Source organism: Pinus tabuliformis, chromosome 4_2 (genome assembly GCF_031772625.1).
Source record: "Pinus tabuliformis cultivar Carrire ecotype Pingquan chromosome 4_2, CPIR1, whole genome shotgun sequence".
Classification (NCBI taxonomy): Eukaryota; Viridiplantae; Streptophyta; class Pinopsida; order Pinales; family Pinaceae; genus Pinus; species Pinus tabuliformis.
In genome coordinates, this window is record NC_142304.1 from 1123020650 (window position 1) to 1123081693 (window position 61044).

Here is a 61044-nt window from a genome sequence, read left to right on the forward strand (position 1 = left end):
CAGCTGAGGATTCCCGTAATCTTTGTTCCTTGTCGAAATCAAAGCATCACTTTGCTGTTTCGAAATCGACAACATTAGCACTTGCGACGGGGAAGCATTTCCACTATCAACCAGATTTGTTCCTGGATTTGGAAACGGATCGGTTAACACTGCTGAGGTTTTCGAACTTTTAAAGAATCTCTTAAGCTCAGCTTTGTATGGACAATCTGCTGTCCAATGATCCTCATCGCATATATAACATGGATTTTTTGGTTTCCTATTTCCAGGAGGGTTTGAAGAAGGTTTTTAACGAGATGACTCATCCTATTGCTTCTTCTTCCCTTTGCTTTGTTTCTTCTTGCTTCCTGGTTGTTTGGTTTCTTTGCTCTTATCTGTTGATACAGCATTTACTTCCGAAGCAAGAATTTCATTTTTTGCCTTTTGATCTGAAATCTTATGGGCTTTCGTAGCCTTTGTCGATTTCGTGTTTTTCATGCCAATCACTCCATCGCCAGTGTGAGAGTCATTGTTTGATTTAGGAGGAGGAGGAATTGAGGATTCCGGTCTAGGGGCGTCGGGTATTTTGTCGTAGAGCGTGTCGGACTAAGTATAGATCAAGTCCAGATATTGTGCATGAGCTATAACTTGCTCTTTCGTTACGACTCCCCCCTTAGCCACATCTTCCGTGATGGAAGGTAGCAAAGACTTGATAAACCATTTAGCTAATAGTTGATCGGGAACGTACGTTTTTACCATCCTACGCCGACGTCGCCACTCATGTATATGATTAGATATGTGAGTGGCTGTTGTCTGTTTGAAGTTGGTGAGGAGTTTCGTTCGCGTTTCATACCTTATCGGTAATTGAAAATGGGTTAAAAAAGTCGTGGCTAAGGTACTGAAGTTGTCGAACGAAGCTCTAGGCAATTCAATATACCATTTTGCCGCTGGACCCGTTAACGTCCTCTGAAAAAGGCGAAGCCTTATCGAATCATCGTTTAGGGTGTTTGATGAACACCATAGATGAAATGTCATCACGTGATTCGATGGATCTTCACCTGGATTTCCATTAAATTTAGGAATATCTGATGGAAGTTTATGAGGGATCGATGGCCACCAAGGGGCGTAAGCAATTGGATCGTTTGTTAACCGGTGTAAATCAGGTAACTCTAAAGTTGCCACGAATGGTAACTGTTGATTCAGGTTAGGTGAAGCATACCCAGGATATGATGGAATTGCCTGAGCAGTTGGCCTTTGCATACCAGCATAATGCAGTTGATGCTGGTATGATTGATAAGGTTGGTGGACATGACCATTGTAAAATGGTTGATTTTGACCGTTTTGAATGTATGGTTGTCTACTGTTCGCAAAGATCTGCTGCTCAGAACCTTGGTATACTTGTTGGAATTGTGGTTGTTGGTATTGCACCAGCCACGGTTGTGAAGCCATGTTCTGTTGCGCTATACTAACTGTTGGACCAAGGTGTGGGGTAATTGTACCCATTTGGACCTGTGTCGCCCCACCAGTTGGCGATTGTGGTTGAGTCATAGGGTCAAGGGGTTGTTGCATTACAACCTGAGAAATCTGAGGTTGACATACAACAAGCAGCGTTTGAACTTGTGACATTGTCACAATAGCCGGTGTAGTAAGTATATTCGACACAGGTACGCATTGTTGCATCGAATATACAACCCTTGGTTGTTGGGGTAGTATAGGTACCCAACCACTTGATGTAACTCCAGTATAACCTGAATACTGTTGTGAACTCCCGTATGGATATCCTCCCGGAGGGGGTAATGAAAGGGCATACTGCCCCCCATACGGTGGTAATCTGGAACTCAAGGGAATTGTCTGCCCTTGGGGACTGGATTGCCCAAATTGACCTCCAAATGGATCAATTTGTCGAGACTCAACATAAGAGTTGCCGGATATTATTCCGGAGGAACAAACAGGAACGGACCATACTGTTGAAATAGCTCCTGGATGGACTCCTTCTACCGGTTGTGAGCTAGTCGGGACAGATGGTACGCCGACAAACATTGTCGGGGTGATGGAAGGGAGTTCTGTTGTCGCTGTGTCAGTCGACACAGTCCTAGATGTTGACGGTTGTTCAGACATTTGGAGTCTATCCAAAAGATTACCTAGCGATCCTACAGGAACTTCCGCTGATGGTAGACCAACTTCTGATGAAGAAGGAAATAGAGTGACCTCGACTCCAAAGTGTGTTGGAGTACTTGCTTGCGGATCTTCTACAATTTCCTCTATCGCAATCAAACCAGGTGGAAGGGGAAGACCGTTAGGTCCGTAAAATATTTCTGGTGCCGAAGAAGGGGTTGAATCGTCAGCGGCAGATGTTTAAGGAGGAAGACTCTCCAAACCGGTTGCAGATGGAACTGGTTCAATAACACAAGTGTTTACTCTCAGACTAGGATCAGTATCACTGTCCGTCTGTGGCTGTTGAACTTCTTCTGTAGAGGCAGGGTTTCCAGAAATGTTTGGAGTAACCAGAATCTCGGATGTTGTTGGAACACTTGTTCTAACTTTAATAGGAGATTTGGAACCGGTTAAACGAGTTCGCTTTGTCCATACTGTTTTCGATTCTGGAGACAAAGACGGTTGACTCGTAAGCCTCCGCGAACGACGGGGTTTCAATTGACTTTCTTCCACGATTGCGGATTACTCGATCAACTAAAATACAAAAAGGAAATATGTTTCCGAATTAAATGAATTTTAGACGCTTTAGACACAACTTGTTTTTTTAGTTTTTAAGAGTCTAGAAAAAACAAAAGATGACTCTAGTCTCCTTCGATTTTTAATGAGCTTGAAGTGACAAGTGCTCAGATGGACCTTTTCTGTTAAGGAGTCTGAAAAGGAACGAAAGGGACTGCTCTAGAGATCTAGGTAGAGGGAGTGCCAAACCAATCGCAAAACCGCAGAATACTTTTTAAGGTACGGGCGGTCAATCTTCCCGAATGTTGTGTTCAGTGCATTGCGATCAGTAGGGTGGCCAACACGGCTTCCTATGGATAAAGGTTTTATGCCTATAGGGGTCTCCCAATATATACTCAACGGTACGTGGGAGCACAATCCGTACTGGCACTTATCGTCTCACAGTGGAGAAATCACCCAACCATCAGTGAGGACAACAGTTACCAGGCTTTACGACGCCGGAACACGTCTCTAGCCTAGACCTCTATGTTGTGCGTTAAGTTACAAAGCGTTGTTAAGTTCATTCAATTTATTTTAGGTTGATCTTTCTTAGAAGTTTTCCTTTTTGGATCACCATGAGATGTAGATGTAATTCCTAAATGCAGTCTAAAGATGATAAGCAAGCTTTTATCTCTTTTCAACAATGAAAATCCTAGCTACAAGGGGAAAAGAAAGACACAATATTTTCTCAAAGAGCAAAGAGCACACTGTAAATGCACTTTTCCTAATTCAAACCATACAAACTGTCAAAATGCAAATGCACATATGCATGTATTTGTTTTCACTTTCTTAATATTGATGCCTAAAAAGAAAGTTGTTGTACAAATTTGAATTCGATTTCAAGTGAAAAACACAAACAAGCTTCTTTCGAAATCAAAAGGGTAGAGACGATTACGACACTTTATGATTCTGAAGTAAACACTTGTTTCGACACTAGAAATTCACAAATTCAAACCAAAGGCAAAAGTAAAAGCGCAATCAACTGTCAACAACAAACAAACTTTCTCCTAAGATCAAAACGACACTTACGACAGGTCTAGATCTAAGGGCGACCGTATGACCAGTTTAATTTTGCAATGGGAAACTGTAAATGACATAACAAATACACAAAAACAAATACAGTTTCTTTAATACAACTGAGGCGGAATTAAGGCAAAGAAAAGGGGTTTTCAGATAGATACACACACTGATAACAGGCTGCAAAAATCAGAGATAAAACTGAACAAAATGAAGCAAAGAACCTCAACTGCACAGGGCAAAGGCTGATCAGCGCACCTGTTGCACAGAGAAACTGAATTGTAGCGCAGGTAGCCCTCTCGGGACCTACGTTGAAATGCAGAGTCTCTTCACAGAGCCTGCGCTGAAGCAGAAACGAGAATTTCCTCTGGGTTCTGGGTCACGGTTTGCAGTTTAATCTATGGTTTTTGGCCAGATAAAAGCAATCAGTAAGGTACAATCAGAGGGATGATTTAAAGGAGGACTAAGAGCTATCACAAAGGGAAATTAGAGAATTTGTGGATCAACTGTTCAAATCATAAACAAATCCTAGTGAGTGGATTGAAGTAGAAGCTACTTTGCACTTGATAATGGAAAGTGCAGTTCGATTGCTACTTCTGTGTTTATGAAACAAACAACAAGAGAAACACAAACAAACTAACTAGACACGATCCCCAGTGGAGTCGCCATTTTTTTGTTGGTAAAAGTATCTACTCAGAACGCCCCTATCCCACTCTAAGGTGTGATAGTGCCTTAGCAACAAACAAGGAAAACTATTTTCGTATTCTTCTTTATGAAATGTAAACGAAGAGGAAGGATGAACTAACCTGTGTATTACGCTAGTTTGTTGATCCAATCGCTCTCCTCTTTGTTTGCTTCCCGCTGCCTGCTCCCTTACTTGCCCAGCTTCACCAAGTTCCTGCAAGATCACAGAAGAGTAAAACTACACAAAAGACATAGATTTACATTCATAAATAGCTTAGGATCAGATTTAAGCTAAACATGAAAATATAACAAAACATCACTGATACACAAGCATGTAGGAGAAACTAAAATAGTTTTATTGATATGATAAGAAGATCCGAGAGGAGATACAACCAAGTGAGTCCTGATCCAGCATCTACCTCCCTGCAAAGGAATCCCTTCCTCACCTCCAACAAAGCATAAATCACCCAATGCACTAATCTCAATCTCAAAACCAATAGCAATTCTCTGCAAAGTACAAAATTCCAACCTCTGGATCTCTGGGATGAGGGATACATATATAGATGTATGCAAAGAGGATGAGTCAGCTTATGTTTTGACTTGTGGCTTCTCTCTGTCAGTTCTTGCTTCCACTTGGAGACTGAGAGCCTCTTACTCATCCTTGGTCGAACTCAGTGAGGCAAGTGTCATTGGGGAAGATTCTAGAAGCTTCCATTGTCTGTCCACCTCGCGGAATGACACTTCCATTTGTCATTTCCCGCTCAGCGCACCCTGGTAGTGCATTTAGGTGCGTTGCAACGCACCTAGCTAGTGTACTGGGGTGCTATGCAACGCAGGTAGCTAGTGGAGCAGCTGAAATGATCCTGATTTGACTGATTCTGAGTAGTTTTTGGTGGAGAACTTCTGGGAGAAGCTGTCATTGGTTGACCTTGTTCCTTTAGGGGCGGGAACAACACTTTTAGGGAATTTGGATCCCTTGGATTATGGACATTTCATGCTTAAAGCTGTAAGGTACAAAAATGTTTATAACAAGAGGGGAAATACTGGAAGACACACGAAGGAAGAAACAAGAGGAAGAAGAAAAAAATAAAATAGAAGAGGAGGAAAGTAGGAGGAAACAAGAATAAGAAGGGAAAAGAAGAAAGGAAACAACAAGAATAAGAGGATGAAAAAAGGAAACATGAGGCCCTTGCTAATAATATTTAGTAGTATCAGCTCCAGGAACAATAAGTAAAGATAGTAGATGACCAGTAGGGTTAAGGGTTTGATATGAAATTGCAGTTTCCTCCATCAGATGTTCCTCCTTCCAATCTAATTAATGGTGAATGCCCTCCAATACAAGAGATAGGAATCCTATATGAAGAAGAAGATGAAGTGTTTGATATCACAAGGTTGAAGTTTAATCAAATCAAGTGCAAAATAATCCAATAAAGAAGAAATTTCTATGCAAATAACCCAGCTAAGCCCAAATTTGTGGTCACTAGAAATAAATTATCATATACACCACCATGGACCCCAAGATGATCACTTTAGTTTGGACAGCCTTCATGATGACAACATAATTGAATATTATTATATTAAATATATGAGTTGTTGATCTTTAGGTCAAGCGTGTTGCTTCTGAACAAAGGGTTGCACAAGTACAAAATGAGAACCAAACCTTGTGCATGACTTTCAAGAAACAAATAATTGCAAGCATCTATTCAGGAGGGAGTGAAAATGTGAGAAGATTACATGGCCTTGGTGTATCAAGAGATGATGAGGTTTCATCAGGCTACAAGAACATTTCCAACCATACAAAAAAAAAATCAATAGAAAAGGAAGACATGCTTAAACAGGCCACAACAACTATTGATAGCATACATGAATCCACCATTCAATAGCCAGAAACTCTGAAAACTCTCACAAGAAAGGACTAGATAACTGTTCAGGATGATAAGATTCAAATTCACATCAAGGTCCATTCACATGAAAAGTTAACAAAGGATGTGGATAAAGAGTTAGCTTCATACAAGAACTTGTTGAGTGCCCTAGAATCTATAATTGAGGTGCAAAAAATTCCTTCTATGGGACCGATTAGTGAAGTAAGACCACAAGAATATGTTTTGTGAAAAATTCAATCATTCCTCACTTCTTTCAAGTAATTTTCTACCATGGAAAACTTACAAGTTAGAAAGGAAACGATTACCCAATATGTGGTGGAAATAGTAAGGATATACACCAATCTCGTGACCTTTTCTAACCAAATCAAGGTAAATAAGAACACTCTATTTTTTGATGCCCTAAAATGTCTTCATAGACATGGAGATGACCAACAACATAAGGTCATCAGCGTTGTAAAGGAATTCAAGCTTTGTTGCACATATCTTGTAGAGGGATTGCGTCTAGATATCACAAATATGTCTACAATTAGATTAGAATAATAGGAGCATTTCTTCCTTCACATCTCATGAGAATGTGAAAGGTCATGATGTAACTCAAGAGCCACAAGGGTAGATGAAACGTCACCCACGTTTTCCTATAAATATGTCTTCATGACACAATGTTAAGGACTCTTGGGTTTGGACTCATTTGTGCATATTGTTTAAGAACTAATAGATATTTTGGTGAATGCAAGAGGTTATTTCATGTTTTCATTCATGGATTTGATGGAATTCTCATCTGATGGTGTCATGTATATTTCAACTTAACGTTTTAAACTTTATGAACTTTGGTAGACAATTTCTTCATATGTTATCAAACATTTTGGGATTTCCCTTATGGTGAATGTATGGTAGGTGATGTGTTTTCTTTGAATTTATGTCAATGAATTGTTTTACTAGATTGCACAATATGTCATTGTAGAATTGTATGCTTACTTATGCTTTCATGGTGTTATATAACAATTTTTTTTATGATTGATAATGTATCATTGTAATGTGAAAGGGTTTGATTTGAAGCTTTGATAAAACTGGTTTTCTTGAGATTCATTCTTTAATATTATGTTTTTGCTATTCATGGTATCTTATGTGTTGAATTTCCATAGGTTTCTTAGTTGAATTCGTTAAATATTTATTTGTTCTTTAAATTTAAGCACTTATTTCGTCCCAAGCGAATTTTAATTGATGAGATGGTAGTTGGGCCTACATATCGAATAACATTCCTAAACCAAATAGTGTAGAGCCTAATAAGGTTTCTACACTGGGGAGATCACAATGTTGTCGGTAGTACATTCCATCTCATCGAAACATAGAAAAGAAAATTTTGTTGGAATCTAGATCACTACTGAGAGGGGGAGTGAATCAGTAGTATGGCACTAATAAAATTTTCACCAATTAATTAATATTTAAACCATGCATAAATGAAACACATAAAGAAATATTAGAGCATCAAACATAGACCAAAAACCACGAAAACACAAGGGACACATGTATTTCTGGTGGAAAACCCTCCTCCATGCAAAAACCACCCATGTTGGTTCCAATCTCCTCAAAATATTTTACTATATTAAGCAAATTCTTTACATAGAGGTTCATCTAACTACTATCAAATGGAGTTCTCTTTCTCACATGGATCTATGAAAAACCATCCGCTGGGAGCCACCACGACCAATGATCCTCGTCCAATTACTCCTAATCTATTATACAACTCTCCAGACTCCTATCTGTTGGAATCCACCATGACCAATGATTCTCTCCCAATTTCTTTTGAACCATCCAACCACCATTGGATGGAGAAAACTACTCCCTATATTAATTTCATCGGAGTTCTCCAACTCCTCTCGTCCATGTGGTTCTCGTTTCATACATTTTTAGGCTGGAATTGAGAAATTCTCAACATGAAAACCACAACAATAATCTCTTCAAGGCATAAAATCAAAACCAAAAACTAAACCACAAACTTCATCACATTCTCAACAAACACTGCATAAAATAATCTTCTCAACACATCAGCTGAAACCCTCTCTACAAAAGTTAAATATTACAACTAAATGTTGGACTCAAACAATAAACTGGAGAATATAATAGGAGAAAAAAATCTCCAAAAACTCCTGCAATGAGACTCTATTTCATCTCCTCGCTCATTGCACAAAAGGATTGCTGAAAGTGTTGGGAAAAATACTGATAGGGGGGTGGGGGGTGAATCGGTATTTTCAAATCATTAGAATTTTCCATTTCATGTCCAGATTTTTGTGACTTTATTGAAGGGAACCCGCATATGTGTGCGACTATTATTCAGAAAAATAACGTATATCCAGTAAATTTACTTTTTAGTTAATTAATTATTTGTTTATCTTGAGCCAGTGCATTAGTACTTCATTAGACATTAAATAAATAGTAACCATGTGTTATAAGAACAAAATAAACCATCACACATAAGAAACATGACAACACACATGAACACCAGGATTTTTAGTTGGAAACCCAATGTGGTAAAAAAACACTCTTGTTGTCATCTTTGTCTTCCTTTTATTATAAAGAAAAAATCTTACAACCTTGTACTGGCACAGACTCATAATAGTGTACAGGAACCCACCTATAGAAGGTTACAACCTCCTCTCGTTCTTCAGTACCCACCAGAAGGAAGCTCCAACCCCCTAATCTCGTTTACTAACACCCACCAGAAGGGAGCTCCAACCCCCTAATATGATTTTCCAGCTACCACTGGAAGGAATCTTTGACTTCCTCATTGAAATATCCAACCTTCAACACTTCCATGGACCACGTTTCATAAATTTTCATACTGGATCCACCTACTACAAAACATCACAACTTGTAGGCCATGTTTCATCAAATTTTCAGACTGGACCCACTACCATCATTTAATCCCAAAATCTAACATCAAACTGATCACCGCAACAAATCACTCAATCGTTAGCTAAAACAACCAATCTCTTAATTAACATAAACAACCAATCTCTCAATCAATTGAATCGGCCAATCACTAAATTAAATGAAACCTCATTGAATAAAATTATTCTTAAAAAACCAGAACAGTTAGATCATTGTAATAAGGGTACTAATACTGAACCCAAACACTGCATCATCTTACTCAATCAAATGAAAGCCTTAATCAATAAACCATAAAAATATATAAACTACTTTGTTGTAGCAAACCCACGTGCAAATGTGACTTCCTTGAAGCATACCCGCATACAGAGCTCAAAACATTGAACCCTGAAACTAAACCAATGTAACACTGAAACAAACACTGAATCGTACACAGATCCACTGCATCATTATGAAATAATCACAGAACAATTATTGATCTTCATTCACAAAGAACTAGTAGCTTCATCATTCTTCAATCGATCAAAACATCATTACTAAGCCCCGATCATTGAGTGAGACTTCATTGACAGAAACATAACAAGACTGATTAAATTGACCAGACATCTTTTCCAGTAAAACCCTAGTTTATATACGCGCTTTCCTCAAAGAAATTTTGCATGTATATGTGCTTCTACAGAATCAAACTCGTGTATAGATTTGTATATATACATTACGTACCAGTATTAAACCCGCTTGTGCACGTTACTTTCATGTTATCAAACCCTTGTACATATCTACAATTGCTAGCACAAACCTTCACTGCATAATAAAACTTCAGACATACTCAAATTTTGGAATACACCGAAAAATCACACATCAAGACATTGTCATCACTGATCAAATCAACCCATAATCAAAATTTTCATTTTGGATCTATTATCCAGCATCAAATTCCTAGGTGCATACTTAGTTTTAGATCAAAAGAATCAATAATAGCCCATTACATGCACACTCTCTTCAAATTTATTTATTCATGAAAATATTCATCAAGTACACACCTAAAACACTTTGATCTTCATATCATTATATAGCTTGTGTTGGTAAAAACACTGAGAGGGGGGTGAATAAGTGTTTTTAAAGCTCACAACAATAAAAGAAATTTTGAAATATATGCCCAACTTTACTGAACCCAACTCCCGTATGTACATGACTGTTGCAAAAGAAACTAGTGTATGCTTAGTAAACTTGTAAAAAAACTAATTATTTATTTGTTAAACATAAACCATAATGTAAGAGATTTATCAGGCATTTGATAAGTAGTAAGCAGGTACAGTAAGAACATAATAAAGTATCACAGATAAGAAACACACATGAACACCAGGATTTAAGGAGGAAACCCACTGTGGGAGAAAACCATTACTTCTGTTGTCTCAATCTTCAAACTTATTAATATAAAAAACTTCTTACATTCTTGTACTGGTGCAAACTCATGCTAGTACACATGCACCCACTTGCTGAAGGCTACAACCTTCACTCATTCTCCAACTCCTACTAGAAGGGAGGTTCAGCCCCCTGATCTAATCATGATCTGATTAAGAATATTCATTTCTTTTGCTAAGATCCTCCTCTTATTAGAAACAAAATATTGTTCATGTGCTTAAAGATTCATGAGTTTCGCAAGTGAAAATTTAATTTTTACGTTAATTTTATGATAAATTTTAACATAAATAAGAGACTAAATTGCAGCATAAAAATGTACAGAACATCACAAAAAACACATCACAATAGGAACATGATGAAGGAGTTCACCCCTCCTGGGCTACGTCTCCTTGGTCCAGCTTCCAATGGCTTGGGCCTCTCTATTATGTTCAAAATGTGTGCAAGTATGTGTTTACAATGCTCAAGTGCTTCTGAAGCCTACTCCAATGAGTCCATAATGTCCAAAAATTTCTACCTAACCTCTTTCTGCACCGAATTTGATAGAAAACTGGAGAAGTTATGACATCTCCTACCTTTCCCACTGTTCGCTCTACATTTTGCCCAAAATCTGGTAACAAACCTGCAAATTTTCCCGAAATTATGCTATTGGAGCGACAAATTTGCCAATTTTCAGGTGGATTTGTCGGACCAATAACCTTCCCATTAACACCTTCCAGTGGTTACACTAAATGCCAATATGTGGTCACATTGCATGGTTTGGAAGGGTGGTTTGAATGGTGGTCTGGAAACCACCAGATCTAGTGGTTAGCATAACCATCAGTGGTAGGTGTTCACATGGGGTGGTTAAAGTCTACCCAACCCCCCAACCATTGTGGAAATAAAGTTTAAGTAGTGGTTTCATTCAATAAGGTTAAGTGACAACCTCGTGGTGCAATGGTATTGAACTCTGTTGTGTGTTGGGAGGTCGCGGGTTCGACCCCTAGTGCCTCCACCTGGTCTATAACAATATTTTGGTGGCCTCTCGGGCTTCCATGTTGCAGCCTCTTGCTGGGCCACGTGTCAACCTGTGGTTGGCCATCACTCCCACCAATAGAAAATAATGGATTTCAACTTGTACTAAGGTACCACTTGGTGCGAACCAATTCACCGAGGGAACTTTGACGAAGTAAAACTGCCACATACCCTGCCTAGTCAGTGCGACATCAGCAGTTCAAACTGCTGACTGGCCTATCCATTTTTTTGAAAATTCGTTTGTTTGATAAAGTGGACAGAACTCATTATGGAGTCATATGGAGTATGTTTCGGTGAAACGAGTTTCACTAGATTCATGATAATGAGCACTACACAATCGTTTAGGTTCCAAACAATTCTGACAACTTTGATTTTTGAGAATAATTCTAAGAACCTTATCAGATTACCAGCTACTACTAGAAGGAAGCTTTGACTTCCTCACTGAAGACTCCAACCCTCAGCAACATCCATGGACCACGTTTCATAAATTTTCAGGCTAGATCCACCTTCTTTATTACATCATAACTTGTAGATCAACTGAAGTAAACACCAACTTAATTCAAACATAACAGTGAGATCATTGTAACCATAACTCATAATTGAACTCAGAATACTACATCAATACACAAAATCAACTGCAACCCTGATCATTCATATGCCAACATGTATACACTACTTCACTTAAGGAAACCCGCATGTATATGCAATTTTCTATAGAGCAACCTACATAAAGATCTCAATCTACTAAAAACTTGTAATTCTAAATCAGACACAGAGTTTACCAAATTTATTCTAAAATATTTTCTTACCTTATAGAACCCTCATGCAGTTAGAAGCATCAATAATCTTTTCAACCAATCAACATGTAACCAAATTCAACTTTGTCATTCAATCAGTTTTACTTAAGATATTAGCACTCAACCCAGATCAACATGAGGACATCATTGATAGACAACAAAGATACAAAAACACTAATTAGGTTGATCAGTCATTTATGAACATAAACCCTTCCTTTATAGAAGTGAATTTGAAGAAACGAACCCATGTGTATAGGCGACTTCACCGAGACCAACCTACGTACAGATCTGGAAATTTTTGACCTAAAATTGCGCAGCTCTTTAGAACTTCAGAAAAGCCCAGATCACAATATTCATAGATAAAAACATGCATCAATACTTAGATCTAGTCAATCCATGAGTTGATCATACAATGGAAGTCATTTCATGTCTCATGATCTTGATCCATCATTGTATTCATCGTTGCATAATTATTTCAGATCTATGTGTCAACTATGGCCCTTACAATGCAAATATACTTCAGATTGAAGCATTCATCCAAAACCCCTTTCACATCCACACTTAGCACTTTGATCTTCACCTCCTTATATAGGTAGATAATTAGCCAATACCATGGGTCAAAGCTACACTAGTGTCAGTGGTAATTTTGGACGGGATCAAGTAATCATTACCGCGCTCAATATTATGGGCTAATATCATGGTAAGGACCCTTGGTATTCTTAAATTATTGTGTCAGCATGTTTGAGACTTTGATTCTTTGTACATGCGTGTATACAGGACTTGGCCTTTACGAACCCATGTATACATCTTCAAATATTCACCTTTTATCAAAATTTTGATTATGATCTGCAAACCTTTGTCCCATCATTATGTTATTCTATTCCATCACTTTGTCACCTCTAAACTGACCTGTGGATTCATCTAGTTACCATATACATGTTATGTTACAAGAGAGTTGCCATCACGGACAACACATGCATCATAATGCCAACAATCTCCCCCTTTGGACATGATGGAAGCCATGTTGGTGTTGATCACCTCAACTTGTAGAAACATGTTAGATACATCAAATAACCATTATTAAAACACCAAGATACTCTCCCCCTTTGACATCAAACGCAAAGGGTGGAGCAAAGCTCCCCATTTGGATCTGATTTGGACTATACTATCCATGCTCCCCCTCAACACATGATGAATCTTCAAAAATATTTTCAAATGAATAACATGACTTTATAACTCAACTGAGTATGACCTTCCTATCACCAAGAACTCATACTTATGTCAATCACCCAACCGAGTGGGGATACATATTTGACTCAACCACCCTACCAAGTGGGATTACATATTTGACGTGACCTCAAAATTCTATAGAGTACAGTCAACATTGCTTTCTAAGTTGTGCTCAAAGCTTCTTAACCTAGCCATCTATTCCATTTAAGTTTTCATTAGCATGTAAGAAATCTCAAGGATGGCTAACTTTGTTTCAAGATAAGCTCCATTGATTATTCTGCACATTGTGGTCCTCTCTTCCTTGACTAAGTCTCCTGCCTATGAAAATCCCCATTGACTCCATTAATTCCTTTGTGCATCGTGGTCCTTTCTACCTTGTTAACCAACTACCGACTCATCGATGCCATCATAGTTAATTTTATGGCGAATAGCCAAAATGGTGTAATGGCCAAACATGGATGGACACCCCTCCAAAAATGTTGATCCATTCCTTTCCCTATATATCACCTCATATATCACCACATAAAGTAAGAACTTGGAGGCCCACATGCATGTAACTCCTTATAAAATGAAATTCTTCGAACTTTGAAGCTCTAGTCTTAGGGTATGGCCCACAATCTCCACTAAACCATATGCCCTTAGTGTTATTTCTTTTGTTATTAGCATATGACACTTGGTAAAAAATACATGTGAAAACCACTGCAAAACAACCATTGACCCCACTCATATGCATACACCCCTGTTGATTTGGAGCCTAGATGCCCTATTGACAATGGTCACTCCTCTTCCTTTACAATGTTATTATGGGGTTTTCGAGCTTGGCCCACCTTCCACTTGTCGGCCCCACTACAATGCATATAGTGGTGAGTTGGAGCCTAGATGCCCTAGTGGTCGTAACTTTCTCAAAATAAAATTTCATAAGAGTTATAGGCTTGTGGGCTTCTAGGCATTAACCCATTAGTGTGTGTCACTTCCAATGCGCACATGTCCTAGCGCTCTTTTTTTTGTAATCGGCCTAAAGTCCTTTAAATGATTGCTTGTAGTGGTTTTTCTTTATTAATAGCTTGAAGGCCATTAGTCAATAAAACACATCAAAACCATCGCAAAAACTAGACTTCGGTGCACCTCTCTTAATTTGACAGAACTATCAACTGCCGACAAAATCTCTATCTCCCAACTCTATTTTCCTAGCACTCGATTGAAATTTCTTTCAAGGATTCCACTTTCAAGGAATCTTTATTACATATCTTTTCAATTGAAGGTCCATCAGTTGTTGTCTTATGCTAGCCTGGCTCCTTACCATCCAATATAACCTTTTAATAAAGTTACGACCTTCTAGATTTCCAGGATTTTCGGCACTTTTCCTACTACCCTAGCTCAATTCTATCATCGATCTCTTCTAAATAAGGTAACGGGCTTTCAGCCACTTTTTTCGCTACCCCAAATCAATTTTATCCTAAATCTCTTTTAAATAAGGCCATGGGATTCTGTGTCTTTCGAGCTTCGAGACACTGTAACTTTAATCGTGGAGATCGTAACTTTGACTAAACAAAACTTTTGATTCTCGAGACCATTTTTGGAATTCCACATACCATTAGAAATATTTTCAAAGCACTATCCAACTATGACATAACTAAGAGCATCTGAGCTAAGCACATGGGGCAGAAATGCCTCCAAAGTTTGGGACTCCCAAACATCATAGTCATATTTTTATGCCTTCTCCACTAAACATGATACTATGATGATTCTCTACAAATGGTTGTAGACACCATAGGACTCCCCTGTGAGTGCCTCCAAGGCCTGAGACTCCTAACCATCATAGTCATAGTATTACAACTTCTCCAAATAAGCCTGCTACTATGATGGTTCTTTATAAGAGTTTGTAGAAACCATGGAACTCCCCTTGAGCTCAACACACCATGCACACCAATGCCAACATATGTTGCCATCAACTTCAATGCTAGTCTAGTTGACACTAATGCTAACACAATTACTGCAAATGCCACTTGTCCAATATCACATATCTTAGCATGACTGTTGACATCAATGTTAACACACTTATTGCCACTAACCATCCCAACAATGTCAACTTTCCAACAAAAAAATATATATATTTGATAAAGAATCAAATGAATAAACAAAGATGGAGATTAAATATAAACTAATAATTCACAGTGAACTAAAAATAAAAAACAAAAAAAAATATAAATCATTTTAAAAAAATGCAAAATTATTAAACAATGATGAAAATATACCAATAAAAAAAATATGGTTAATTGATATATATATATATATATATATGTGGGATGGTTTAAGATATTTTAAAGCCATTTTTTAACCTCAAATTTACTTTACATACTAAAATTGGTTTCCATATTTTACCATAAATTAAATTAATATTTTAATTAAAATGAAAAGTTTTTGTTTAAAAAATCTTGGGGAATAGGTATTTATGGTAAGTCAAGTTTAAAAGGAAAATGGACATTTTTGAGTGTGTTAAATTAATTAAAATAACTTGAATATGGTTATTGATAAATTTATAATTATAGCTTAAAGTTTAAGGTAATTTATAAAAAAAAAATCGATAATAAAATTTTAAATTTATTGGTTTGATATTTTATAATATCTTGTTATTTAAATTACATAAAAATAAATAATTATTAATTAAAAAAATTATATTTGTTATTATAATTATAATTAATGAATAAATCAATTTACTTTGAGGTGAAAATCTCTTTTAAAGTGAAAAGAGATTTTATCTCTACACTTTATAGAAGGAAATGGATCTATTTCGAGTGCATCAAAGTCCGTGTTGAATCCATTATATATTCAAAAATACATTTTAAATAACAAGCAATCACAACCTTGATTGAAATCTACATTTTATAAAAAAAGATAGATCTAGATTGGTCTAGTTTGAGTCCCTCAAAGTCTTTTAGAAATCTATTATATACTCAAAAATACATTTTAATTAACTAGCAATCCAACTAAGAAAATCATTCCGCTATTAATTAAACTAAACCATTTATATTAAATAAAAAAAATTAACTATTGAAATTAATCATATATTAATTTACAATAATTAAATACACCATTTTTACAGATAAAATTTCCAATACTATCAATGAAAGAATACTGTAAAAACGATGAAAGGGAAAATCCTTGGATCAAAATTACAAATGTTTTTTTTGGGATTCCAAATGACTCTTTATTATTCAAATAAATAAAATTATTCATTGACAGTGCTGCTTTTCCTTCCCAGTCCCCGTTTTCAATCAATACTTCATTAGACTAATTCCTGGCCTCGACAATATCTATTCAAATATTTCCAAAGAGATCCTGGCCGCTACTGCCTTCACAACAATTGGACTTACTACCAAAGGAAAAATCCTTCAATCAAAATTATTAGTATTATTCACTGCCAAATGGATCCCAAATGTCTTTTTATTATTCACTGCCACTTTTCCTCTCCAGTGCCCATCTTCAATCAGGAGCTTATTACACCAGTAGCTGGTCTCAACAATATCTATTCAAATATTTCCCCAGAGGTCTTCAACTTTTCACAACAATTGGACTTATCACCAAATACAGAGGTCTTTAAGTTTTCACAACAATTGGACTTATCACCAAATACTTCGGACTTTGCCATGCGAGGGACCCAAATGCATACCCTCCCCCAGTGCCCGCAGTGGGTGTGAGTGTCACATTGAAAGATTGAGTGTCCCAAGTCTTAGAGAACTGGAGCGTGTTTGGATCTACTGACACTGAAACTCCAGTAGGAACCACCACAGTTGCATTGTAAGTCCCCGGTCCGTCTGCCACATTTGTCAGATTTCTTCTAACAATCACGGTCCCATTCAATTGAGAGACAGTGATGGAAGGATAGTTGAGGTCATATATCGGAGGTGTGAGTGCCGGGCAGGAGAAATCAATTAGGCCTGTTATGACTTTTATCTGCTCTGAACTATAATTCGAGCTGCAGAGAAAACTGTAGTAATCTTCGATTGATATATCATAGACTAGGCCAGGATCTGCAGCGTCAGTTGGATTGACTTGGCCTGCACCATAGTTGAAAGGACCTGCTGTTTGCCCAATCGCATCCTTAATTGGCACAATGGTGTTGTCTAATGTTGAAGCTGTCATTTAAACCAAAAAAACAAATTAATATGTTGGTATATGTATCTTAAATATTCCAACCCATTCCACTAGATTTTTAATGTTAAGGAATTATTTTGAATTTTTTTCCAAATATTTGTGGGATGGATGACAAGATTAATTTTATTATTCTATTTTTAAATATAATTAACTTCAAATCAAACCGTTATTGCTATATGATTGAAAGAAATTAAAAAAAATATATCTATAAAAAAAATATTATTTAATTAATTATTATGATTATAAATAATTCTATAATTTCAAAATTAAGATAGAGATCGATACTAATCTTTTATTTATGACATAAAAGTTCTATTTTTGGATAGCAACCTACCTAAAGAGTTGATAACTAATTTTATCAACTAATATTATTCAACGGTTAATTTGTTAAATATCAACTTACAATATTTTTCACTAAAGTATTTTAATTTTTTTTTAATGCATATAGGTATACTATTTTGTAATAGGTTTTTAATTTCTATAAAATATAGAGCATGCGTTATTGATAGGACACGGTATTGTAACAAAACCTATTTAGATATTAAGAATCTTCATGATAAAATGAATGTGAATCTTGTTGTATTTTGAACATGAAATTTAATTAAGAAAGGAAAAAATCATGCAAGAGGAGGAAACTAAATTCATATATACTGGCACAAAATTTTACATGGTAAGCCTATTTAGATATTAAGAATCTTCATGATAAAATGAAAGTGAATCTTGTTCTATTTTGAACATGAAATTTAATTAAGAAAGGAAAAAATCATGCAAGAGGAGGAAACTAAATTCATATAGACCGGCACAGAATTTTACATGGTAAAATCTTGATAGCATTTTAATACAAAGGCATCATTACACAAACCATTGTTTGAAGAACAAAACAAGGCTAAATAAGGTAAATTACATTTACAAAGTCTTTTAATTGTTGTCATTGTTAGCAATCTCCACCTTGATAACAATTTTTTTAATCTCTTTCCCATCCCCATTCATTATCTTTTTTTCAAGCCAAGAGAAACCAAACATCTTCGTAGATTCTCTACCAAAATTCATTTCATGAACATGTTTACTCAATTCTCCTATGTGGGGATCCTTTTGAAAGTTACTTTGTTGCCATCAATTACCTATCTTACAAAATGGTATTTTAAATCAATGTTTAGTCTTGTTGTGATAAGTTGGATTATCGGCCAAATGAATAGCACTCTAACTGCGAGAGAATACATTCACTTTCTCCTACATCTTTCTAAGATCACCAAGTAGACCCTTCAACCAAATTTCCACTTTACATGCATGTTAATATATTCTACCTTAGTAGTGGATAAAAAAATTGTTCCTTGAAGCTTTGGCATCCAACTAATCACTCCATCTACAAAAGTAAACACATATCTTGTTGTAGATCTCCTTTTGTCCAAGTCACCAACATAATCTAAATCAACATATCTATAGACTAAATCTTCATAACAATTAAAGATGATACAATGGTCACTTTTTCCTCTCAAATGCTGAAGCACCCATTTCATTGCTCATCAATGTTCATTTCCTGGATTTTCCATGAACATACCGGCAACTAAAAATTCAAGTTAAATTTCTAGACTTGTACACATCATCGCATCCATTAAGTTGTCTTCTACATTAACATATAATACACAAGACATATATTCCCTTTCTTCATCAGTTCTAAGACTTAAACCCGAAAAAATATTGAAATGGGAAGCTAAAGGAACATTAATAGGTTTCATTTTGTTCATACCAAACTTTACAAGTATTTTCTCCCTGTACTTCTGTCGTGATAACAAGAGTTTTCCCATTTTTCTATCTCTATTTATCTCCATTTCAAAGGTCTATTTTGCGGCTCTAATATCCTTCATAATGAACGTCTTAGAATCTCGATCCTTTAATGTGGTGATCTCTTCCATCATTTTTCTTACAATAAGCATATTGTCAACATACAGAACCAAGATAATGAATGCATACCATTGAAGTATTTATAATACACACAAGGATCATATTTACGTCTAGTGAAGTTCTAGCTCACCATGGAGTCAAACTTCTTGTACCATTGCTTGGGTAATTGTCTCAGACCATACAATGATTTCATGAGCTTGTAAACTAATCTCTTGTTGCGAACTTGCACAAAACCTTCTGGCAATTCTATTTAGATCTCCTCATCCCAATATCCATGAAGAAAATATTTTTAAACATCTAACTATTCTAACTCATGGTCAATTAATGTATTTAATGCTAATACGGTACTAATAGAAACAAGTTTTACGATTGGTGAAAACATCTCATGAAATTCAAAACCTTCTATTTGAGAGTACCCTTTTGCTACCAACCTCGCTTCATATCTTTTAATATTTCCATCAACATTTCTCTTCAATTTGAAGACCCATTTACATCCAACAACACTTCTCCCTTTGGGAATTTCTATAGTATCCCAATTTTTTTTTTTGGCCAAGGAATCCATTTCCTCGTCCATAACCTTCTATGATTTTTTTCTATCTTCATCATCCATTGTTTCCTAATGATAAGAAGGTTCCCCATATTCAGTAACCAAACCTATAAATGAAGCAACATCTTCATACCTATTGGGTTCTCTTCTTTCCCTTGTATGCATCTTAAGAGTGACTCGTTATTGAACTTCTACACTTTATATCTTCCTCACCTTTTTCTTCAGAAGTTTCTTCTTCCTTCCAAAATTTTGAAATTTTTTTGAGTCTCCCAATCAATTTGTTGATTTGGTGATACCTATTCATGTTCAAAATTTTCAACATCTTATTTTAGAACATAAAATTCATGAAATGTTATTTTTCTACTAATGATGATCTTATGTATAGAAGGATCCCACAATTTGTATCCTTTCACAGCAACGTCATAGCCAACAAAGACGTAACATTTTTCAATTGGGTCTACTTATAATGTTGATTATTTGGAATAAGAGCATAGACATTACAACAAAAATTTGTTCAATACGAATAATTGCAAGACAACAAGACCAACATTTTCAGCAAATTTACAATTAATAGCAACTGAAGGTGATTTCTTTACCAAATAACAAGAAATGGATAGGGATTCTTCCCACAACTCCTCCTATAGATTAGCATTGTTATTCATGCTTCTCGCTCCTTCCAAAATAGACATGTTCATAAGTTCAAGAATATCATTTTAATGAGTACAAACAACGGTTTTGTGTCCTTCATCATTTCAATATTTTTCAAATGAGAACGAAATAAATTCATCGACAATGTCATTTTTTAATTATTTACTTGTATTGCATCATTTCTTTCCCACCACAACTTTAACTTATTTAAAAACATTGAAAATGTCAACCTTTCTTTTAACACATAAACCCAAACTTTTCTAGAGTAGTCATCAATATACGTTACAGATTCAAATGCACCTCCATAAGACATTGTAGGAGATGTTCCCCAAAGATAGGAATGAATACAATCCAAAACTCCTTTACTATTATGACTTCTAGCCTTAAATTTTTTGTACATTATTTTCCATAAAAATATTTTTTACAAAAATCCAAACTTAACGAATTCAAATTAGGAAGTAGTTTATGATTCATTAATACTTGAAGGCCCTTTGCTTGTGTGACCCAAGCACTAATGCCATAGACAAGTATCTTCTTATACCTCCTCAGATACAGTAACTGCCTCATTGACTTAAGTAATACCTTTACGTTTGTAGAGGTTTCTGATCTTTTCTTCTTTCATAACCACTAGAGTACATTTTGAAACTCTCAGTGCTCCACATTAACATGTGAATTTGTAACCCTATGAATCCAATACTCCCAAATAAATCTAATTAGTCTTCAAATCAGGTACATGTATAACATTAGTCAATGTTATAATCGTACCATCATATATTTTAATTTTGACATTTCCCACCCCAACAATTTGCTAATATACATTATTACTCATAAACATAAAACTTCAATTCACGGCTTGATATGAAGTGAAGCAGTCTTTGAGCGGACTCATGTGATAAGAAGCTCCAGAATATAACAACCAATCTTCAAAATGTTGAGAAATATTGCACATAAACAAACTTCATCTATCATATCTCATTCAACATATACAAACTCGTCAATCATACCTCACTCGACTTGATTTGCTTCGTTCTTTGGGTATTCATTGGATGTTTGTTTTTTCCAATAGTCCTTCTCGAGATGCATTCTTTGGTTGCAGAGCCAACATTTGGCTTTACACTTCTTGCCTCTTCATTTGATCTGGAAGAAGCTCTTTATTTTTCTCCTTTCTCTCGAACAACTTTTTGCTACCATAGATTTTGTCTTAGAAGTTTCAGTGAAAGACTTCCTCCATACTTCTTCAAATAATAGAGATCCCACAACATAATCAAATTCTAGATATTTAGTTGTGCTCAAACTGATAGAAGTCACAAAATGTTTCTAAGGCTCAAGGAAGGAGCATAACAAAGTAATGACTTTATCTACTGCTTCAAAATTAACCTCCACATAGTCAACTAACAAAGAAGGGTATTAAATAAAGTTAGGTGGTTTGTAATTTTAGTTCCTTCCTTCACCCGTAGGCTATACAACCACCTCTTCAAATAATTTATGTTGGTTAGAGACTTGGTCATGTATAAAGTTTCCAATTTACCCCACATGCGCGTTGTTGAGGTTTCTTTGGAAATGTTGAAGAGAACATCATCTTCCAAGCACAACTTGATGGTATTGAGAGCTCGACCATCCAAGTCTTCTCAATCTAAATATGTCATGCCAACAGGTCTCTTTATTACCCCATATAATGCTTTGTGAACCCTTGTTGCACCAACAAAGCTTGTACCTTTAATTTCCACAATGCAAAGTTATTTACTCATGAATTTTTCCACCTCAAACTTTGGTCTTTGTCATTTTTACCATTTCTCCTCTTACATGGTTAAAGTTTTCTTTAATTTTTAAAAAATTGAGTGGGTGCTTTCAAATTTCCAGAAAGAATCCTTACATTAAGGTTTTCCCTTGTTTAATTTTGTGCTTCCTTATTTGAAATTTAATTTTTTGAATTTTCTTTCTTCTAGTTTTTCCATTGGGGTTTTATAAAAAATAACCCATTTCTCAAAAATAGGTTTCCCCTACTCTTTTTGTGAGAAACCCATAACTTAGAAATGTTTTCAGTAAATCTTTAGAAAATGAATTTTCTTTTTATGAGAATAAATTCTTCTTTTAGATTATTTACTGCTAAGCAAAACTTATTGATGTTTTTAAATTAAATACTCGCTCTACTGCCTAAGATCCTGAGTTGGAGAATCTCAATTCAATTCGATTCTCTATGACTGGCCACTTTTTCTCTGCTGGCCGATTTGTCTCGACTTTTCTATTGTGGTTGTCTGCACCTCTTTGGTGATTGTTTTCACTTTGTGGCCACCCAAATCCGTAATTTTTGCTACTCGCTCCTTTACTCGGCTTCATGAGTACAAAAAAGGCAACATTACAAGTTCACATCTCCTCTGTGGGCCCTGCTTAGTCATAGTGCAGACCTTTTCTATGCACAACTTCACCATGTCATGGTTTCACTTCGAGGAAAAATGATGGACTTCAGCGTGTGACAACTACACATGATTTCTCAACTTGAATTTCCTTACACGTAAACTTTCCACATTCAATTCAATTTTTTCTCACAACTTTCTTTCTCTGAAATGGTTCTCCATCTCACGATCCTCACAATCAATTTGGCTTCTATGCCACTTGTTGTATTTTGAGTCTATAATTTAATTAAGAAAGGTAAAATGCACACGAGAAGAAGAAACTAAAGTCATATAGATAGACACAACGTTTTACTTGGGTGTCTCAAGTAAACTTCCATGGAGCAAGGGATTGGAATGCTTTTATTATTCAAGGGAAACAATGTTACATAGTAGTTTAAACGGTAAAACAAGGTTTACTGACGTAAATTACATATACAAATTCTTTTAATTATTGTCATTATTAACAAATCTCCATGATTGAAAATCTTGTTACATGTTTTTCTAATAGATTATATAGGTTTCACTTATATATTAAAATTGTTTCTTATAATTTTTAAAATTTAACAATTTAAATAAGTGTTTTGATACTTATTATGAATTGATGTCTATTATAAATCAATTCATATAAACATTTACCAATTATTTAATTCATATAATTAAACTAATTTATTTTTAAAATTATTATCCCTAAACACCAAATTTAATATATTAATATAATTTTTTTTATTTGTAAAACAAGATATCCAATTCTATATCACTATTTAACTGATTAATATTATTAAACATTTATTTTATGGAATATCAACCTGCATTCTATGATATACAGATATACCGTAAATAAAGCACCCAAATTTGTATATACCTGTGGTCATAATGGCAATATCACTATTTAACTATTTAATATTATTAAACATTTACTTTATCGAATACCAACCTGCATTCTATGATATAGAGTAAATAAAGCACCCAACTTTGTATATACCTGTGGTCATGATGGCAGACCTGATGGCTGCTGGGCTCCAATCAGGATGTGCATTCCTTAGTAAAGCCGCAATACCAGCAACATGCGGGCACGCCATAGATGTGCCAGAACGTATAATGAAAGGTACAGCTGGTGTTACTGGTATATTTGCTGCGAGTATGTTCACCCCTGGAGCTGCAATATCAGGCTGCAATGGAGAAACGGTTAAAAACTTTCTTTGCAAGGAATTATAATGCTTTGACAATGGATATATTATTTTACCATTATTTTATTTCTTTTATCACCTTGAATCCATAAATTTAGGTTTAGCCACTATAACCGCCCCCCTCCCCAATAAAAGGGGCATATTTATCAAGAATTTTGTCAAGTGGGGAACCCACTGGCCCTTATCATAAAAGGCAAAGATATCCCACGAGAATTTGAAACCGGAGTTGGAGTTAGACGGGATGACATTCCATTACCCAAACCACTCCATCACGCCAAGAAAGGCAACAATAAATATATCATGATATAAACAAGTGAGTTGTGGGCATTGGATTATAACCTTGAGTATATCAGGAGTCTCCGGATTCGGCCCCTGAGAAGAAAAGCTTGCCATCACCGGAGCTGGCATTACGTGTATGTCAGTTGGCTGTTGATCAATGGAAGCCGACGGGGAGTCACTGAATGAGCATCATTTAATTGGGAATTAGCGTTTTGTCTGCAATAACATTCATCGTCTAAAAGTCTTCCTAACCAGCTTTTACTACATGGAAAAAACGCTGTATCTAAATCCTACCCATGAGCGATGTAGTCAAGAACTTCGCTTCCATTAAATGCACTCAAATGTGCAGAAGGAAGAGTAAAAATAGTTGCAACAACTGTTTGGTCGCCTTCGAAATCATTGCAGAGAATTATGCCTACTCCTCCCGCCGAAAAAACTTCTTTACCTTTCTCAACCAGTGGATTGCCACCGCGAAGGCAAGCAACGATGTTTCCCTTAACTTTAGACGGATCCAGTGATCCGGGGAGACAATGTTGTCTGCAACATTTATCATAAAAACATTTACCATAAAATTGTTTTAACACAGCATCACAAAGAGGTGTATGATTGAACTAATACTAATCCAATAACTTCTCCTTTGGAAAATGTTATCATACCCAGAATAGTCGCTAGCATTTGGGTATGTCACGTTCACTGATGATACCAGCGGATAGTGTTGTCCCTGAGGTGATATGGACTGGTCGAGACTTTGTCCCTGGCCTCAAACAAAAACATACAGAATTATATTCTAGCATAATCCAATCTAAAAACATTAAATATCAAATTTTAATAATTCACCCCAAAAAAAATGTGGTTAATTAAAAAAAAAAGGGGAGATATCAAATTTTAAAATTTTCTTTTATGTCTTTCCACGTCAAATTTGCTATCTTTACCTTGATGGCAGTATATTCTGGAAATCCTATGAACATGAAATCCAACATCTCTCACACATCTCTGGAATTATATTTCCAAAATCTGTAATTTAGTTACAGTCAAGTTTTCCATGAGAGAATTTCCACCATCAGTTTTATTGGTCTGTTAGCACTATAGTTACCAAATTCGTTTGAATCCGATAAAAATATTTGAAAAGTTGTCCATTTGATTTTAATAGCTGATGGTGCAATGAAATTCAATCAGGTTGATCTAAGGAATTGTTTATGCTAATGTCTCGAATGTTCGAGAAATTAATTTTAACTATTTGTTGCGTGTCAATTTAGGTGTCATAATTAGTTGTTTAGGTTAGAGGAGGAGTGATTTAATGTTGATGTTTTCCATGTAATTTATTTAATTGTTTGGAAATATTGAGATTTTTATTAAAGCAAGAACTTGCATAAAACTCATAGTTACACGGACACTGCTCCCAGGCATTGGGAGCTGATCGGAAACGCTCCAAAATCGCAGCTAGCTTCAATGGGTAATTTGGAGATTTTCGAGAGCTTCACTGCAACTGATTTTGACATTTTGGGAGCTTCACTGCAACTTAAGTGTATTTGACGTTGCTAGCTTGGGTCTTGCTTAAAATGATGGAACTATGCAAAGGGAAGGGTATGCCGCTAGGTTTAGATTTGGATATGGGTCTGGAATAAAGAGAAACAACTTTTTATGGAAAGCCCTTCTATCCAAATGAATATGAGGTGTCTAGCCAATCCTGATCTTTGTCATTGGAAAGTTATTCATTCTCCTCATATACACTAGCCGATGGATATAAAAGAATTTACGAAGATTGTTGGCCAGTGGCAAAACCATCATTATGGTCCTAGTTGAAATTATGAAATATAAATATTATTCAAAAAATAATTTTTAATTTAATTTTCATATTTATTAAAGTATAAAATATATATCAATTTGGAAATTTATAATTTTATTATACAAACTCTTTTTAAAATATCATTGGATTTAAGCTTTATTGTTTTAATTTTTTTAATTACTATTAATATATATTTTATTTGTTCTTATTTTTACCTCTATTATAATTAGATGTAATATATACAATATTGGTGAAGTTACATCAACAGTGAAGAATTGAAACAATATCTTAACATATAGCGTTGCATGAATAACAACTTTCTTTCCCTTTGGGAGTTCTCCATGTTTCTTTGCTCAGAAAAAATTTGATTAAATTTTTTTGATAAAAATAAATAAATTATTTTATTTTTATTTCTAATATATATTAAGTTGTAATATATTATATTATTACCGCCTCATTTTAGACATTTAATATAAATTTGGGCAATACTTCTATCCATGAAGACTTATACAACGTAAATAAAACTCCAGAGATTAAAACGTCGAGGAGGAGATTAGGTCAAGTCAACATAAATAAAACGCAGTTGTCTATAACTCGACTTTTTGAAAGCTTTTCTGGCAGGTTTTTTCGGTGAAAATCCGGCAGCAATCTCAATTTCTTCCGCTGGATTCCGTCACCGGAATCTCCAAAAAATCGCATTATAGACAACTCCAAATAAAACTCCAGAGATTAAAAAGTGGAGGAGGAGATTAGGTCAAGTCGAGGAGGAGATGATGTCAGCTGTAGTGAAAGCGCTTCCTTCAATAAGCCAGTGGCTACAACTTGTGCAACATGGATAAAACTCCAGAGATTAAAAGTCGAGGAGGAGATGATGTCAGCTGTAGTGAAAGCGCTTCCTTCAAGAAGCCAGTGGCTACGTAGCCTGCGAAGAAAAGGCAAAAGCCAGGGTGAAGCGGATTGTTGACAGATCCATAAGTGGAACTCCGATTTTTTTTGTTTAAAGAAACCCGAGTTGTCCCGGTCATAGTCTGGTATCTGAAGCCACTCTGCATGCATAGGGAGCCTTTGGGCTAAAAAAAATTGAGGGTAACGGACAGAGCAAAGGAACTGAATTGCTTTTCTGTTGCATCACATCCCTGAACACAGAACATGTGCGATGAAAGCGGCAAACTTACGAGACTACTCTTTCCGTGTTATCATCGGGTGTCCTATGTATCGAAAGGCGTGACATTTCCGAAATATAATCGGGGGCCCTCTGCAATCTTGATCAGGCCTTCGACTCCAATAAAAGAAAGGGCTCTTACAGTCACCACACAATAAAGAAAAGCCTTCGACTCCAATAAAAGAAAGGGCTCTTGCAGTCACCACACTATAGAGAAAATAAGGCAAGCACGTTTTGCAGCACAAAACGTCAACCGTTCAAATTTGGAACAGATGTTCCAGCTCGTTATAAAGATTAAGATTGGGTATCGCCCTGAAATTATAGTTTGTAAAAGCAAATTTCAAAAGCACGAATTATAGTTTGGGAGCATGAATTCTTTAACAAAGCCTATTTCAAAAAGAGCAAAAAGGGTTTCCTGTTAGAAAAGAGAAAGTTCCATTATGTTTGTCTTATAAAATGGGCTTATTTGAGGAATTTATTGTTCATATTTGAAAGTTTTTTAATTAAAAAAAATATTGAGTGTGAATATATATATAATTGGTAGAGAATTGTGCACTTATTTGTTTTTTGGTTGAATTAGAGTGTCAAAGAAGTCACTGTAATACATTATTACAACTTGTTATGTTTGCAAGTCTATTTGTTTGTTGAGTCGTATCCACCTAGTACTGAACAAATGGGAAAAGTCAAGAGACCAAAAAGGTCAAAGCGACAACAAGCGATGTTCGAGATTTATTTGAAAGAGTTGGAAGCGAAAAGACATAAGAATGTCTTTACATTAAAATGCATAAAAGAATGTATAGATGACAACATTTTTCCCCTCATTGCAAATGCAGATACAATCAAAGAGGTCTCGGATACACTTGAGAGGAGTTTTGGTGTAATTGGGAGTATTCAAGTTGAAGATGAAAGTGGATTTGTAGCAGCAGATCTACAAAGAGATGAGGAATTCTGTGAATCCCACTTGAAAGTGGATGACAATGATGATGGTTTTTTACTAGAATTAGAGAAAGAGCACATAAATTCTGGTGAATCCCATTGTGCTTAGCCACAAATGGATGTTGATTGTGAAAATTATGTAGAAGAAGCAGAGAAAGAGCACACAAATGCTCGTGACTTCCACTGTGCACAGGCACAAGTGGATGACAATTTCGTGAATCCATTGTAGTAGCTAGTATTATGGTGAAACCGACAACTAATATTGTTGATGTAAATTTTGATGAAGAACAATTGACTAATGATGAATGGTTGCATATGATGCAATAAAACATTTTATTGATAAATTGTTATTTCTTAAGTGAAGCTCACTTGGGTCTAAAAACCAAGTGGAAGAAAACTTCTTTGAAACAACAAAAGTTAGTAAAAAAGCAAAAGAAACAAAAGTAGGGAAAGAAGTTCAAAGAGAGAAATCTCTCATTACAAAGCAGAAAGAAGAAAAGCGATATGGTTCTACAAATATTTTTAATCATAAAATTGATTTTCAGTGTGCATGTAAACATGACGATTATGAAGAAGTATTAAAGTTCCTTGAAACATGGATTGTAACACCATGTCTTGATAAAGTCTTCATAGAAGGTGCAGAAATGAATCTTGAAGACCGCATCAATGATGAAAACATTAATATATTTTCAGTTATTGGAGTCCTGAAGAGATAAAATTTTATTCTCATCTTATGTTGTAGCAAAATGATGATCAAAATATTAGTGATGAAGAGCACACAATTGAAGATGACATGTGACAACAATTCACATATAAGAATATTTTTGAAGTAGAAAACATGCATGGAAAACCTGAACAAAAAATGGAAGAGTTGCACTAGAAAACAAAGAAACTAACATTTCAAGCCTACAACAAAAAAAACAAGCAAGAGCAATTCAGAGGATACAAGATCTAGAAGAAAAAGGAACAGAAAATGAAATTCAACTGTCATAATTTTTAAATTGTAAGACTAGCTGAGACTTGAACCAATAGACATCTTAGTTTAATTTTTTGTAGTTGTAATTAAGGGGAGCTGTTGGAGAAACTGATTCCAACGATGTGCTAGGTGTCAATTCAAGCGTCACAATTAGTTCTAGTTCAGGTTACGCTAGTTGAGATTCAGTTGAGTTCGACTTCGATAATTTAATGTTGATGTCTCCTATGTAATCTATTTAACTCCTTAGGAATATTAAGAAGAGCACTTCTGCTCAACTCTTTCATTCTTTAACATAGAAGGTTAAGGTCAATACTCCACCAAACATTAAGGCCAATAGTGGGTTGAACACATAGATAGAAATGCACTAAAAAGGAGAGGAAATAGAAATAAGTATAAAATTGAAAAGAAGAAATATTTTTTAAATTAACTCTTCTTAGAGGACTGGAAAGTTAAGAAGACTAGAAAATGAGAATTTGTGCAAGTGGACTGTTTTGTTATGAAGTGATTAATTCTCTAATATTTTGACAAATTTTACATAAATACATTTAAAATATGTATTTTTTTTGTTAAGCATGAATAATTTTATTTTTTCTAGGTTAGGCCTAACTTGTACCTTGAGTAGTAATGATCTAGGGTATCTAGGGAATCAAAATTATCAGGATATGTGTGAGTCACACCATCCCTTAGCACATCTTGACTTTTTCCCATAGAGTTTCTAATGAGCACCTTTACACCAAAAGTTCCTTAGTAGAAAACCTTGTCACCATATTCGTACTCATAAGAAAATTTAAATAAGTTTCTAAAATAAATGTCATGTTTTAAAAACAGATTCGAAAAGGAAAAGAAACCATGGATTTTTTTGATAAACAATCTAGTTAAAACTATTATTGAGATATATCAGATATTATTCAAAATTTAAGATGAATTAACGAGAAAATGAACCGAAAACATCATTATTGAAAAAACAAATATATGTATCTGTTGAAGATAATGGAGAATATTAGAATAGTGTGAGTTGGTTCATGAGACCTTAGGATAGGAATTAGTTTCTATTTCTAAGGGTATGGTTCTAACAACCCTAAAACTATATAAGCTATATAATGTGTGATGTACATTGAGAATATAGAGCATTCTGCAGAGCCAGACTCTCCTTGTGCAGACTCTCCTTCGTAGAGCTCACTAGTAGGTATTTTATTTATCAATACAACATCTCATTTTAACATGATATCAGAGATACAAGGCTGAGAAACATGTTCACTGGGTGGAAAGAGGCCGGCGCACCTGAGTCGAAAACAATGCGCATTTTTTTGCGGAAAATCGCATCGATCTCAGTACTTCCCTTATGCATTTTTTCTTGGCAACAACAGCATGACTATTTGGTGGAACGACGTGAGTCTGCATTGGAAAATCGTGCCGACCCAGGTGAGGTGAAAAATACTACGGGTTTTTTTTCTTTTTGCTTGTTGCATGTTTTTATTGGCACGTATCACCTGGACAGTCGAGGAGGAATCACGCTATGCATGGAGATCTGTTGCTCTGCGTGGTGGGCAGAGAGAGGTGCAGTGGAAGTGTGGTGGTTGTGAAGTTGCCCGCATGGAGGAGGCTGAGATTTCCATTGTCAGCTGTTAGCATAGTCCCTGTTTGCCATGGTTGAGGTGGCCGTGAACATCCACTGCGAAACATCCACAGTCTTTGACGGTGTTGTGGTTGGGAGCTGCATCAAAATATTTCAAAGGCAACCTGCATTAACCAACCGAAACTCCACATCCCCTGCAATCTGAGAAGGAGTCCACGTGTAGGAGGTAGAGGTCGTTGCAGACTGCCAAGGAGGGAGGACAGTTGTGAAGGCCGTAAGCAGTGGTGGCACGAAGCGTGTGCAGAAAAACTTTGTTGGTGGGGATCGGAGGCCGTGGAGGGTGTGAGAAGTATGTGAGATCTGTGGAGATGTGCAAAAGGCCGCATGAAAGTCGGAGGAACCCTGCTACTATGGTTGTCTGCAGACTTGATTGATATTGGAATCACGCTATGCGTGGAGATCTATTGCTCTGCGTGGTGAGCGGAGAGAGGTGCAACAGAAGCGTGGTGGTCGTGAAGTAGCCCACATGGAGGAGGCTGAGATTTACATTGTCAGTTGTTAGCATAGTCCTTGTTTTCCATGGTTGAGGTGCCCGTGAACATCCACTGCGAAACATCCACAGTCTTTGACGGTGTTGTGGTTGGGAGCTGCATCGAAATATTTCAAAGGCAACCTGTGTTAACTAATTGAAACTCCACATCCCCTACAATCCGAGAAGGAGTCCATGTGTAGGAGGTAGAGGTCGTAGCAGACTGCCAAGGAGGAAGGACAGTTGTGAAGGCCGCAAGAGGTGGTGGCACGAAGCGTGTGCAGAAAAACATTGTTGGTGGGGATCGGAGGCCGTGGAGGATGTGAGAAGTACGTGAGATCTGTGGAGACGTGCAAAATGCCGCATGAAATTCGGAGGAACCCTGCTACTGTGGTTGTCCACAGACTTGATTGATATTGGTATCACAAACATTGTCTTTGATAAAGATCTGGGTAGATCTAACATTTTTTTTCTTGTAAAGCATATATTTTTGAATTGTAAAGATGAATAATCAAATAATCGAAGCATACTTGAATGAGCATAACAAACTTCATGGCTCCAATTATACGAATTGGAAATTCAAGATGCAAACTGTGCTTGAAGTGCAGAGTGCTTGGACGATTGCAAATGGGGATGAGATGAAGCCCGCAGATGAATCAGCGTCGATCCCAGATTGGGAGAAGAGAGAAGGTAAAGCAAGGATGCTGCTGAAGATTTCAGTGAAAGAATGCATCATACCACATATCAGAGAATGTAAATCAGCAAGCAAAATCTCGAGAATATTGAAGGATTTGTATGAGATCAGGAATACAAATCGTCTCCTATCCCTGAAGAGCAAGATTTTATCCCTGAAGATGGAGGAAAACGAAACAATTGCTTCCTTCATAGCGAAGATAAAAGATCTGAACAACAAATTGGTAGGTATTGGTGATACAGTTGCTGTTGGACACCTAATCCTAAAGGGTTAGCGTGGAAGTTGAATGGACAAAGCAGTCCAAGAGACCTTGGGATCTGAATCCCAAGAGTCACCTATTGTACTATAAATGTGTATCTTATCTTAATAAAAATATGCACTCACTGATTTATCTTTCACATTGTTTTTCTGTCCATGTGAGTTTAACATGGTATCAGAGCCATGATGTGTGGCCTGCGTAGTTTTGTGCAACTGGTCTGAGCACTGGCCTTTGTCATTCTGACTTGAGCCCAGGTCCCAGAAATAGCGATTCCCTAACTGCAATACGTTTCTGATTGAATGTCCTGCGCTCTCTAACTGCCAGAGACTGCGCATTATAAACATTTGCCCCTCTCTGTGCATACCTGAATGTATCGGTTATGGAATACGCTGTTGAATCTGACATTGTGCAGTGAGCATGGAATACGCTGTTGAATCTGACATTGTGCAGTGACTGTTGAATGTGAAACTCTTGAATGTGACCTTCGGTTTCTTGCACTGTTATGACAAATAGTTTTTTTTCTCTCGCCATTCTGAATGAGGGTTCCTTCATGGAGAATTGGGTTCACGCCTCTTACTCCTTTTTTGTTTTCTGATTGCATAACTGTTTGAAGACCCCTTTTGCACCATTGATAAGCTCATCTGCAAGGCACTCAGCTGTCGTTTTTATATTTTTGAATGCACTGTCTTGCGCACCAGTGGTGAGCAGATTGCTTGATTTACACGTCTCAAAGGAGATATATAAACTGCTTGACGTCGAACAACACCAGAGCTTTGATAGAGAAGCCACTACCATTCTTGTAGAAGAGACCGCAAGGAGAACGCAAGCGAAAATATATATGTTGCTCCAGCACCGGTCCTCTGCTCCTCTTCACAGTTTTTTAATTGCGGATTCTTTTGAGGGGAATGTAAACAAGCAGAGAATGTAAATGTGTTCCATCCCAGAGCTGCATTTTTATATTGATCTTCCCATTTCCTGCAACTACAAGGGCTTCTACATTGCATGATATTAAAGCTGTAGCCATGCTTTGCCGCAATTTTCCAGTTGTATTTTCGCGAGGTTTTATGATTCAATCTAAATATCTGATGTAACCCAATTTCTTAATTGATTCACATTGAACGCAAAACCAAATGGTTGCCATACCCAATATATACTCCCCATAATTTACAATTGTTTCGTCATCGTCTTGCTCATACTTTCAATCTCTACCACTGAAATTGCAGAAGTTAAAAACGGTAAGCAAATCAAAAAATTGTGTGGACTCTGCATAGCAATCTTGCATGGCTCCTCCAACGTGATTTGCCCATTTGGCAGATGAGATATCCTTCTTTCTTTGTCGAATAAAATTTGAGGTTATTGGGATTGTTCTGCTGCAAGTTGGGTTTTTGCATTGAAGAATTTGGGCTATTAATATCATGTTCAAGCAGGGATCCCAAGGGAAATAACGCAGAGAAAGACTTGCCAGCAAAAAAAATCCAAGCGCTTGTGGGTTTGAAGTAATTGATGAAGCAAAGTCGATGTTGCAAACATCGATTCTTTCACTACAAGAGATAGTGTCCCAGTCCGCAACAGCTCTCATTCACATATTTGAATCCATATGCAGATGGATTGTTGATTATTTCACTGAAGATGGCGTAGTTGTCGCTCAGAACAAATCGTGCGTCAGAAAACCGATTCTGCAATTTATTTCTAACCATATTTTCGAAGCCTATGTTGATGAGATGATGCCATTGGCGTAACCGACACAGCTTCCATTATCAAGATTTTCTAAACTAATCATTAAAGGTGTGTAGCCTAAAGGTCGTAGATTCGATATTAGAAATTTTCTCGCTCCCAACTCATACAATTTCTTGAACTGATCTGCAAACCTTCTGAGGATTTGTTGTTGATATTCGGCAATGCTATAGAGCTGAGAAACTTTGGAGTCACAGAGAAAGTAGTTAGAAATGTAATCCAAGCTTCCAATGTTGATGTAAAAGAGAGCTTCAGATATAAATTTATGAGAACTTTCTGCTAGAAGCACGACTGGTGACAACTGAAACCGGAGGAGTACCTCTTCAGCTGCATCCAAAGGTACAAAGCGCCACAATTCATTGCAGGAAGTTCGTGCAGCGAAGTACCCAAAAGAAGCAAGACCAAGATGAACACCAGCCCAATGTCGTTCTCTCAATACTAGATGGTATAGTTGCCAAATTGCCTTACTTACAGCATTTCCTTCATCTTCAGGTATTTCCACCGCACTTAAACTTGCAAGAAATGAAGCAAGTGCTGGTTTAAATTCTCTTGGCGCCTCATCCAAGGTTGAATCACCAGTGGTAAGGAGGCCATCTAGAGTGGTTAGAACCTCCCAAATATCAGTAGATGTAAGCCTATGAATCACATATGAAATCACTTCCAATGCATGGCTTAGGAGATTGCTGTAATAATGTCTTTGTGAACTCTCTGCAGCTGATCTGTATGCTTTCATAATAGCAACAGTGAGCTTTGGCACTTTATGAATGCATTCATCTTCAATTTGAAGGAGATCTTCACTTTGACACTGAGATAAAATCAGTGACAACAAATATATAGGATCTTTTGGTAGAACTGCAGACACATTTGGAGGAGCTTCTTTTAGCAGACTCAAAGCTTCACACTGGTCTTCCTATTTGAAGGGGTTTTTTTGAAATTCAAGTCTGACGGCTGAAATACATAGATATTCAAGTTATAAGACAAGTGTTATGACTTCTGCAAATGTTTGGGTTGTCATATATTGATTTAGATTTTTGAAGAGATCTCATTGTGTAACCAGGTTCTCTACTTCTCAGCTACTTCTTTATTACAATTTGTCGGCTAAGATATTTTTTCTGTGTAATTTTGCACAGAATATGTTCATGGTATGAAATTGCATTGTATATGGAAGTATATTGAGAAGCTACATACTTGAAGATTTTTTGAAGACAAAGTGGTACACCAATCAATTTTTTGCAGTGATATTATTGTCAAATGGATAGAATGGCTGTTGTATTAGAATTGCTGAACACTCTAATACATTCTACCACGGACAATACAATTATGATTGATAAAGCCATTGTCGCAAACATTCAAATCTGTTTGAAAAATGTACAAGAAAATATTGAGTTTTTGCAGCTGGAAACAAAGCTACAGCAGGAAGAATTACACCAGTGGAGTCATCATTCTGAACCTGTTTCTGTTCAGAACAATGAAGCAGACTCCCATAAACAGCAAGTCAATAATGTTACAGTTCATTCAGATAAAGCAGCAAAGTTACATGCAGATGCAGAGGTTCATTCTGCACTTCCCAAGCCCATCATCAGACCTTGGGAACAACTTGTCCACAACAAGCACATAACCGGTCTTGGATATGACAAGGACTTGTCCTTTCATATTCCAGACTATGCCAAGCCCATTCAGTTTCAGAGTGCTGGTTTCATTAATGACGGTTCACCTGCTCCTAATGACAGTTCAGCTTCAACTGTTCCAAACTCTGCCCCTCTTCCACAGCAACAACAACAACAGATCGTGAAATGCCAACACTGTGATCGAGTTGGCCATTTGAAAGATCACTGTTTTGATCTTCATCCATGTAAGCACTGTCATAAAACCAGCCATTCTTCACACAGATGCTTCAAAAACAAACGTCCTGCAAGAAAAAAGATTCATCTTGGATGGATCGCTTCTTGGCAATGGGCATCAACAGCCAAGAAGATATTCCAAACACATGTCAGAACTTGTTCCAGAATATTAAACAGTCTTGCAGTTGAGTTTTCTCCATCTTCTCACCTTGTATCTGACAGGGGGGAAATGATGGCCATCTACAAGCTTCAAAGTCACATCAAGCGAGCCTGAGCCACAACCTGCCACACCAGTTTCAGAGTTGTAGCCAGAGACAAAGATGCCCGTGAACAGATTGAGAACACTTCCTCTAGCAGAAGACACCAGCTTCTTGCCAGTTTTGGAAGAGTTCAAGAATTGCATTAAGCATTCCAGAGTTGTTGGTTATCCTTAAACCATCACAGGTTGAGACTTCCCTTTTCAGGTTGAAGTTTTACCTTTTATGCGGGGTGAGACCTCCCTTTCATGGTTGAAGGTTTCCCTCTTTAAAACAATAGGATCACTTCCTCTAGCAGAAAACTTCAGTTTCTTGCCAGTATTGGAAGAGTTCCGGGAACTGCACTAAGCGTTCCAGTGTTGGTGGTCATCCTTAAACCACCGCCCTTTTTTACCAACATTTCATAGAGCACATTCAGCCTAGTGCTGCCATGTATTTTTTGCACATTTTGTATTACAGCTCTCTTCTTGGACTCATACATAACCCTTCGGATTAAGGGGGGGAATGTTGGACACCTAATCCTAAAGGGTTAGCGTGGAAGTTGAATGGACAAAGCAGTCCAAGAGACCTTGGGATCTGAATCCCAAGAGTCACCTATTGTACTATAAATGTGTATCTTATCTTAATAAAAATATGCACTCACTGATTTATCTTTCACATTGTCTTTCTGTCCATGTGAGTTTAACAGTTGCAGATACAAATTTAGTGACAATTACCATGAATGGTGTGACCAATGCCTACCAAATGTTTATCACTAAGATAAATACAAGAGAGAAAATCCCAAAGTTTAAAGAATTGACGGGAATATTAATGCAAGAAGAAAAAATAAGATTGACTTTAAAGCCCTAGAGTGCAGATCTTGCGTTAATTGAAAAGAAGATCTTTTTCAAAGGAAAAGGAAATTTGCAATGTAACAAAATTGAGGAAACCCACAAAAAAGACCAAATCAAACTCAAGGTATGCATCCGAATAGAAATAACTCTGAAATTAAATGTTTTTATTGCGGAAAAATTAGTCATATGGCTAAGGAGTGCAGGAAGAAGAAATATCATGAACAACAACAGAGGAAGAAAATACATGCAGGTCATCTCGCAAATGATAATCATGTGTAGAACTTCATATTGTTCATGGGACACTTTGATGAGAATGTTGATGTAGACATCTGGTATGTAGATTCGGGAGCATCCACACATATGTTGGGAAATAGACAATGGTTCGAAGATTTTAAAGGAATCAACGAAGGAGCACAAATCTACCTTGGTAATGATAGAAGTCATCAGATCAAAGGTTGTGGGAAAATTTATGTTACTTTATGTGATGGTACTGTAAAACATATTCATAATGTCATGTATGTGCCCGATGTGACAAAGAATTTGATTTCTGTATCCATGCTTACACATCAAGATCTCAAAGTTGAATTTTTAAAATCTAAATATTATATTAAAGATCTATTGGATGGCATGAATAATATTGCCTTAGGAGTTCGAACAGGAGGTCTGTACAAATTGAATGTGAGATTAGCACTAGTTCAAGCTTTGACAACAACGAGTTTGACTACAAAAGTGTCGTGGCATCAGAGATTTGGTCATATCAACTACAATGATTTGTTGTTACTTCAGAAAAAGGAAATGGTAAGAGATCTTCCTATATTAAAACAAGTGCATAATGATTGTGATTCTTGTACATTAGGAAAGATGCATAGAGAAGAATTCCCTATTTGAGTAGAAAGAAAATAGAGAGACATACTTGAATTAGTGCACACAGGTCTTTGTGGACCCATGCAAACAAAGTCATTAGGACGTGCACTGTATTTTTTAATGTTTGTTGATGACTGCACAAAGTTTTCTTGGGTATATTTTTTGAATAAGAAAAGTCACATATTTGAATACTTTAAGCAGTTCATAAATATGATTGAAAAGCAAACCTGGAAGCACATATAAATTCTCCACTCCAATCAAGGGGGAGAATACAGGAAGGATGAACTTATCAAGTATTGTAAAGACCATGGGATATTATAGCAATTCAGAGTACCCCATACTCCTTAGCAGAATGGAGTAACGGAAAGAAAGAACAAAACATTGGTGGAATGTGCTAGGAGCATGTTGAAAGGTAAGGATCTTTCTAATGGTTTTTGGGCTGAAGCATTGAATACTATAGTTTATTTGAAAAATAGGAGTCCTATAAAGAGTATTGAGTTTAAAACTCCTTATGAAGCATTATATGGATTCAAGCCTATAGTTAAGCATTTGAGAGTGTTTAGGTCTAAAGCATTTGCCCACGTTCCAAAGGAAGATAGAAGAAAACTATATTCAAAAGCCATCAGATGTATCTTTGTAGGGTATTCTTCACAATATAAAGCTTATAGATTATTTAATCCCTCTACTCACAAGATTTTTGTTAGTAGAGATGTCATATTCCATGATCAGGTTCATGAAGAATGTGATAAGCGCAATGAGGAATGGGATATTTCATTCTTGGTGGAAGAAAGTGAAGAAACAAGAAATAGCCAAGATTACCAGGCAAAGGTAGAAGAAGAGAATTCAGATGCAGCGATCAAGCCAAGTCCAGTAAAGGAAACTCATAATGGGTTAGAAGCGACACCAACACTAAGAAGATCAGGTAGATAGATTCGATTGTCTGCTAGATACAAGGAAAATGCTTTTATAACTAGTATAATGAATGTTACTGAACCTTCCAATTATAAGGAAGCAAATCAATGTAGTGAATGGAAAACAGCTATGGAACAGGAATATGAATCTATAATTAGGAACAACGCTTGGGAGTTGGTTGAACTTCCTAAAGAGAAACAAACCATAGGTTGTAAATGGTTGTATAAACCCAAGATTAATGCAGATGGAACCATAGATAAATTAAAAGCTAGATTGGTAGCAAAGGGGTATTCACAAAAAGAAGGCATTGACTATGAAGAAACCTATGCCTTGTAGCTAAACTAAATACTATCAAAATGTTGATTGCTTTAGCTACTAAGAATCATTGGACGATTCACCAACTATATGTAAAATCTCCATTTTTAAATCGGGAATTGAAAGAGGAAGTTTATTTAGAGCAACTTGAGGGGTTTGTCGAGAAAGGAAAGGAAAATTTAGTCTATAGATTAAAGAAAAATCTATATGGACTAAAGCAAGCACCCAAGTCCTGGTATGAAAAGATTGTTCATTTTTTTAGCAACTTGGTTACAAGAGAAGTAAAAACGACCCTAATTTGTATACCATGAAAGATGAAAAGGGCCGCATAGTGTTGATTTCTTTGTATGTAGATGATTTAATTATTACAAGTGATGTTATTTCTCTAATCAAAGAAATAAACCAACAAATGTCACATGTGTTCGAAATGAAAGACCTTGGTGAATTAAGATGTTGTTTGGGTCTTGAGATCTGGAGAGATTCAGGACAAAATTTTTTGTCCCAAGGTAAGTATGTTAAAGGTCTACTGGAAAGATTCAGGATGGATCAGTGTAAGGTTGCAGCAGTACCACTACAACAAAACATTAAACTTCAGAGTGAGGATGGCTCTAAAGAGGCAGACGCGACACTATATAGACAGTTGGTTGGGAGCTTAATCTACCTGACCACTACTAGACCAGATTTGGTTTATGCAGTCAGTGTGCTAAGTCAATATATGTCCAAACAACTTGAGAGTCGTTGGAATGCAGCAAAATGTGTTTTACGGTATCTACAAGGAACTATAGACTATGGTATTATTTATACTGATTCCTCTTATGTTAGATTGACAGGATTTACAAATTCCGACTAGGTTGGAAATGTAGACGACTACAGATCCATGTCAGGCTATGCATTCAGTGTTGAATCCGGGGTGAGTACATGGAGTAGCAAGAAACAAAACACAGTTTCCTTGTCTTCAACGGAAGCAAACTATCTAACTATGTGTGCAGCAACATGTGAGGCAGTTTGGTTGCGGAGACTTCTCCAAGATGTCAGGGAAGAACAGAAAGATGCAACAACAATTATATATGACAACGAGAGTTCAATCAAACTTTCTAATAATCTGGTGTTTCACAAGAACACTAAACACATTGATACACAATTCCACTTTCTCTGGGAGAAAGTACAATCAAAAGAAATCCATATTGTATATTGTAAAACATGTGATAATGTTGTAAACATTTTCACTAAGCCTCTTGGCAAAATTAAGTTTGAAATGTTTAGGGAGATGTTAGGTATATTTGTGAACCCCTTCTCCATTAAGGGGAGTGTTGAAGATAATGGAGAATCTTATAATAGTGTGAGTTGGTCCATGAGACCTCATGATAGGAATTAATTTCTATTTCTAAGGGTATGGTTTTAACAACCCTAAAACTATATAAGCTATATAATGTGTGATGTACATTGAGAATGTAGAACTCTCTTCGAACTCTTTTTCGTAGAACTAACGAGTGGGTGTTTTATTTATCAATACGGCATCTCATTTTAACAATCTCCAAGTCTAAAATGTAAAGAACCTAATTTGAAATTTTTTCATGAATTTTTTTAATATTTTATAGAATTCAAACTTGTTACCTATGTTGAGGCTGGTAAATCGAATTTAATAGGATGACATAGACGTGCCTACTTTACTCAAATAGAGATAAAATGATGAAATAGTTTTACGTACTACATATGTACGGCCGTCTCCGAGAGTAACAAGTGACGGGAAGTCTCTATCAATGGTGCTTGCTGCAACAGTTATGATCCATGGTGCAATATTTTGAACTGACCCTTTATCTGGACCAGAATTTCCAGCTGAACAGACAACTACCCTTCCACTCTGGACAGCATGGAACGATCCAATGGAAATTGCGTCTCGAGAATAACCGTCAGGAATGTAACCTTCCGCACCTCCGATGGAAACAGAGAACACATCAACTCCATCACTTATCCCTGCGTCGAATCCTGCAAGAATATCTGTCTCTTCACAACTCAAACTCTCGCCTTCGGCAGTCCAACAAACTTTGTAAGCTGCAACTCTGGCGTTAGGAGCTGCTCCTTTTGCAACCCCTTGTGCACGTCCATATAAACTTGCATTTGCCACAAATTTCCCACCTGCTGTGGACAGAGTGTGCGTTCCATGCCCATCCTGGTCATACGGGGAAAGATATTTGTCTGCCGGAGGCCCATGTACATTTTGAAATCCCTTGTAGAAGTATCTGGCTCCGATCAATTTCCTTATATCAAACAACACTTTAGAGAGTGAGACTTTGATTATAAGAATGAAAAGCTCAAAGGCTGTTTTCCAATCAACTTCTTATTGCAAAACACTTCATATCAGGGGAATTGGCGCTCTATTAACATAAACAAGCATGTGCAAAGAGGTAATAATAACCACATTGTATTACTAGAATAAACCACAAGTAAATGAGCATTCACATCTTTATCTTAAATTCAGATTTCCCGAATATTTTGGAATTCTACAATTAGGAGAGGACTGAAACAAATAACTTGTTTTCTGACTATAAGATTTCAGAAAATTTACAATTTATATAAATTTAAGATATACGAAAAAATGTAAAATAAGTATTTTAGAAATATTTTGAAATTTAATGATCAAGGAAAGTCGAACAATTAATTTCTTTTAATCATTCAATTCAAAAATAGTCCGAAAACTTAAAAAAATCAAACAATTAATCTTTAATCATCACATCCAAAAATATTCCCAAAATTTATGATCCAGCCCATTTCTACACCATGAGACTCTTACCGACCCAAAATAGGTTATTTTGTTTTGAAAATGCACTTATGCTGAGAGAAAATATCACTCCCCAGTTGAAATCTGAGCCTGGAAAGATCAGGACTTTTGTTTTGGACAGATAATGAAATGATTATGGAGCGAAAAAAGATTTGGCTTCACTTGTCTGGTGATTATGAGAATTTTTTGGGACTACATCAAATAGTTAAATGGTTATTTTCTAAAATATATTTTAAAACTAATAAGAAAAGACTTTTATTTTGGAGTAATGCATGAAATGATTATGATAAGGATAAGAGACTTGGCTTCACTCTCTGACATGATTATAATTTTTTTTTTAAAGTATCATCAAATATTCATTGAAAAATGGTGACTTTTATTTAGAGTGTAGATTTTTAAAATATAGTTTAGAATTACATAAACAGAAGTCAGATTAAACAACTCACTTCAAATAGAGAGGAGTGAGATGAAACAATTGATTTCAAATAGATAGACAGGAATGAGATTAAATGATTGACTTTATTTTAAAATATTGTACAAATCTACTATCAAATTAAATTAGAAATTTAAAAGCTTCAAAATGTAATTCAAATTGACATTTATCATCACAGCAAACCATTCTTAAATAAAAGAAAGAAAATTCAAAATAGTAGCATCTTTAAGCTACCCACTATTGATCCACGTACTTGTTGCATTGAGCTGGACCAAAGCCGGTTCCATTTTGGCAGACCCCTTTCCATTTCGAAGGAATATCACCCATATCCTTGTCACTGAAGCTTTCTGATTGGGGCCATACCCCTTAACGCACAAGAACAACAGCAAGAAAATGAACACCAACAACACAATCCAATTGAATTCATCTCGTTATACAGAGCTATGTCATAGGGGCTACCTGAATCCAGGTTACCGATGATGACATCGTTCCCAAAACTGCCACTATTCCACAGAGAATTCGAAGGAACAGAATCATCGTCATTTTGCAATCCAAGGAATTCGATTGAACGAGTGGTATGCAGAACTATTGTTTTGCTGGGAAATACAGACACAACTTGCGGGAGTTCTGAACAGTAATAATCCCCAACACAATCATCAATATCAATTCAGTTATAAAATGAAAGTTATGTCTACATTTAAGTTGCCTGGTTATTCATTTTTTTGAAAGAGACAAGACTTATATGGCTTAATGACAAGTAATTTACTTGAGAGAGCAACAGCCTGGTCTTCGTCAAGGGTAGCAGCAAAACCATTCATGCTTCTAGTATAGGAGTAGAAGATGTTGTCTTTAGCAGCCTCCTCGCTGTAATTTTTCATAGAAAAAATAATATGTATAAGAACCCAAATTATAGCTTGCAGGATAAGAACCAAAGCTTGTAGCAGCATGTCTACATATAAATGAAAGAAAGACCTAACGAGGGTAAACTACTCTTGTCATTTCAAATAAATTTTAAACAACACTATTCATCTTTGCAAGATATTCATTCAAATAATTACCTTGCTAGCACTGATCCCAGAAGCTGATGATGAGATCGAGCTACCAGTTCGCTTTCTAGATTTTCATCATGCTGTCCTCCTAAATACACCACATAAGGCTGCATTGGGCAAATCAATGATTCATCAATTCAGCAATGTTTATATATATTTAGAATCTGCAATCGAAAAAAGAACAACTGCATTCAACATCTACAAAACCTAAAATGACCTAAAACAACATTCATACAAAACCTAAAATGACCTAAAACAACATTCATCATCTATCAGTTATTTGTTCTTGCCTTCTTAACGCCCGCAGCTGAACCTATGAACAACGATAACACCACAACTACGAATGAAATTTTTATCTCCTCCATCGTGACTGATGCCTTCTTCTCATGGATGGTGGACAATTATTTCTAAGCAATTGCTTTTTACACGACGCTCTAAACTTTGTGCTCCCTACAAGTTCGGAATTTCTCATATATTTTCTCATAAAAGAGGATATTTATCGCGAAGTATCCTGTCACAAGTTCAAAGGATTCAATCTGAGGGCAATCTCAACTGAATAGATTTCTTCTGAGGGCATGCCTGGAATGTGCAAGGATGATCCGAGATTTCCTTAGTAGATAAGGAGAGTCAAGATTTTCCATTTCGACAGCCACCACGGCGATAAAAACTCGAATAATGTTAGCATAAAAATAGATAACAACCGAGATAATCGAGTGTAAAGTTGTTAATTTTAGCATAGTTCTAACAAATTATGTTAGCCCAAAGTTCGTAAATGTTTATCTCAAATAAATATGGTATCGGATTTTCATAAATGATTTTTCCATCCTGCATCGATTCACAGAGTATATGTATATATAATGTCTTGCTTCTGAAATTGGTAGATCTTGAGTTTAGTAACATAGGAAAATGGAGGAGCCCTCCCTTATGAATTTTGTAGCTGAGGAGAACCAAAGGAGTTGCATGCCTTATCTCTATGTGAAGAAGATTCAGAGTGGATCTCATGTACCAACGTCAAAGCATACGTAATCATTTATTAATCGTTATTATTTTTTTAATGTGTATTTAAATATTTGTTTTTTATTTATTTACTATTATTAGCACAACTATATTTATATATTTATAAATGTGATTGAAGTACCTCAATAAGCTTTAGCTATTACTAATATTATTAAATTAAAATTATTATCATTAATATATTCATCATTATTAATTAATATATTCATAATATTAATTAAAATTATATTATTAGGGGATTAAATATATATTAAATATTATTTACTTAATATATTAATCATTACGATTATTATTAACATTAAAGGTATAGTATCTCAGTAAATTTTTCTCTTGATGAAAAAGGTTGGAAACATGAAAAACCCTGCGCTCAGAGCCGACATGCACAGCTAGGGTTCTGCGCTCCTCGCCTTCTCCACCAAGGCGCTCTCGTTCTCCAAACGCTGGCACTTCTACTGACGACACCATGATGCCGCTCTCCGGAGGGGTGGGCACAGCCCCCTCTCCCCCTTACAATCCAAATCCTGACAAGTCAACCTGTGCAGAGGAAAATGCCAGCCCCGGTTCTGAACCACTGGCAGAGCAAGAAAATGATCAAGTCACAAATGTTGAAGGCGACTTCGTTACCAGCCCATCTACAGCTAAAGACAAAGGCTCTGACCAGAACAAATCCACGGCAAGACCTAGAGCATACTCTGCTACATGCATCCCCAAAATGGCAGAAAGAATCAAAATAGATCTCCCCAGTGAGCGCATCAACAACGACATTCAATACATGAGGGATCATGCCCTCATAGGCTAGTTTCTAGGCTTCTGGCCTACTGAAAAAGCCTTGCAAGGCTGGATTGCCTCCAAGTGGAAGCCAAAAGGTCAAGTTACTCTGCACCTTGGTCCAAAAGGCTTCTTTACCGCTACTTTCAACTGTCTGGAGGATAAAATGTGTATCTTCGAGGGTGGCCCGTACTTCTTTAACTTTGTCAGCCTGTACCTGCGTGATTGGGTTGAGAGGTTCAATCCAGACAAGGAAGACTTTAACTGGGCTCCAGTATGGATCCGAATGTACTCTCTTCCCTTGGAATACTGGAATGAGGAAACCTTGAAGAACATCGGCAACAGCTTAGGGGGCTTCATCAAAGTGGCAGAGGAAACAAAAAGCCGAAGATAGACCTCATACATTAGGATCTGTGTCCACATGCATCTAGCTAAAGCTCTGACTGACTCGGTAAGCTTATTTCATGATGATTATGAATGGGTTCAAACCATAGACTACGAGTATATTCCCTTTTGCTGTAGGAAGTGCCATGAACATGGCCATCTCTTTAGGGATTTCCATCTGAATCTGCAGTCCAAAAATACTGTCATGGAGGCAAGTAAAGATGCTGAGGGTTTTACAAAGTCCTAAGTAGAAAAAGGCATGCTAAGAAACCCCCTGTGGACCCTGAAAATCTCAAGAAACCTACAACCCGAAATAGTTTTGATACCCTGACTGCCTCGGATAGCATGGAGGACAACCCCTTAATCCCCCTTGCAGATCCATCCCCCTCATTGCCCCCTCATTCGCCCAAGTCTTCAGATCCCCTCTAGAACTCCAAAGTCGTCATCACCCCCGCCTCCACATCCAATACTTTCTGGTTCCTCCTCCAACATGGAGTTAGACGCAGCCTTGGCACTAAGTATGCAACAACATTCAAAGGAGGAAGAACAGAACACACCGATTCATATGGAGGAGGAACCAGAAAGTGTGGATCTGGTAGGTCTGGACATACTTAAGCTGGAAGCAGCATGCAGACAAAAGGAATACAGCAATATACATACTCGTGAGATAGAAAGGCTAGAAGAAGTGTTAACCAGAGCATGACAGAACAAATATCTAGGCATTCAAGCAGGCAGTCATTGGGATGGGAAAAAAATCTTGAAGGAGACAAAGAAGCGCAGATGCAAGACAGATCTGCAGAGGACTATCATCCTTGGAGAAATGTTGGTGGATTCTGGTAGATTCCCCAAGCTGGCCAAGTTCTACAAAGCTCTTCCCCATAGTTCCCCATGAAGCTCGTCTCATGGAATGTGCAAGGGCTCAATAACCCTGCAAAACACATGATGATCAAAAAAATGATTCAACAAGACAAGCCTTCTATAATCTACCTTCAAGAAACAAAATGCAATAGCACAGTTCTGGAAAAAATACTAAATAAAGCCTGGCCAGGGTGCAGGTCAGTCTCTGTGGATGCCTCTGGAGCTTCTGGAGGGCTCGCATTAATATGGAATCCTCAAGAACTCTACCTTCATGACTTTCATGCCTCGCATTTCTTCATACAATCCACCTTCCACCTTATTGGAACAAATAGCCATGGTCATCTATCCAATGTGTATTTTCCGCAAGAATTACAGAAAAAACTGGATCTTTGTAGAGTCTCTACTTTACACCTTATCCTCCATCATTACCTACTGTTTTCATCACTTTCCTCTCTCTTTTGCCTCATTTTCCACCTAGATCATTACATTAGTTGTCATTAAACATGATCAAGTGAGCTTTGCTAATGGGTAATTGTTTTGTTTAGTTTTTGACATATTTGCAGGCATTCCGCAGCCTTCTGCTGATTCCGCAGCCATCTGCTGATTCCGCAACCATCTGATGATCCCGTATCCATTTTGTTGATTTCAAGGTTCCACGTGCTATTTTGCAGAACGAGCCACGTGGGCATGTTGGAATATACGTGCTCGAGGTTCCTGTGCCATCAGTTCAGCGGGCCACGTCATTTGTACCTCCGGTCAAAGGGGGTCAAGTTACGGTCAAATAAAGGCAGCTCAACGTTGATACGTAAGCTGTTTGATCACGTCAGTGGAAAAGGTGACTTGTCCGTGTTTTGAAAGCCGTGGGGGACATGATCTAATGCTGGATTCATTGCCCATATCGACCAGGACCTCCAGCTTGACCACGAAGCCTATGACGTGTTAACTGCACCTTTAATACGCATGACAGTCAGTTTATTTTCTGTTTTTATGTTTACGTATTAGGCCATCTTGCAGATGCCTATATATACTTGCGTCTGCGTACGCTTATGTTAACTTTTAGATGCTGTAGCTTATGCACTTGTGAGAATTTTGGCACGTTTTTAAACTCTGTTTTTATAAGAGCTGTTCCAACACTTTTTGATTATGTATTTCTGCATATAAAGTAATGGAAACAGTGCTGTTTTGAAGTCTTAAGAGCATCTGAGTTTTCTGTGGATGATATGAATGGAGGGCCCCTGTTCGTATTAGCCTTGTAAAGTATTTTTATGTTTATACTTCTGCAATTTCTTTATTTTACAAACAGAATTTCCTTTCTTGAGTTATGTACAGCTTGATTTCTTTTCATTGCTGCAGCCTTTATTTTCACTGATCAGATTTACTTCTTTGCAGATTTTCACCCAGGATTGAGTGTGTTGTGTTTGCTTTAATATCTGATGGTAGTTGCAGTTGTCTTGTTCATAATGCTGACCTTTTTACTCTGTTTTCTAGATTAGTTTTAGCTTAGTTTTACAAGTTGGATGCTAACTAATTTATGCTCTCTTTATCATGAATGGCTTATCTTTCAAGTGAATAGAACACTATTTAATTGCAGCTTGTCTTTGAGTAGTTTTGGCTTGTGATACTAATACTTTTTCCACTTGTTACACATAATCACATATGTAAGAAGCAGTATGATGGAAAAGGCTTAGTAGTGTTACAATTTGTCAATTAGAGTTTTTATCAATTCTTGGATTTGTCTTCAGCTACCTCCTAATCGTGTTTTACGCAATACTATGTGGTAGAAGTAGGGAGTTAGGAAGAGATAACCATTATCATCAATCCTTGAAGTGATTTTCTTGTTTCTTTTATTTGCAGCAATATGGATAGAGACTAATGCCATTAGAACGTGGTCATTTACTTTCAAGTCATTTCAATTTATTCATTTCTTTCAAGTTCTTTTCCTTTACAAATTCAGCAAGTAATTAGAAATCACCAATCACACACTTTCACTCATCTAGAACTCACTTTTCACACACTTGCACTCATATGTCTATAATCATCACTCCATCTTAGGAAGATAAGTTAACCATAAACAACCCCCCAAACGACAAAAGCTCTAAGAAAGTTGCTTAAGTACATATAGTACACCCTCACTTCATCAGTTTACGAGCCCCGGGTTGACAATTAATGATATCAATTTAGGAACACTAAATTGACTAAACAATCTTTTTGAAACTATTTCTGAACTCAATGCTAACAGATGCTTTCCCTTCTAGATATGTGGGGGTGATTTTAATATCATTACCTCTCTGGAGGAAAAGTTTGGCGGACGCTCGAGACTGGATGAAGATAGTAACAGCCTCAAAGACTTCATTCACCAGAATCAATTGATGGACCTTCAGACATCCAACGACATTTTTACATGGACCAATAAAAGACAAGGTTCACAACAAATTGCTTCCAGACTAGACTGATTTCTCATGTCGGACAATTCTATTCACATGGGGGGAGACTTTCATGCCTCCATCTTGCCTCAGGCAGGCTCCAATCACTGGCCCATCTTATTACAATGGTCGCGACCGGGTGTCAGGAGCAATAGAAAATTTCGCTTTGAAGCATTTTGTTTTTCACATCCTAACTTTAAAGATGTGGTACTCGATGCCTCGAAATCTTTCAATCCCCCAGAAGGAGCCAAAATGTACCAGTTTCAGCAGAAGCAAAAATTTCTCAAATAAACGATCAAATCCTGGAACCATACCCAGTTTGGAAATATTTTTGACCATAAGAAGTTTTTGGAGGAGCAAATGAACACTCTGCAACAACGCATTATCTATGAGGGCATAATCGAAGACTATGCGCTATAGGAGAAGTCACTCCTAGCCAAGATTGAAACTCGACGGAAGCAAGAAGAAATGTTGTGGCACAAAAAATCCAGGGTCAGACAGCTCAAGGATGGAGAGAAAAACACCAAATTCTTCCACAGAACCACAGTTCGAAGGAGAATGCACAATCACATCGCCTTCATCAACAATAATCAAGGAGAATGACTGGAAGCGCATGAAGAAATGGAACAAGAATTCAAAGAGTACTTTCAGGACATCCTGAAAGAGCCCCCAAGTAGCAAAACACCGGCAATACAATCTATTATGCAACATATACCAAAGATCATCATGGAGGACCACAAAAAAACGTTGCTCCTACCAATATCAATGCAGGAAGTGGAGGATGCGCTAGCCCAATTAAAAGACGGAAAAGCGCAAGGACCTGATGGCTTTACAGCCAATTTCTTCCACGCCTTTTGGGAGCACATTAAAATAGAGGTATGGGAACTTGTAGAAGAGGCAAGATTGATGCATTGGATCCTTTCCTCTCTCAATTCCACCTTCATAGCGCTTGTGCCTAAGGTGGAATATTCCAGCACTCCAGATAAATATAGGCCTATTGCTCTCTGTAACGTAATCTACAAACTCATCTCAAAAATATTGGCAAACAGGCTAAAACCTCTCCTCCCTCTCCTCATCTCTTCAGAGCAGACAGGGTATGTTGAAGGGTGCCAGATTCTAGATGGCATCATACTTTCACATGAAGTGATTCATTCGCTCAAGGTTCTAAAAAAGCTAGGTATGATTCTCAAGCTTGATCTTTCCAAAGCATTCGATAAACTCAGTTGGTCCTACATTAATCAAATTCTTTTAGCTTTTGGCTTCAGCGCTACCTGGACGTGTTGGCTCATGAATCTGATTACCTCCCCCAGTTATTCCATCCTTCTGAATGGCTCCCCCTCCTCGCCTTTTCGACCCTCCCACGGCATTCACCAAGGTGACCCTCTCTCTCCGTTCCTCTTTGCGCTTATGGCCGAAGGTCTCAGTCGTCTCCTTCACTCTGCTATCTCCTCTCACTCTCTAAAGGGCATTGTTGGATCAGGTGCACAGCTAAATTAATTAAACGCACAGCAGAATAAATCAACAAGCACATAAGACACAGCTTTTAACGTGGTTCACCCAACCAATCTGGGCTACGTCCACCAAACATAGGCATCAGGAGTTTATTAATCAAATTAGGAGATTACATCATGAAATCCTCACACTCTCATAGCAAATCATCCGAATGACTGCCTGTTATATAGCATAGAGAATCTAACAGCCTCATAACTCCCTCACATCAAATATAGGAGGCATTAACTCCCTCCCAACAACCTGGAGCTAATCTAGGAACTGAATCCCTATTGTTGTCATCCTTCAGAGATTTTTGCCTATTTGACTAAAACAGAAAATCTCAACAATCTCCACCTTGACAACAATTCGCCTGATGCCCTGTTATTATTATTTTATCTTTTCTGCAACCCAAGAGAAGCCAAACACCAGCGCAGCTTCTCCAACAAAACTGGTTTCGTGAACATGTCTGCACAGTTCTCCTTTGTATGCACTTTTTCAAGAGAAACTCCCCTTTCAGTGATAACCTGTCTTACAAAATGATATTTGATTGGAATATGCTTTGACTTACTATGATAGGCCGGATTCTTAGCCAAATGTATTGCACTTTGGCTGTCACAAAGTAACCTGATGTTATCCTGTAACCTACCAAATTCACCAAGCAAACCTTTCAACCAAACCGCCTCTTTGCAAGCATGAGAAGCAGCAATGTATTCTGCTTCAGTAGTGGATAAAGCAACAATATTCTGTAGCTTTGACATCCAGCTTATAGCTCCACCTGCAAGAGTAAAGACGTACCCTGAAGTTGATCTTCTCTTATCCAAATCACCTGCAAAATCGGAATCAACATATCCGCAAACAAATACACTACTCTTATTGTAAGAAATACAATAACTACTTGTGCCTCTCAAGTACCGAAGCACCCATTTTACTGCTGACCAGTGCTCTTTACCCGGATTTTCCATGTACTCGCTGACAACCCCAACTTCATGAGAAATTTCTGGTCGCGTACACACCATCGCATACATCAAACATCCTACTACATTGACATAAGGAATTTGAGACATATAATCCTTTTCTTCATCTATATTAGGACATATTCAATTGTAAAAATTGATGAGAAATCATTTTCAAAACGATCATCCTCAGGTAAAAACGAAGATCTGTGATGGATATCTTCCCATGGTAAATCATCTACACATAGGATTTCATGAATTTTCTCATTAGAGTGAACAAGTTCAGAAAACGTAGTTAAATCCGAGGTTGATGTGAAAAGTGATTCCTCACGGACCACATCCATTAAGTCAATTTCGGTTGAATACAGGTCAGAAAAAGACTGCACGGCTTCATAAGCAATTTCATATGGACTCAAAGGCATGGAATTACCAAATGAGTCTATCTCATATTCAGAAGGGATGATCCAAGGATCATCATAAATAATGGTGTTTGATGTAATCATATGAGTAGTTGCAAATGAAGATGACGCGTTGATTGGAGGAAAAGGAAAATTTCCTAGTAAACCGACATCTTTAACTAATCCTACTCCAACATCCTTATATGGGATAGTCGTTTTACCAACATGCTGAATACTCTCCGAAGAGGCTGGGTCGGATGAAAAGTAAGCCAGCTGGTCTATTGTTACGATCTTTCCATTATGTGGAAATTTTATTACTCGAAAGACCGATGAAACGACCGCTGTCATAGCGTAAGACCAATTTCGACCCAAGAGAAGGTTGTAGTCTAGAGGGGCATCAACCACCTCCACATCTAGACTAACGGTTTTTCCTTCAACCCCTATAGGCAAATCCTGTAGAATGCCAAAAGGATGAAACCCACGGCCATCAAAGGCCTTAAGAATTGTCAGGGATTGATTTAGTGAAGGAGAACCAAGTGATCTCCAACACTGTATCAACATAATACACGTTGAGGCTCCCTCATCAATTACAGTCTGATGAATTGGCATGTTTTTTACTTTCACTAGGATCTGGAAAGCCATTTGATGAGGCAAACACAGTGTACTATTTTCTAGATCAAAGATTATTAGGTTCGGGTCCTGAACGTCAACAGCTCCTATAGCTGACAAAAGTAATTTACGTTGTGTTGGGCATGATTGCAGCACTTCCAAAGCCGACATTGCTGAGGGTGAAACAGCTAATTCCTCAACAATGTTAAAATTTTGAGCCGCTCTCGCATGTGGATTGAAAGCTGACTTTCGAAGTATACCCTTGGCGGGCGGTTTGATTACTAAGTCTGGATTAAGTTTCTCAATCTGTAGTGGATCGGAACCGGGAGCTGAGGTTGATGGATTAGAATGAGAAGATTCTGCTTCTTTGCCATCAACAGGACTTTTATTGCCATAATCTTGCGATCGAGTCGCAATCCTCACATGGGACATCATCAATATGGGTTCTTCATTGGCACTCGAGGAAGAACCTATCATCTTACTGTCTTGACTTGGAAATGGATCCTTCAAGACAACAGGAGTTTGGGAACCTTTGACGATCTTCGCAACCTCTGCACGATGATGGCAGTCTCTTGTAAAATGTTCTTTGTCACAAATGAGACAAGGATAATGAGGTTTGCGCTTTTCATCATTGGATTCCGCCTTTTCAGGTTTCTCTTTTGAACTTTTGTCCGTTTTATTCTTCTTCTTTCCTTTATTCTTCCCACCGGATTTTGATTTAGCCGTAGATGAATCTACAACATGAATATCGGCGGAAACCTCTACAGAAGATTCTCCTGTCGGGGAATCAGGCAAGGTTATGATAGGAGAAGAACTCTTGGAAGACTTCTTCTTACTTTTAGTGTTAACCGTACCAATCATACCGTCAGCGGCATGAGATCCCGAAGGAGCTGCAGTGATTTGATTTGACTTGGGAAGATCGAGATCTTTTCGTGTAACGTACCTGACTGAGTATAGACCAAGTCAAGGTACTGTGCTTGAGTAATCACTTGCTCCTTAGTAACAACCCCGACTTTAGCAACATCTTTAGTGATCCTTGGCAACAAAGATTTTACAAACCACTCAGCCAAGATTTGATCCGGAATAAATACCTTCACTAAACGTCATCGACGTCTCCACTCATGAATATGATCTGAAATATATGTGGATGTTGATTGTTTTATCGAAGTTAACAATTATGTGCCATTGTCATATCGGACTGGCAACTGGAAATGAGTTAAAAACGAGGTAGCTAACTGACTAAAATTATAAAAAGTGCCTCGCGGTAACTCAATGTACCACTTGGCCACGAGACCAATTAGAGTGCGCTGGAAAAGTCTAAGATGGACCGAATCATCTGTGATGGAGTTAGATGCACACAAAAGGTGGTAAGTCATCACATGGTTTGGCGGGTCCTCTCCTGATTTACCTTCGAACTTGGGAATGTCACTGGGCAACTTATACGGCATTGGCGGCCAAAACGGAAGATAATTAATCGGATTGTTCGTTAGGCGCGACAAATCAGGTAAGTCCAAAGTTGCGATAAACGGTAACTGCGATTAGGATCCCTAAAACTCTGGGTCATGAGACCAGCCCCAGGAGGAGGATATCCAGGATAACACGGAATAGGAATCACGTTCGGGATATTGTATCCTCTGGGAAAACCAGGATTAACCGGACCGTACTGGGGTTGTTGAGGTTGTTGATAAGTGTACCCAGGATACCGTTGATACTGATAAACTAGCTGCTGGACAGCAGGACCAAATTGGTACTGTCCTTGGTACGGTGATAGGTGAATTGTGGTTGACTTGTGACAACCGCACTTAAACCAGGTTGTCCTACAGGCATCTGAACCGTAGTTTGAATCGTAGATCCAGACGGTGGTAAATATGTCTGAGGAGTAGATACAGGAACAGTAGAAACCGGAGCTGTCGATACTCCAGAAGTAGGTGGGGTAGATTGAACAGAGGTTGCAGCAGTTGCAGCAGTCGTTTGAGATGGAGTATGAGGCGCAGTAGGCCCAGACTGAGAAACTACCGAAGGTACAGAAGTTTGAATGTTAGACTGGACTGGTTGCTGGGGTGAACCAGAAACTAAGGGTTTTCCAGTTTGAGATGACAACGGTACACTTGGCTGCAACACCTATTGAGTTTGCGATGGATCCCACACTATGTTCATTTCGGGGTACTGACCCATAACAGGTTGAGAATATTGAGGACCATAACCGGGTTGAGGGTAGGATTGATAATTGAAAGGTACATTTCCCATTCGTTGAACATAAGATTGACCTTGGGGTGGTTGGAAACCTTGGTTCAAGTACTGACCTTGGGGTAGACACCCTTGAGGCACGTACTGATACTAGGGTTGACCTTGAGGTATAAATTGATACTGGGGTTGACCTTGGGGTACATATTGAGTATGGGGTTGACCTTGAGGAACGTATTGTATCGTAGGTATGTATTGTCCTTGAGGTTTCCCCCCAGATGAAAATTTTGTACCTTGAGGTTGCCCCCCAGGCGGTAACTGGCCACCTTGAGGTTGAGAATTGGGAATAGAACCTGACATCATAAGAATGTCTTCTACGATCAACGGCTTTGCACCATTGCTTCCAGTGAATAACCCTTGTTCAATGGGTTGAGGAGATGCTCCCGAAAAAGTACCAGAAAGTGACTGATACCCAGAGGGAACAAAAGGACCGCCGTACAAAAAAGATTCAGGCAATTGAGTAAACATGGACGACTGTCCTGACATATTTACGGGAGTGTAAAAACCTCCAGGATGATAAGGAGCACGAGGTGGTGAAAAACTCAACGATGTGTTTTCCAAATAATTAGTCAAAGAAAGATACCAAGTACTACTTCTAGGTGGACTGTAAAAAATTGATTCATGCTCCCTTAGATCAATAATAGGTTGATTTTCAGGGATAGGGATGCCTACTTCTTCTTTCGGAGCAAGTTCTTCAATAGCTATCAAACCAGAAGGAAGATTTTTGGTGATTACTCTTTCTACCCTAGGTGAATTAGGACCACTAGAAGTTGGAGAGACAAACCCCAATGTTGGAGTAACAGGTTCAGATATCTCAGGTTCTTCACCTATATCACTAGTAGATGAAAAGCTACCAGCAAGTTCGGAAACCGAAATAGATTCAGGATTATAGCCTGCTACTAGAGTTTGGTAATCAGGATGTACAACCAATGAAGACTCTCCTTCTTCAGGTGACCCAACTTTACTACCACTAGGAGTTACGAGGAATTTCAAGCCTTCAAGCTGGCTCGGGACTTCTTCAGGAGGTTGGACCCGAAGTCTACGGGACTTCCTCAGTAAATCAGCCACAGTTACAACCTCAGGAGACTGGCCCCGAAGTCTACGGGACTGTCTTGGTAATTCAGCCACAGTTAAAAACTTTTAACTACTTCACACACAAGCAAAGTAAAATCTCAATGAAAAACACCTAAAGCCTCTAAAGAACCAAACAAATTTGAATCACACGCCTAAAGAATCTAGAGATCAAACACACACAAACAGTAACTTTCCGGACCAAAAACACTAGTTGGTGATGAAATCCAATGTCGCAGAATTCAGTACTGAAATGGCGGTTGGAACAGTTACCCCGGCAACCTGCTTAATGAATAGACTGGACCAAGTTCCTCCACTTAACCGTCTCGAGTGAAGTGAACCCCCCAGAAAATCCAAGTGAGTCTAGCCGACGTCTGCTCTAGGTACAGTGGGATCTTCCCACCACTGTCACCTTAGGAAGAATCCTAAAGAGTATGGTCACTAAGGCTACCAACTAAGACAAATACACCTGGGGGAACAGTTACGATCCGATACACACACAAGGGCAGAGTAGCAAGCTCAATCCCCTTGAAGGCTCCTTGACATAATCCAAGGTTTACCAACAAGTGACCCCAGGCTCCTTGACAATGGTTAATCCGAGGTTTACCGTTTTTAATACATGAATATCTGGCATCGTTCCCAATGAGGAAGGATTGATTCCCACACTGGCTCGGACACGATCTCGTGCTTCTCCTTTAAGAGGAGCTTTCCCAGAGCATAAATGCAACAATTGGATTTCCTCCTACCACAAGATATAGCTACTTGTTTGTTTTTACTGTCTTAGAGAGTTAATTACTCTCCTACTCTAAGACACTAGCCTAAGCTAAGTTGGTGTATCAGATCCCTAGAAATAAAATGTTACTAGGTGAATTTTACTTTAAGCGTTAATTTTAGTTGTTATTGTTTAAGTCAAGAGGTGGCGGAGATGAAACTCGTGGTGTAAAGACTGAACTCGAAATCACTAAAAAGATGCACCTAAGATGATTTAAATAATCTTTTCTCTTCGATGAACTTCTACACTAAGAAAGAGTTTGAGAATGCAAATACTTTGTAAACACAAATCTTTCTCAATTAAACAAATTTAAAGAAGAGCTTTTCCTTTCCAAAGCACTCAAAACGAGACAACTAGTTATTTCATAAAAATTTCCCTTTTCTTTTCAAAGCACCCAATCACTACAAAAACAAACTTTTTGCAAAAGAGATTTTTTTTTATATTTTGTAAACAAAACACTCAAAACTAATGAAAATGACTAACTTTGAGAGCTACAAACTATAAAAAGCTACTTGAAGTCAAAGCCTACTAAAAGTCTTTTTGAGGATGTTTGACTTAGCTAAATGTGAGCTAAGGACTAATTTATGCAGAATCACAATTAGTCAAAAAACAACCAATCTTTCGTTTTTCTTTTTTAAAAATGAAAATTCCAACTTTCAAATACAAGTTTTTCTAAATTTTGAAATGAGAAAACACAAAGCGGATTCCTCAACAAGGGGAGATTTCATAAATGGTCATACTCATAAGAAGACTAGTAGACACCAAGGTAATCTGAGGTCCTTACTGCTTCTAAGCTCAGAGCCACTACACAACCAAAAACGAAAAACAAACCCAACGAGCAAAATTCCTAGGAATTCCACCTAAAACCCTAACGCTAGTGAAATTAAACCAAGGAAAGTTTTTTGACAGGGAACAAGCAGGTCTGGGCAATGGCTAAAACCTATAAACAAATTCTAGATTGATAAAAAAGAGAAAAATTTTCAAATTTTCAAATTTTTGACAGGGTACACAGGCAACCTGTTTACACAGGTGCGTCCACGCTCTGTGCACAAAGGAAAAGTGCGTACAGGTACGCACTGTGCCTAACTCAGAGGGTGCGTACCTCTCCCAAAACTATGAAAAATAAAAACTAACTCAAAATTAACTAAATTCACCCAATCCCACAATCATCAAGTCAAAAACAGAAATATAAAATACAGTTTCTCAGGTCAAAGTATAAACAAGGAAAACAATCAATTCCCCAGTGGAGTTGCCATTTTGTCGCACGAAATGAGTCGATCTTGCGGACAAGATAGACCTTCCTAGAATCTAAAGAAGACCTAACGACAAGCAAACCAACCAGACACTATCTTTCTCTAAATATGCTTTAATAAACAATAGCAAACAAGTGTTTTTAGGGCCTACCTTTGGTCCAATGCAAGCTTGTGGACGCCCTCGCTCCTTTGATCCAAATGAGCTCCTTTTCGCGAATCTGCAAACACAAACAAGGCAAACAAATTAAATAGCACCTGAAAAACCATTTGCATAAAACATATTTAACATGAAAGTCAAGGAGTCCATGAAACAAATAGAATAAGATACTTGTTGAGAAAAATGAGTTTGATTGTATTAATTCAAAAGAAGAAGAACTTTACAACCTTTGCCTTGACGTTGTACAAGCTCCTCCCAGGGTCCAACACAATGTCTCCTCTACTTTGACAAGTTTCACTCACTCTCTAATGGAACCAAGAGGTATGTGATCTCTCCTCTCAAGCTCAACCAAAGAGTCTTAATTTCACCAGCATTTACCCTCAAAATGTGCAGCTTCTAACCTCCCTAGTCCTCACCCCAATGTTTGTATTTATAGTGCAATGGAGGGAAGTTACTAGGTCCTCCTTCAAAGGGATAGCTCCTTTAGTCAAGGGATTAGCTCCTTCTCTTTTGGGATGCATGAACCACCTTAGAGCGAACAATCCACGTCAAAATTCCTTCTAGAAAACTCTAGAATTAACCCAAAGTGAGTTTTTTAAGATAAAACTTGCGCCTTTTGACTTTCACAGGGGTCCACACCTACACCGTTAGGGACAGAGCGGGTAGGTACGCAGCTTTTGTACAGAGAAGGTGCGGGACCGCAGGTGACCATGAGAGAAAGTGCGGAACCAGAGTTACATTGATTTTTAATGTCTTTCTCCCACTTCCAAAGCTTGATTTGAAGAGCTGAGGTCTTAGACTTGCTTAGGAGGACAGTACAAGTAATGATAGACCCATACTGACTGTAAATAATCATAGTGACGATATTTTTTTGTAACAGTAGGTGTTCACATGGGGTGGTTAAAGTCTACCCAACCCCCCAACCATTGTGGCAATAAAGTTTAAGTAGTGGTTTCATTCAATAAGGTTAAGTGACAACCCCGTGGTGCAATGGTATTGAACTTTGTTGTGTGTTGGGAGGTCGCAGGTTCGACCCCTGGTGCCTCCACCTGGTCTATAAAAATATTTTGGTGGCCTCTTAGGCTTCCATGTTGCAACCTCTAGCTGGGCCACGTGTCAGCCTGTGGTTGGCCATCACTCCCACCAATAGAAAATAATGGATTTCAACTAGTACTAAGGTGCCACTTGGCGCGAACCAATTCACCAAGGGAACTTTGACGAAGTCAAACTACCACATACCCTGCCTAGTCAGTGCCACATCAGCAGTTCAAACTGCTGACTGGCCTATCCATTTTTTTGAAAATTCATTTGTTTGATAAAGTGGACAGAACTCATTATGGAGTCATATGGAGTATGTTTCGGTGAAAGGAGTTGCACCAGATTCATGCTGACGAGCACTACACAATCGTTCAGGTTCCAAACAATTCTGACGACTTTGATTTTTGAGCATAATTCTGAGAACCTTATCAGATTACCAGCTACTACTAGAAGGAAGCTTTGACTTCCTCACTGAAGACTCCAACCCTCAGCAGCATCCATGGACCATGTTTCATAAATTTTCACACTGGATCCACCTTGTTTATTACATCATAACTTGTAAATCAACTGAAGTAAACACCAACTTAATTCAAACAGAACAGTGAGATCACTGTAACCATAACTCATAATTGAACTCAGAATACTACATCAATACGCAAAATCAACTGCAACCCTGATCATTCATATGCCAACATGTGTACACTACTTCACTTAAGGAAACCCACATGTATATGCAATTTTCTATAGAGCAACCTACATAAAGATCTCAATATACTAAAAACTTGTAATTCTAAATCAGACACAGAGTTTACCAAAGTTATTCTGAAATATTTTGTTATCTTATAGAACCCTCATACAGTTAGAAGCATCAATAATCTTTTCAACCAATCAACATGTAACCAAATTCAACTTTGTCATTCAATTAGTTTTACTTTAGACATTATCACTCAACCCAGATCAACATGAGGACATCATTGATAGACAACAGAGATACAACAACACTAATTAGGTTGATCAGTCATTTATGAACATAAACCCTTCCTTTATAGAAGTGACTTTGAAGAAACGAACCCATGTGTATAGGCGACTTCACCGAGACCAACCTGCGTACAGATCTGGAAATTTTGACCTAAAATTGCGCAGCTCTTCAGAACTTCAGAAAAGCCCAGATCACAATATTCATAGATAAAAAAATGCATCAATACTTAGATCTAGTCAATCCATGAGTTGATCATACAATGGAAGTCATTTCATGTCTCATGATCTTGATCCATCATTGTATTCATCGTTGCATAATTATTTCAGATCTATGTGTCAACTATGGCCCTTACAATGCAAATATACTTCAGATTGAAGCATTCATCCAAAACCCCTTTCACATCCACACTTAGCACTTTTATCTTCACCTCCTTGTATAGGTAGAGCCTTAGCCAATACCATGGGTCAAAGCTACACTAGTGTCAGTGGTAATCTTGGACGGGATCAAGTAATCATTACCGCGCTCAATATTATGGGCTAATATCATGGTAAGGACCCTTGGTATTCTTAAATTATTGTGTCAGCATGTACGAGACTTTTATTCTTTGTACATGCGTGTATACAGAACTTGGCCTTTACGAACCCACGTATACATCTTCAAATATTCACCTTTTATCAAAATTTTGATTCTGATCCGCAAACCTTTGTCCCATCATTATGTTATTCTATTCCATCACTTTGTCACCTCTAAACTGACCTGTGGATTCATCTAGTTACCATATACATGTTATGTTACAAGACAGTTTCCATCAAGGACAACACATGCATCATAATGCCAACAATCTCCCCCTTTGGACATGATGGAAGCCATGTTCGTGTTGATCACCTCAACTTATAGAAACATGTTAGATACATCAAATAACCATTATTAAAACACCAAGATACTCTCCCCCTTTGACATCAAACGCAAAG

At 37.4% G+C, this 61044-nt stretch overlaps 1 protein-coding gene across 1 annotated transcript; it reads right to left on the reverse strand.

Moving 5' to 3' along the window:
• Nucleotides 1–17212: 17212 nt before the first annotated feature.
• LOC149173607 (subtilisin-like protease SBT5.3) lies at nt 17213–44026 on the reverse strand. The gene is made up of 12 exons (XM_089426749.1): nt 43952–44026; nt 43671–43768; nt 43379–43476; nt 43072–43239; nt 42866–42977; nt 41109–41658; nt 34389–35183; nt 25383–25480; nt 25021–25263; nt 24787–24904; nt 24243–24429; nt 17213–17751 (listed from the first exon to the last, which is right to left on the reverse strand). Exons 1-12 carry the CDS (start codon nt 44024–44026, stop codon nt 17213–17215), a joined length of 3081 nt encoding a protein of 1026 aa, XP_089282875.1.
• Nucleotides 44027–61044: the final 17018 nt, after the last annotated feature.

Bases quoted from the DNA above. Each gene is read 5' to 3' on its own strand.
- LOC149173607 (XM_089426749.1), bottom strand. From the start codon at position 44,026: ATGGAGGAGATAAAAATTTCATTCGTAGTTGTGGTGTTATCGTTGTTC. The intron at 42,978-43,071 runs GTAGCCCCTATG...TTGTGCGTTAAG, and splicing joins CATCGGTAACCTGGATTCAG to GGGTATGGCCCCAATCAGAA. The intron at 17,752-24,242 runs GTATATACAAAG...TTTAAATGACAG, and splicing joins GTCTGCCATCATGACCACAG to CTTCAACATTAGACAACACC.